This window comes from Abrus precatorius, unplaced genomic scaffold (assembly GCF_003935025.1).
Source record: "Abrus precatorius isolate BTA unplaced genomic scaffold, Abrus_2018 Scaffold8, whole genome shotgun sequence".
Lineage (NCBI taxonomy): Eukaryota > Viridiplantae > Streptophyta > Magnoliopsida > Fabales > Fabaceae > Abrus > Abrus precatorius.
In genome coordinates, this window is record NW_020874428.1 from 15,022,528 (window position 1) to 15,083,475 (window position 60,948).

Sequence of the window (60,948 nt, forward strand, 5' to 3'; positions counted from 1 at the left end):
CAAGGGCTTGGTTGTGTCTTGATGCAGGATGGAAGGGTAGTTGCTTATGCTTCGAGGCAGTTGCGTCCTCATGAAGTTAATTATCCTACTCATGACCTAGAATTAGCCGCGGTGGCTTTTGCTCTTAAGATATGGAGACATTATCTATTTGGGGCGAGATTTGAGGTATTTAGTGATCACAAGAGTTTGAAGTACTTGTTTGATCAAAAAGAGTTAAATATGAGGCAGAGAAGGTGGATGGAATTTCTGAAGGATTATGATTTTACATTGTCTTATCATCCTGGGAAGGCAAATGTGGTTGCTGATGCTTTAAGTAGGAAGTCCTTGCATATGGCAAGTATGATGGTAAAAGAATTAGAGTTGATTGAAAAGTTCCGAGATATGAATTTGGCAGTGGAGGTGCGACCTCAGATTTTGTATCTTGGGACTTTGATAATTAACAATAATTTCTTGGTTCGGGTTCGTGATGCCCAACAAGAAGATATGTTCTTGCAGGAAATGATGAGGCAGAAGGGTGAAGGAAAGGATTTGGAATTCCATTGTGATGCAAATGGATTGATTAAATTCAAGAACCGTGTATGTATTCCTTCTAATGATAAGCTTAAGCAGATGATACTTGAGGAGGCTCATAAAAGCATAATGAGTTTTCATCTTGGTGCGACAAAAATGTATCAAGACCTTCGTAAGAATTTTTGGTGGAATAGAATGAAGAAGGATGTGGCTGAGTATGTAGCAAAGTGTTTAACTTGTCAAAAGGCGAAGGTAGAACATCAACGTTCACCTGGGATGTTGCAGCCATTAGAAATTCCTGAGTGGAAGTGGGATAGTATTTCTATGGATTTTGTGTCTGGTTTGCCAAGAACCAAGAGTAATCATGATGCAATTTGGGTGATAGTAGATAGATTGACTAAAGCAGCTCATTTTCTTTCCATTAATATGAAGTATAAGTTGGAAAAGCTAGCAGATATGTATGTGAGAGAGATAGTTAGATTGCATGGAGTGCCAACCAGTGTTGTGTCAGATAGAGATCCAAGGTTTACATCGAGATTTTGGGAGAGTCTGCAAAAAGCTTTGGGTACTAAGTTAAAACTTAGTTCAACTTATCATCCACAAACTGATGGTCAGACTGAAAGAACAATACAGTCCTTGGAGGATTTGTTGAGAGCTTGTGTGATGGAACAACAAGGAACTTGGGAGGAATGTCTACCTTTGGTGGAATTCACGTATAATAACAGTTATCATGCAAGCATTGGAATGGCTCCATTTGAGGCTCTGTATGGAAGGAAGTGTAGAACACCTTTGTGTTGGTATGAAACTGGAGAGGCGATCCTATATGTGCCAGATATGGTTCAGAAGCAACATGAGCAAATCAAATTGATCAGAGAAAAGATGAAAATAGCACAAGATAGGCAAAAGAGTTACTATGATAAGAGGAGAAAACCTTTGGAGTTTCAGGTAAATGATCATGTGTTTTTAAAAGTTTCACCTTTAACTGGAGTTGGAAGAGCTCTAAAATCTAAGAAGTTATCTCCTAAGTTTATTGGGCCATTTGACGTGCTAAGTAAAGTTGGTCCTGTTGCTTATGAGATTGCTTTGCCTCCAAATCTCTCAAACTTGCATCCTGTATTTCATGTATCTCAGCTTAGAAAGTATATTCCTGACCCTACTCATGTGTTAGAACTTGATCCTGTTCAAGTAAGAGAGAATTTGTCATATGATGTACAACCGGTGAAAATTGTTGATCACCATGTTAAGAAATTAAGGGGTGAGGACATTTCACTAGTTAAAGTAATATGGAATACTAGTGATGAGGGAGATGCCACGTGGGAAACTGAGAATAAGATGAGAGAATTATATCCTGATCTTTTTGTAACTTAGCAAATTTTGGGGATGAAATTCCTTAAAGGAGGGGAGAATTGTAACATCCTATGCTTTGTGTCATGCCTATAGTATATTAATGAGAAAACCTATAGTACTTTGTGAGCAGAAAGAAACTGTGTATGTACAGTAACCCCTAATGTCAATAGTGACATAACGCTGATGTCATCGGTGACATCATCGCTTGCATCATCGCTTACATCATCGCTGACCTCACGCTGACATCATCGCTTATGTCATTGGTGATCTCACGCTGATATCATCGCTTACATCATCAGTGACATCATGCTGATATCATCACTTATGTCATCGATGATCTCATGCTGACATCATCAATGACATCATGCTGATGTCATCGCTTGCATCATGCTGACATCATCGCTGACATCTTCAAAAAAATTTCTATAAATAGGGAGGCTTCACATGAAATTTTCATTCCCACCCAAGGTTCTCGAAGGTTCTAAGGTCATATCTCGCCATTTTCTCCTATACTAAACCTCCTAAACTTAGATTTCTCTTCAGATCTGTGATTCTACGTCCGTTCTAAAGTATTTCAAGTAAGTTTCTCTAAGTTTGAAGTTAGATTTACCGTTCGTTTCTCTTCTTCTTCTTTTTCTTATAGATGTTCATGATGTTCTTAGGAAAAACTCCGTTCTAGGGTTAAATCTTCGGTCAAATCCTCGTAAAAGCTCTGTTTTGAGGTAAGGGGGCTCTATTTTATCATTTTGTTATGTTTATTACTTGTATTCTCATAGATCATGTCATGTATGTGATTATATGTGGAAGATGGAGACGATATGGGATATCTTGGGGAAATGCAGGGTGGTGAGTGACATTCGGGATTGTGCACGAAATATTGTGTTCGAATGCACCACATGGCCACACACTCATTTCTCGACTTGACTCATGACCATTACCTTTGCTAAGGGGCCGTCTATTGCATGCGCTGTATCCGTATTGCATTGGGCCATCCGGTGACTATTTACATGGATGTGTAAGACCAGGATGAATAGTACCAGGCTCACAGTGCATGGATGGATGAGAACTGCTATAGGACTTAGTTATTTTGAGTTATGTAATGAATATTTTCAGTTCTATAGCATTCTTTTGAAACAGTTGTAAAGCTACTATTTCTTTTTATTGCTGATGAAAATTCTAGAATCTTTGTTTTTTCTAAAGTACTTATGAATTAATGAAATTTTACTCTATGAACCTTATATCCTTTCCATATTTGTTTCTATTTAGAGAGTTTTTGAAAGAAAAAAAAAATTACTCTACTATTTAACTTTTTATGAAAAATTATTATATATTGAGAAAAGAAATATAAGGCATTACAGACGAGTGGAGAGTGAAACACCACCTTGTGAGCTAGATAATTTCCTTGCATTGTGTGAAGTATAATGAACCTTGTTGAATTTTTGTTTCACTTGTATGGGACTTTGCATAAAATTAATTGATGAGTGTGCTTTTCTTGTTGAATGACTCCATGATTTTGAAATGGAGGAATTGTATATTAGAGTTGAAATATTGGAATAGAAAAATTTTGAGAAAACTTGTTTTTGGATAAGTCCAACCCTTGTTACTTAAGTCCTTGAATTTTGGTTTGCTTGAGGACAAGCAAAAGTTTAAGTTTGGGGTTGTGATGAATTCACGTTTTATTAAATTTTTATACATCATTTATTACTTTTTATAGAAAAGAATAGACTTAGATAGTGCAAATATGATGAATATTCCAATTAGGCTAATAATATAGGTTTCTTAGTTTTTGGTTAATTTATATTAATTTAGATAGTTTATTTTACATGTTTTGATCATTTGAATAATGTGGCAAGAATCCCCAAGCTTATTTTAAAGAATTATTGGATTTTGAGGAATTTGAGGTGAAAGTAACTACTTTCAAGATTGATAATAACCACTACAGCAAGTTACTTCGAGCAAAGGGACCAAAGTGATCACTTTCAAAGCTAAAAGTGACGACTACAGCAGGCCAAAATCCACTAAGCCTGCGCGTGTCTACTATGAAAGTTCATAGTAGTCACTCTAGAGCGTGTAGAATTAAAGGTTGATGAATCCATATTTTACTAGTATTTTACAATAGTTTTTAGTGCAATTAATAAAGAAAACATGCTAGAAATAGTAGAAAACCCTTAAAAAAATAATAAAATGTTGCATGTCACTTTTAAACATAGTTATTTTAAAATTCATTGATTTTCTATGTAAAAAGTGACATTTCAAGTATGCTTTTGTAGGGAATTCTGAGCTAAGTTCATGAGGATTGGATGATCAAAGGAAAAATAGAAGAAAAGTAGCAAAAATTGGTGGAAAAAAGTTGATAATTGAAGAACAGCCTCTGAGTGATCACTTTCGCTGGTGAAAGTGATCACTCCAGAACCATAAAATGGAGAAGAGCTTCTGCATAATCACTTTTGCTGGCAAAAGTGATCGTTCCAGAGAGGTTGCAATGAGAAGAGCTTCTGCGTAATCACTTTTTCTGGAAAAAGTGAGCGTTCCAAAGAGTCCTCCAAGAAGAGTAGTTGCGCATGTGTTCACTATTATTCACAAAAGTGAACACGCGCAAGAAGGTAGCTTCTGCGTGTTCACTATTTCTAGCAGAAGTGAACATGCACATGACATCAGTAAGGGAAGCTTCTGCGTGGCTACTATTTTTAACAAAAGTGAACACTTTAAAGTGCGTATGGCTACTATCACCAGCAAAAGTGAACACGCGCAAGTGAAAATGAAGAATTAGCCTCTGCGTGATTACTATTGCTGGAAAAAGTGATCACGCCAGCAGAGCGGGAATTCTATAAAAGGCAGTTAGCTCAGGAATTTAGGAGTTTTTTTGTTCATTTTTTATTTTCCATTTGTTTTTGTTGTTGAGAGAGTTAGAGAGGGAGATTGAGGATGAACACCAAGCTTCATTTCTTGAGGGATCAGATTGGAGATTGGCTTGAAGATGTTTCTTCTTTGTTCATTCTCTTCTCCTCTTCTCTTCTCTTCTCTTTTTGTAATGTTTGCTTAAATTCTTTGTGGTTAGGAACTGTGAATCTGAAATGGAAATGTTGAATTGATTTTGGATCTGAACTTTGAGTTTTGGATTGGATTGAGTGATTGATTCTGTTGTTAAAGTAGTGATTGAATGGAATTTTGATCAACTAATCATAGAGGAACTCTTATCAATGGGAATTGAATTTGTTTCTCAGATCTGAATTAATTGCCAAGGTTATTGGTTTCTTAGGGATAAGATATCTTAATCTTGCAATCTTTTGGTTTCTCAAACTTAATGCAGCATTTGATTGGATTAGATCTAAGGGATTAGAGTGATTTGATTAGATGTTAGATTCATTGAGGCAAGGGATTGTCCTTTGATTAATATAAGGTGAAACTGATTGTCATTCCATCTAAATGCTTGAAAGTTCAAAACTTTATTGATTCAATGTTGAAGTTTTGGTGAAACAATTTCCTAACTACTCTTTCTACATCTGTTTACTATATACTTTTGAACTAACTGTTTTGTTTTACTTTCTAATTTCGTTTTTGATACATTCATACCAAATCCATCTGAAATTTGTAAAGCTCAACTAATTATGATCTTGTGAAGTGGTAATTGAGAACTTTATTCCTTGAGGACGATACTTGGAACTCAATTTGATTCTAAGATTTTTTTATAACTTGCTATAACAACACTAGTACACTTGCTAGTCAGTTTACTTTCAATGCAATAGCAGTTGTAAAAGTAACAAGTTTTTGGCGCCGTTGCCAGGGAATAATTTGTTTCAATATCATTAGTAACAGGAAAATAACTAGATTGAGCATTTGTTTCTTTAAATTTTCTGCAAATATTACATTACATGTGCAGTTTTCTGTTTTCATTATACTATATGTGTATTTAGTTGTATATGCGTGGCAAAAACAAAAATAAATCTACTCTTGTCTTTGATCCTGAGATTGATAGAACCCTTAGGAGATTAAGAAAAGAGACTAGAGCAGAGAGATCTTTAGGAAGTGACAGTGATCTAGAGGTTATACATTCTCCAGAATTTCAAGTCACTCCTTTTGCAAATAAGAAACATTCACCTTTTAGACAACCAACTCCAAAAGTTGAAATGGCAGAACAACATAGAATGAGAACACTAGGAGATTATGCAATTCCAGATATGCAAGGCTATAATTCTTCAATTGTTAGACCAACCATTCAAGCCAATCATTTTGAGATAAAACCAGCCTTACTTCACCTAGTGCAGCAGGACCAATTTTCTGGTGGAATTTCTGATGATCCTAATCTGCATATTTCTAATTTTCTGCAGTTGTGTGATACTATAAGGATGAATGGAGTAAGTAACGATGCTATAAGACTGAGGCTATTTCCATTTTCTTTAAGAGACAAAGCCAAATGTTGGTTATAAGCACAGCCTCAGGGAAGTATCACCACATGGACTGAACTTGTGAATAAATTTCTAACAAAATATTTTCCTCCCTCAAAAGCTGCTAAGCTGAGAGGAGAAATAACATCTTTTGTGCAGCAGGAAGGAGAATCACTTTATGAAGCATGGGAAAGATATAAAGAGTTGCTGAGAAGATGTCCACATCATTGTATTCCAGAATGGATGCAGCTGGAAACTTTTTATAATTGAATGAATGTAGTAACTAGAACTATGATTGATGCAGCTGCAGGAGGATCTTTGAGCATGAAATCCTTGGAAGAAGCCCAAAGAATCGTTGAGATGATGGCTTCATCCATGTATCAGAATTCCAACTTGAGGAATACAAGAAGAGGCAATGAATATGAAGCAAAGATGATGGAAACTTTTCTTGCACAGAATCAGCTGCAGAACCAATTATTTTCTGATCAAATAGCAGCTTTGACTCAGCAGATTAATAATTTGCAGACTGGAAATGTGGTGACAAGTCAGTTGACATGCGATTTTTGTGAAGGGAATCATGCTAATGGTGCTTGTGATGTACCTACCCCTGAACCACAAGAGCAAGTCAATTATATGGGGAATTATCAAAGACGGCAACAATCTTATCCTCAACAATCATTTCCTCCTGGATTTCAGTATTCTAATAATAGGAATCAACAATTTTATAAATGGAATCCTCAAAATTATGCAATGAAAAGCACTAATACATCTCTTCTATTTTCAAATGCAGGAAATCACCAACAACAACAGTACTTTCCAGGAAATTCTTCTACTCAACCTCAAAGGAGTCAACATTCAGCTAGACCAATGAGTGAAGGAATGAACGAGATTGAGGAAACAATGTTACAATTCATGAAAGTCACTCAATCCAGCATCAAGAATCAAGAAGCTTCTATGAAGAAGTTAGAAGCTCAAATTGGACAGCTGGCTGAACAATTAACAAGCAGAGATGAAGGAAGATTTCCAAGCAACACAGTGGTGAATCCAAAGGAACAATGTCAAGCTATAGTTACAAGAAGTGGAGCTGTTGTAGCCAGTCCAAAACCAGCTGAAAAGAAACTAAATAATGTTGCAGCAGAAAAGCAAGTAGAAAATGCAGAATATTGGTGCAATTATTTGAGGACACTTACAAGCCAATTGATCCAAAAAAATATAAGAGACTGCCTTATCCTCAAAGAGTGCAAAATCCTAAGCAAGAGGAGCAGTTTGAGAGGTTTCTAAACGTGTTCAAAAAGCTGTAAATTAACATCCCATTTGCTGAAGCTTTGGAGCAAATGCCATCTTATGCCAAATTCATGAAGGAACTACTCTCCAAGAAAAGGAAGTTAGAACATGATAAGACTGTACCCTTGACAGAGGAGTGCAGTGCTATTCTTAGAAGAAAACTTCCTCAAAAATTAAAAGACCCAGGATCCTTTAGCATACCTTGTGAAATAGGAAATTGTACTGTGGGAAAAGCATTGTGTGATTTGGGGGCAAGCATTAATTTGATGCCATTAGCCATTATGAAGAAATTGGGGATAGAAGAAGTGAAACCAACCAACATTACATTGCAATTAGCTAATAGATCATATACTTATCCATATGGAGTAGTAGAGGATTTGTTGGTTAAGGTTGACAAGTTTATTTTTCCTGTAGATTTTGTCATATTGGACATGGAGGTAGATACAAACATACCATTAATCTTGGGCAGACCTTTCCTTGCAACTGAACGAGCTCTCATTGATGTGCAAAAAGGAGAGTTAATGCTTAGAGTTCAAGAGGAAAAGGTAATATTTAATGTATTTGAAGCTTTGAAATATCCAATTGATGATAACACATGTATGAGAGTAGATACATTGGATTCTATGATCACTCCTTATTCTTTGAATGGATTTGATGAAATTTCTGTGTTGAGAGAAACCATAGCTGCAGGAAATACTAAATCTCTACATTTTGAAGATGAAAACGTATTTGAAATGGAGCAGCAATTGGAAACTCTACCTATTTTAATACCTGCAGAAGAATCAATCAAAGAGGAGTTGAAAAATGAAGGAGAAGAAGAGAAAAGTCAGAAGCTGGAATTAAAGCAACTTCCATCTCACTTGAGATATGCATCCTTGGATCATAAACATGAAAATCCAGTTATCATAAGCAATCAACTCAAGGAAGAAAAGGAGGAGAAGTTGCTGAGAATTTTGAGAACCCCTAAATCAGCAATAGGGTGGAACATCTCAGATTTGAAAGGTATAAATCCATCCTTTTGTAAGCATAGAATTTTATTTGAAGAAAATTTTAAACCAGTTGCGCAGCCTCAAAGAAGATTAAATCCTACCATAAAGGAAGTGGTAAGGAAGGAAGTCATTAAACTATTAGATGCAGGGATCATATATCCTATTACAGACAACAATTGAATAAGTCCTGTGCAAGTAGTACCTAAAAAGGGTGGACTGACTGTAGTACCAAATGAAAAGAATGAGTTGATACCCACAAGGACTGTCACAGGATGGAGGATGTGTATAGATTATAGAAAGCTGAACGATGCAACTAGAAAAGATCATTTTCCTCTACCTTTTGCAGACCAAATGCTAGAAAGGTTACCTGGACATGTATTTTACTGCTTTTTAGATGGATATTCTGGCTATAACCAAATTGCTGTAGATCCAATTGATTAAGAAAAAACTGCTTTTACTTGTCCCTTTGGAATATTTGCATATAGAAGAATGCCTTTTGGGCTGTGTAATGCTCCAGCTACATTTCAATGGTGCATGTTAGCTATTTTTTTCTGACTTGGTTGAGAAAATAATTAAGGTATTCATGGATGATTTTTCTGTTTTTGGGAATTCATTTGATGATTGTTTATCTAATTTGTCCATTGTTTTGCAGAGATGTCAAGACACCAACTTGGTGTTGAATTGGGAGAAATGTCACTTTATGGTGCAAGAAGGAATAGTGCTTGGCCATAAGATTCAATTAGAGGGATGGAGGTTGATCAAGCTAAAATAGAAGTGATTAGTAAATTACCTCCACTAGTGAATGTGAAAGGAATTAGAAGTTTCTTAGGCCATGCTGGGTTTTATAGGAGGTTCATTAAAGATTTTTCTAAAATTGCCAAACCTCTGAGTGACTTGCCTGTAAAGGATGCAGCATTTGTATTTGATGAATCCTGTATGCATGCTTTTACTGTTTTAAAAGAAAAACTGATTTCTGCTCCAATTCTTGCTAAACCTGACTGGACTGTACCATTTGAGCTAATGTGTGATGCAAGTGACAATGCAGTGGGTGTTGTATTAGGACAAAGAAAAAATAAAAGACTACATGTGATTTACTATGCTAGTAGAGTCCTAAACTCTGCACAGATTAATTACACAACCACTGAAAAAGAGTTGCTTGCTATAGTATTTGCTTTTGATAAATTCAGGTCTTATTTAGTAGTTTCCAAGGTTGTGGTATATACTGACCATGCTGCTCTGAAATATTTGTTTTCTAAGCAGGATGCTAAACCAAGACTGCTGAGATGGATTCTACTACTTCAAGAATTTGAGTTAGAAATTTGAGATAAGAAAGGAAAAGAGAATGGTGTTGCAGACCATCTATCCAGAATTCCATTGGACACATTGCCATCAGATTATTTGGATATTAATGAAGAATTTCCTAATGAAAAGCTGCTAACTATGGATGAATTACCTTGGTTTGCTGATATAGCGAATTTTAAGGCCACTCAGCACTTTCCAAGGAGAATGAATTGGCAGCAAAGAAAGAAATTTCTTCATGACAGCAAGTTCTATATTTGGGAAGATCCTCATCTATTCAAAATTGGAGTAGATGGCATTTTGAGAAGATGTATTCCACAGAAAGAACAAGCTGATATCCTATGGCATTGCCACAATTCAGATTATGGAGGCCATCATGGTGGATCAAGAACAGCTGCCAAAGTATTACAAGCTGGATTTTTCTGGCCTACATTGTTCAGAGATGCAAAAATTTATGTAGAAAACTGTGATAAATGCCAAAGAGTTAGTAACATTTCCAGAAGACATGAGATGCCTTTGAACAATATCTTGGAGGTGGAACTGTTTGATGTATGGGGAATAGACTTTATGGGACCCTTTCCAACTTCTTTTCCTCATGAATACATACTTGTGGCAGTGGATTATGTGTCTAAATGGGTGGAAGCTATACCAACCAGAACAAACGAAGCCAAAGTGGTGATTTCCTTCATAAAGAAAAACATTTTTTCAAGATTTGGAGTGCCAAGAATTCTGATTAGTGATGGAGGATCACACTTCTGCAATAAATACCTTGATAATGTTCTGGATAAGTATGGAGTAAAACATAGAGTAGCAACTCCTTATCATCCTCAAACAAGCGGACAAGTGGAAATTTCAAACAGAGAAATCAAGAAGATCTTAGAGAAAGTAGTCAGTAACTCAAGAAAAGATTGGTCAAGGAAGCTTGATGATACCTTATGGGCATACAGAACTGCATTCAAAACACCAATTGGTATGTCACCATATCAATTAGTGTTTGGGAAATCATGTCATCTTCCTGTGGAACTTGAACATAGAGCATATTGGGCTACTAAATGGCTGAATTTTGATTCAACCAAGGCTGGAGAAAAGAGAGTGTTACAGCTACATGAACAAGAGGAATTCAGACAAATTGCATATGAAAATGCAAAACTGTATAAAGAAAGGACTAAAAGAATACATGACAGATTCATCCTGCAGAGAGAATTCAGACCAGGGCAGCTAGTTCTACTATTCAACTCTAGATTGAAGTTGTTCCCTGGAAAACTCAAGTCTAGATGGTCAAGACCTTTTATGGTAAAGGCAGTATCTCCCTTTGGTGCTGTGTTACTTGAAGATCAGAGAGAAGGGAGAAAGTTTAAAGTCAATGGCCAAAGACTGAAGATTTACAATGGAAGAGAATTCAATAGGAACACTTTTTGCATTAATTTGGTTTCTCAGCAGTGAGGAACATTTAACGTCAAGCTAGTGACGTTAAAAGAGAGCTTTGTGAGAGGCAACTCACATTTCTGAACCATTTTTACTCTATTTGCATTTTACTTAAACTTTTGTTAATTCTTTATTTTAATTTCTGCAATTTTCTGATTTTAGATTCTATTTTATATGTGTTTTCAGATAATATGTGGATTCAATGAAGGCTCATGTTGTGGATGCATAAATGAGATGATTGAAATTGAATGCATGAGGCAATTAAGTTTCTAAGGAGCTTTGAATAACAAAAGGAGTCACTATTTTGCAGAAAAGTGATCACGCAGAGCTTCAATTACAGGGTTCCATTCTGAAAAATCACTTTTGCTGATGAAAGTGATCACGCAGAGGAGCAAGGAACGACACCCTTCTCTGGAACAATCACTTTTCCCAGTGAAAGTAACCACGCCCAGGCTTAAATAGAAGTAATGTGATGCGTGTAGTTACTTTTTCCAATAATAGTGATCACGCACATGAGTAATGTGTAGTTACAAGTTAAGGTTGATGCGCGTTACCACTTTTTCTAGAAATAGTAATCATGCAGAAGGATACTACCTGCGCGTGATCACTTTTTCCAGAAAAAGTGAACAGGCGCAGCTCATTTCAAATTACTCAATGCAAAGCCCTCTGGAACATTCACTATTTCTAGCAATAGTAAACATGCACATGCTATTTACCCTTAAAGTGTTCACTTTTGCCAGTAATAGTGAACACGCACACAGCATCATCTCTACAGCTTCCATTTTTTCTGAAAAAAGTGGCCACGTGCAGTAAGCGTGTCCATTAAAATGCATAAAAGGAACCACGCAGAGCCATTTTTAGAATCTCAAATCTTCATTTCTTCATCTCATTTCTCAAATTCTTGATCTTTCTGACCTTTTGCTGAACGAAATTTGTTTTTAAGCAATCAATTGAAGTCCATTCTGCACATTTCTTCAAATCCAGGTCAGTATTCTACTTCTCTGATTTAGAAATTAGGGTTCTTCATTTTGCAGAATTGTGGAAAACACTGAGTAATGAAAAAATATAAATTTTCTTGTTAATAACTAATCTGAATATGCAATTACAAGGCAATGTAGAGTAATTCTCACTTCAATTGATAGATTTTTAGATGGAAAAAGACCAACATTGACAAATTGCATGAGTTAACCTTAGGACTTAAAGTGAAAAATAGTTAGGAAGAAATTTCTGCATAAATGTAACTCTTGAACTCTAGCATTTTGCATTCAAAATCATGAATATCTGGGTTTAAATGCTTCAAGGAACCATATTCTGCATTGTTATGATATTCTTAAATTCTGCATTATTCATATTCTGCTATTCTGAAATTGAAAATGTCCTACATTGCATTGCATTCATGTCTTTCAGTGTATTGAAATATTCTTTTTATGCAAGAAATTTATAAAAAAAATGGTAAGGTGTTGTTAGCAATCTACACTAGCAAGTGCACTAGGATTGCAGCAAGTGATTAGTAAATTTAAGATCCAAATATCGTCTCCACAGGGAATTTAGATTCAAGTATCACTTCATAGAATTATAACCATTTAAGCTTTTTCGAAATTGTAAGGAGAGTGGTAACATGTAATAACAGCAAACTAGAACAATTAGAAGTAAAATGAACTTGCAGAAAACAGAACAATGAACACACAGTTATGTTATCACAGAGGAAGAAACCATAGCTAGGGAATTGCTTCACCAAAACTCCAATGTTTAATCAATAAAGTTCTGAATTAACAAGCAATTGGAAAGAATGACAATCAGTTTCACATTTTATTATTCAGAGGTTAATTCCTTAACTCAGTGAACCTAACATTCAATTAAACCATTCTAATTCCTTAGATCTGATTCAATTCAATATTGCTTTAAGTGTAAGAAACCAAAAGATTGCAAGATCAAAACTCCTTATCCCTAAGAAAACTATAATCTCGGTGATTGGTTTAGATCTGAAGAACAAATTCAATTTCCATTGACAAGAGCTCCTCTAAATTTAATTAATCAAATTTCCCTTCAATTTCCACGTGAAGTTCAGAATCAATCACTCAATCTATTCCAAACCTTGAAATTAAGATCCAAATCAATTCAACATGTTCGTTTCAGATCTACAATCCCTAACTATGAACGAATTACACAACCATGGCAGCAGAGAAAAGAAAAGAAAGAGAAGAAGAGAAGAAGAAACTCAGAAACACCATGGAAGCTTGCTCCACTCCAATTCCTCTCGTGAAGCTCCAAGATTCGAATCCCCACTTCTCTCTCTTACTTCCTCTAACAAGAAGCTAACTAAAAAAAACTGAAAATGAACAGAATCCCCTTTTTCTGGATCGTTTCTGGTATTTATAAAATTTCCCAGATTTTCACGTCATCACTTTTATGAGAAATAGTAGTTACGCAGAGAGTTTTTGGTTGCGCGTTAACACTTTTTCCAGAAATAGTGGCCACGCGCATTTTCCTGATATTGAGGGCTCTTTTGAACTATCACTCTTGATGATAAAAGTGACAACGCAGAGCCAAGGTAGTTGCGCGTTATCACTATTGTTGATAAAAGTGACTACGCGCAACTCGCCAAGTTGAAGACTCTCTAGAACGATCACTTTTGATGACAATAGTGGTTACGCAGAGCTTTCCTGATATTTTGCCTCTCTGGAACTATCACTTTTAATGATAAAAGTGGTTACGCAGAGCTTTCCTTCTTCTTTGAGCTCTGAAGTAATCACTTTCACTGATAATAGTGATCACGCCCAGTCTGCAATTTCTTATTCTTGAGTTTTTGGAGTCCAGACTTGCTTCTTTCCTCTTCCTTGTCATCAAACCTCCATGGATATGATCCTTGATCAATTTATTCCTTCAAAAACAAGATTAAAAACTTAATTCCTAAACAAAAATTTCACAACTGCTAAAATAACTACAAATTTAAACAAACTTCAATTCCTTCTTTTTTTCTAAGTTTTTCTGCTTTCTTTATATATTTTTCTTATCAAATGTGTTAGAATTATGCTAAAATATTAGTCAAAATATGGATTCATCATAAGGACATCAGACAACACTCCAATTGGCTCTTCTAGAGGTACTCCTAGAACAAAGAGAGGAAGATTAGCAGAAGCCTCTTCATCAAGGCCAAATCCTCAACATGATCCAAGGTTCAGGAGCATAGCTCATGAGAATTTTTTTAGAGCTAATATCTTGAGAAGAAAGATTGTCCAAGATAGAGCAATTGAGATAGCTGAAGACCATTATCCAGAATACAAGGAGGAAATTCAGAAAAGAGAATGGGAATTCTTCTGCATGATGGCTGGCATTGGTTGGAGAGACATTACACAGGAATTTTATGCCAATGCCATGAGATTCAAGGGAGATTAGCTACCTAAATACCATTCAATGGTCAAGGGGACAACAATTGATTTTTCTGCTACTAACATCAATAGAGTCCTCAACATTAAGACTCAAAAACAACCTAGGCAGCAAGACTTTAAAGCGTTCAGGGATGCTGAAGACAAGGACTATGTTCAAGTCCTTGAGAGGATTGGGAAACCAGGGACTACTTGGGAGCTGAATCTATCAGAAAAGCCCAAATGCATCACAACTAAGAACCTTTTGCCCTTTGCAAAAGTGTGGAGCACATTTATTTTGAGTTCATTCATGCCTGTTAGGCATAGCTCCACTCTAGCAGTGAAGAAAGCTGAACTCCTATATGCTATAGTTAATGATTTTTATATAGATGTAGGAGAAGTGATTAGTGGATGCATTCTGGACATCCTTAAGAGGAAAAGAGATTCTTTAGCTTTCCCTTCGTTAATAACTGTTCTTTGTGAGGATGCAGGTATTGAAATTGGAGAATATCAAATCAAAATTAGAGCTGCACCTCCAATTACAGTAACTATGGTGAAGGAGATTTATGCTACTGTCTCTTGCATATCAGCAGCCCCAATTCCCTCCCAGTATAAAAGAGAGAATCCAACCACAATGAAGGAGAAGATAGCCTTCATGGCTGAAAGACAAAACTCCTTAGCTGAGAGGCAAAATGAGTTGCACAACAGTCTGAAGGCTGGCATCCTGCTTCTGGAAGGTGTTCTCATGAACATTGGTCAAAAGATGGGCATGACCAAAGAAGACTTGTACCACACTCCAGATCAAGCAGAGAATGCCCAATGCCTGAGGTCAATTGTCTTCAAAGACCTCCCCATCTACAGAACTCATTTTCCTCCACCAGCAGCTACTGCAGAAGAGGAAGAAGATGATGATTTGGAAGATGAGGATGAGGATAAAGATGAAGAGTAGATTAGGAATTTAAATTTCTATCATTAGTTTAATTCTTGTAAAAAGATTGTAATTAGAATTTCAGACTTTTGAGTGTTGTAATTACATTTTAGTTTTATTTTGGTTATGAACAATTCTGTTTTAAATATCTACTAGCTTTGAATTCTATTGAATTTTTATTTGATAATTGATGAACAACCTGTGATATTTTTGTGCAGACCATGCTCTCAAACTTTGAACAAGGAGCGCATGGAATGATTGAAATATGAACAGCTACCATGAAAGGGGGGTTTAATTCTATACCTCTATTTTCATGTGTACAACTTACGTTTTGCATAAAATATTCACAAGTTAGAAAAATATTAAACTGCATTAGATTTTGTTTTCTTGATAAATAAACCTGATTTTCACCTGATTGAAATTCTGATTGTTGAATTACATAAGTTGTTTTTCCCATTCTTAACATGATTGTCATACTTGTATTTTTTAAAAAATAAAGCAGTCTTGCCATTTTATTCATGCAAATTCTTGAAGTAAATAGTGAACTGAATTGATGAATATTATCCATTTACTTCCTTGGTGAGACTTGAGCCTTTTCATTCATTGATGTGTGACTGATCTCAAATTCTGATTCACTCTCCAGAACTTGCTTTGTTTCTTAACTGAATATGCTGTTTTGCACTAATCACATAAAGGATGGAGGCCATTATTCAGATTTACCTAGTGAGCCAAATAGACTGCCTTTCATTCTTGAATGTCCTAGTTAGCCCCTTTGAGATGATAGCCTTTCTTTGATTAACCTCAATACAAGCTTTTTTAGAAAAACCATTTTACCTATTCAAATAGAAAAGAGGCAAATTGAGTTGAATCAAAGATAAGTTTTAAAACTAAGTTTAGGGTAACATCATGTTTCTAGTGCATTACCTGAGGACAAGCAATATTCTAAGTTTGGGGTAGAAAAGGATTGAGAAAATGATTGAAATGAATTAAGAAAGTTAGAAAAAGTCATGCAGAGAAAATATGAAAAAGAAATAAAAAAAAATCAGCAAATCAAAAAGGAAAAGGAAATTGGTAGATAATTCTGCAAAAATTTAAATTGTGATTGAAAATTGATTAAGAATAGAAACAGTTGACGCAGCCCTTACTAAGTTTAAAAGCTTATCTACTCAATTTGCATCTTTTTCTGTTTGAAATTAGCTGCATTGATATCTTGAATTCATTGAAATGATACCTGTCCCTGAGCCTTAATATTACCTAAAAAGTCCTCTTGATATGTGATTAATTGTAAATTTGCAAAGGAGGTAGAGAATATAGGCAAGCTTATGGCAGAGTTTGATGAATTTGGTGATGATGAGAGCAAACACAAGCTTAAACACTGATTGAGTTAGAGAAACACTTTCTGAGAGCTGTGATAATGTTTCTCTACTCTGTTTGCATGTAACTTTAATGATTTGCTTGATTGAAATGAATGAGATTGTGCAGCAAACAGATAACTCAAGTGTGACTATCATGATGAAGAATTGGTGAATGACTTAGTGAGAAAACAATTAGAATGCATTGAAGTAAAATGGATTTTTAATCTGAATTTTTCTGAAAAATGTAAAATGTTTTTGGATTCCAATTAATAAGAATTTACACCCTTGATATGTTCTAATTTCGTTGAGGACAAGCAAAAATTCAAGTTTGGGGTAGTGATGAATCCATTTTTTACTAGTATTTTACAATAGTTCTTAGTGCAATTAATAAAGAAAACATGCTAGAAATAGTAGAAAACCCTTAAAAAAATAATAAAATGTTGCATGTCACTTTAAACATAGTTATTTTAAAATTCATTGATTTTCTATGTAAAAAGTGACATTTCAAGTATGCTTTTGTAGGGAATTCTGAGCTAAGTTCATGAGGATTGGATGATCAAAGGAAAAATAGAAGAAAAGTAGCAAAAATTGGTGGAAAAAAGTTGATAATTGAAGAACAGCCTCTGAGTGATCACTTTTGCTGGTGAAAGTGATCACTCCAGAACCATAAAATGGAGAAGAGCTTCTGTGTAATCACTTTTGCTGGAAAAAGTGATCGTTCCAAAGAGGTTGCAATGAGAAGAGCTTTTGCGTAATCACTTTTTTGGGAAAAAGTGAGCGTTCCAGAGAGTCCTCCAAGAAGAGTAGCTGCGCGTGTTCACTATTATTCACAAAAGTGAACACGCGCAAGAAGGTAGCTTCTGCGTGTTCACTATTTGTAGCAGAAGTGAACACGCACATGACATCAGTCAGGGAAGCTTCTGCGTGGCTACTATTTTCAACAAAAGTGAACACTTTGAAGTGCGCGTGGCTACTATCACTAGCAAAAGTGAACACGCGCAAGTGGAAATGAAGAATTAGCCTCTGCGTGATTACTATTGTTAGAAAAAGTGATCACGCCAGCAGAGCGGGAATTCTATAAAAGGCAGTTAGCTCAGGAATTTAGGAGTTTTTTTGTTCATTTTTTATTTTCCATTTGTTTTTTTTGTTGAGAGAGTTAGAGAGGGAGATTGAGGATGAACACCAAGCTTCATTTCTTGACGGATCAGATTGGAGATTGGCTTGAAGATGTTTATGCTTTGTTCATTCTCTTCTCCTCTTCTCTTCTCTTCTCTTTTTGTAATGTTTGCTTAAACTCTTTGTGGTTAGGAACTGTGAATCTGAAATGGAAATATTAAATTGATTTTGGATCTGAACTTTGAATTTTGGATTGGATTGAGTGATTGATTCTGCTGTTAAAGTAGTGATTGAATGGAAATTTGATCAACTAATCATAGAGGAACTCTTATCAATGGGAATTTAATTTGTTTGTCAGATCTGAATTAATTGCCAAGGTTATTGGTTTCTTAGGGATAAGATATCTTAATCTTGCAATCTTTTGGTTTCTCAAACTTAATGCAGCATTTGATTGGATTAGATCTAAGGGATTAGAGTGACTTGATTAGATGTTAGATTCATTGAGGCAAGGGATTGTCCTTTGATTAATATAACGTGAAGCTGATTGTCATTCCATCTAAATGCTTGAAAGTTCAGAACTTTATTGATTCAATGTTGAAGTTTTGGTGAAACAATTTCCTAACTACTCTTTCTACATCTGTTTATTATATACTTTTGTACTAACTGTTCTGTTTTACTTTCTAATTTCATTTTTGATACATTCATACCAAATCCATCTGAAATTTGTAAAGCTCAACTAATTGTGATCTTATGAAGTGGTAATTGAGAACTTTATTCCCTGAGGACGATACTTGGAACTCAATTAGATTCTAAGATTTTTTTATAACTTGCTACAACAACACTAGTACACTTGCTAGTCAGTTTACTTTCAGTGCAACAGTAATTGTAAAAGTAACAAAGGTGCTGCGTGTAGCTACTATCAAAGTTCATAGTAGTCACTCCAGAGAGCCCAAAATGTGCCAGTGCTGCGTGTGTCTACTATCAAAGTTGATAGTGGACACTACAGAAAGGCAAAAACCAACTGATGCTGCGCGTGTCTACTATGAAAGAATAAAAGTAATCACTTTGGAGGGCGCCAGCCTTAGTATAAATAGATTTTTGCCAAATTAGGGTAGAGAGCTCGTACACTTTTCGTACCTTTTCTCTTCTTTACTAAATTAGGACATTTTTCGGAGCTTAGAGCAACCTTGGGTGACAGCCAAGAGTCCAACCTAGGGTTTGGTTTCTCATTTCTCTTACTTTTACATTAATGCCAATGAGTTTTCTGCATTTCCAAACTGTGTTTTTGACCCTCATTTCCATGGAGGGCTAAATTTTTGTGTAATCCTTAGTGAGTTCACATGGATTCTTGAGTTCCTTGATTTTAATGATAATATAACTCCTTTCTTTTCATGAATTACTTCTTCCTTGCCTTTTGAATTGAATTAATGGTGAATAAGGGGGACATTGCTTAATTAACCCTAATTCATTTTAAGGAGATTCTAAACTAGGGATTGCTTAATCCTAGGTTTAATTCTAAGGTAGCGTAATCTTGGGATGAGGGATTAAAGCCTAACAAATTGCGTAATTTTGTTGGGACCGTAAGGTTGATTTTTGCTTGTTAAATTAACCTAATTTAAGACGTCCCTATTTTCAATAAGTATTTCTCAGTGTCATCCCATTTCGTGTAGTGAATAAGGAATAAATTAAAGCGTTTAATAAAACTCAATTTCAAATGTATACACATCAACATGCTTATTATATTTATGTCCTCCAGCATAATATTTAGAGTAAATAATATAATATTACATACCGTCTAGATTATTCTCAAAATTATTTAACTATGGAACATTACAAGGAAGGTTAACAGTCTAGGATAGTATACTATACATAATACATAAATAGACTAAACTCCTTCTCTCCTTTTGACTCCTTCCTTATTCATCCAATCCCCCTGAAGGAGGGTCAAGATCAATGCCAAGGTATGCAGCTGCAAGGCAAAGAGGAAAATGGACCTTCACTCTAGCTTCTCCCTTTATAATAATAGGACTAATATAGGGATTATTAACAGTAGATATAGTTAAGATAATAAAGCCTTGAAATATGATAGTCTGGTTGGAGTCATTGAAACTCCACTATCTTGTCCCCATATTAAAGGTCATAGTACACGCAGGATTAATTGGTGCACCTTCGTTCATTCTGCATCCATATACATTTTGGACACATCATATAAAAAGATAGGGGTGAGTACAAATATTCATAAACAACCTAATAGGCAATACTCATGTTTAAAGGAACAAAACAAAATTCAACCATCAAGCAATAATCATTAAGTATCTTATATTTGTGAGTCCTCCATGGAGTAATTAATTAATTAATCCAACATTTTAATTTCAGGTTGAGATTGGGAGTTCTGTGTTTGCAATCCAGCTAGTGGCATAGGTACATCTTCCCCCTTTACCGGAGACAGAACATAAGTTCACAATTCTCACTTTATGATCACCACCAGCAGCCCACACTCAAACCAATCTTGGTATGCTCTAGTGCCTGTCAGGATGGCTAGAAAAGTTCCCACTGCCTACGACACAAGTTAGCTAGACTTGGTCCTCTGTAAGTCTTAGGCACTCTCCTATCCCCTATGGTAAATACCAATACTATTTGCTCCTCGCCTGTACCGTGGCTTATTCAACCTCTTTCACAATCATAAACACAAATAATATCATAGCCATTGATTGTCCAACAGGCACATTATAACATTTCTATTTCAAGAGAACAATCAATTACATGAACATGGCTAACAATCAAAATTTTTCAGATTTCATGAACTAACTTGTAAAATTCATAATTAATTTGATACAAGTCCAAACATCATGAAATTACCAAGGTTTTCTTCCTTTAAATGTCTAATGTAATATAAAATTTCAGCCAAAATACAAAAGCTTCCAAAGAATTAATCAAGTCTCAGCTTACCTCTACTGTTCTCAGATCATTTCACTAAATAGCTAGCATAATGTAAAATTCATAATAAATTCAATTCTCATCCAAAACACATGAGACCAGTGAGATTATTCTCATTAACATGTCTATGTTTATGTAAAAATACTTCCAAAATAAAAATATTCCCAGACATCAATTTGTGCTTTAATTTCTCAGTACATGTCACATAATAGCACAATTTAACAACAACCTATTGGAAAAATCATAAGTTATTCGATTCACCACCAAAATTGATGAAAAAAATGGCATTCTTTCACTTTGGTCACAAGTTTCATTGAAAAATATAATTAAAAATTTATCGCTTCCATATTCCAGAATAAGTCCTAAACATTCTCTATCACTCATAGTAACACTTCTTAGAATCAGTTAATTTAGAGAAGTCATAACTATTTTATTTTAAGTCCAAAATTGATCAAACTAGTGAGAATATTTCTCTTATAGTCTCTATTTTTACACAAAAATAATAATAAAATAACGCTACTTATACATTTTAACACGAAAAGAGAGTTCTCAGTAGCATGCACAAAACGTTACTCTCATACAACAGAACTTTGAAAAAATCATAAGTAATTTATTTTAACTCCAAATTGATCAAACTTAGTGAGAATATTTTCATTATAAATTATAACTTAATAAAAAATTATAAATAAAATACAGTCACACTTGAATTATAAGAAGAAAATGATTTAAAGAACGAAGTTCTCAGGAAAACATTTACACATAACTAAATATTAAAAATTTCATAACTATATTATTTGAATTCCAAATCAAGTGAAACCAGTGAGTATACTTTCATTAAGAAGTCTGTTTTCGTAGAAAAATATGAATAAAATAACGCTCCAAATACACAGTGAGACGAAAATAAATCAAGATATATTGCCCAGAATACCATTTTCATGCAACAGAAATTTATAAAAATCATAACTAATTAAATATAAATCCAAATAAAATAAACTCAGCGGGAAAATAGTATAAATTTTACTATCTTTATGAATAAAATACTAAAAAAAACACTTTTAAAGATTTTCTCATATTTTTACATTATTTACTTCTTAATCCTTTTATTTTATATTAATTGAGAAAAGGTCCTTGTCTCCAATTTGGTAAGCATCAAATTGTCCATTATGTCTTCCATGTGTTCGAGGTCATTAATTCATGTCTAAATATGGTCAAATCATTCTCTTGGTCCTACCACACATGTGAACAAGGATCTTGCATTTCTAAGGTTTTTTTTTTTTTTTGTGTCCAAGTCCATGGTATTTTCCTATTTTTAGGTTCAATCTTTCAAATTTATTTTTTTAAAGTTTGTTCTCATCATTTGTCCATGTAGTCCATAGGTTCAAATATGTTCAAAAGTTCCAATGGTCTTCATCATGGTCATATTCCATTTTCAATCCATTTCCTTTTAGAAGTTTCTTTCATAAATTTTCAAAAATACTTTAAAAATTCATTTTGACTCCAAACTAATTTCAATCCAAAAGAAGATCATGAATCCAACTTAGATATCATCATAAAGAATAAGTCACAAAATGAAACATGCAAGATTTTCATACATCCAATCACATAACAAGCAAAGTCATCATCAAACACTTTGTGGTTCTTAGTGATTTCCATGCATTTATTTATTTCAATCAAAATTTTAATCATGGGTTCATCAACACACACAACTTCAATCACAATCAAAAGGGTTAAGGCTCCCCTTGACTCACAACCATTTAAACAAGGTATTCCCCTTGATTATGAAAAATACCCTCCCCCCTTACTTGGTGTTTTTAGGTTGATCTTGCCTTGATCTTTGGGTGATCCTTCTCCTCTTCCCTTTTGATTTATTTTACCTCTTGGAAGTGAATATCTCCTTTCTTGGCCTCCTACTTCCTCAAGTGCCAAATAGTATACAAAAAGAAAGTTGGGGGCTTAGTTGATTTTGTGGGGTATCTTGGTGTTTTTGGTGGGGTTAAAGGCTTGATTCAAGATCCTTATGGTAGGGTATTGGGTAATCTAACTTGTAGGGTGCAAGTAAAGTGTTTAAGTTGAACTTGGATGTGTATAGAGAGAATTGAGATGAAGAATAAGTAAAGAGCTCTTGGTTGCATAAGAATTAGTATGAAGGGTCTTTTTCTCCTTCATGCATGGCTTTATATAGAAAATCTCTTCATGTGGGCTCACTCCCATGTATCTCACGGTTCCACCCTCTCTCACACAAGTCTTGATTTTCAATTTTGGTTCCTTTTTGGCTTTTTCTACAAGCCTACCCATGTGCACATTTGTAAATATCCAAAATTTCTCTTTCATGATAGTTTTGTAATTCTAGTTAGATTTTAACTTTCCTAGTTCCATTTCAACCATTCCAATTACTTTTTGAAACCTATTTTGTTTAAATCCAATGGCCATGGTCATGGTCCAATTAGATCCAATGGAGAAGGATTAGTCCGCAAATTATTCATCATTAGCCTTATCTTCTAAGAATACTTATCTTGTTGTTTTGGCTTAATTTCATTAGTTCTTATGGAATATGCTCATCCAGCTTGGATTAAACCATAAATGACCTTATCCCTTAATCATGATTAGTCTCACATGGCTCTAAAGGGTCACATGGCTCCTTACTACTATTCCTAGCCCACTTTCTTTCATATACACATGGTTTTTGGGCCTCTTTTTGGGTAATTTCTATACTTACTCTTTTGGCTCCATACTTGCACGTCCATAACCTCTACACATAGGCCATTTATCATAAAAATTTCATAATTTATCTCCTTCATTTGTGTCCAAAATAGGCCTCCATTCTAGGTGTTTCTAGGGGCATTTTGGTCATTTTAGTTAAATTTTACAATTTTATTTATTTTCCATTTTTGGATCTTTCTAAATTTCTTATAATTCATAAAAATATTTTAAATATTCTAAAAGGTTTAATAAATTCTTTTATTTCCTTTTCATATTACTTGATTATTTACCGATCGGACTTATTTCGGTAAATTTTACTAAGGAAAAATCTAGTTCTTAAGTCTCTTTGTACTACTTACTTTTAATTAAATGAGGTTAACATAATACAAAATCATTTATGAAAAGAGAAAAATTTGGGGTGTTACATAATTCATGGGAGAGAGGATGAGTGTTAAATCTTGAGTGGAATGAGGATAGAATCTATGTGGATGAACTAAGGATTGCTGCTTTCTATTGTTTGAATTAATTAAACTTGTTTGGTTGGTACTCCTTATATTGTTTTAAAACCATAAAACCACCCATATTAATTGCTTGTTCAATTAATACCTTCAACATGTTTAATGAAGATTAATAGCCAATGTTCATGGGAGACAATCTAGGATAACCCTAGTACTACATTAATTTGTTTAAATTTTGATGAGGATTTGTGACAAATCTTTTAAACAAAACATGAAAACACATCATCAAGTAGTAATCTCTTTTATAAGAAGGAACATTTTTGCAAGGTTTGGAGTACCCAGATTTCTAATCAGTGATGGAGGTGCACATTTCTGCAACAAACACCTCGAGTCAGTACTAATGAAGTATGGTGTGAAACAAAAGGTTGCTACTCCATATCATCCACAAACAAGTGGACAAGTTGAAGTATCGAATAGAGAAATCAAGTAGATCTTGGAAAAAGTAGTGAATAATTCAAGGAAAGATTGGTCAAAGAAGTTAGATGACTCTCTATAGGCATATAGGACTGCCTTTAAGACTCCAATTGGTATGTCACCCTACCAATTAGTCTTTGGAAAGGCATGTCACTTTCCTTTGGAATTGGAACATAAAGCTTATTGGACCACTAAATGGCTGAACTTTGATTTAACAAGTACTGGGAAGAAGAGAATTTTACAGCTACATGAACTGGAAGAGTTCAGACAGCAAGCCTATGAAAATGCAAAGCTGTATAAGGAAAGAACCAAGAGAATTCATGATATGTTCATTCTAAAAAGAGAATTTGAACCTGGACAAGAAGTGTTATTGTTCAACTCTAGACTGAAACTATTTCCAGGGAAACTTAGATCAAGGTGGTCTGGACCTTTTCTGATCCAAGAAATATCTCCCTTTGGAGCAATTCTAATTGAGGATCAAAAGACAGGGAGAGAACTCAAGGTCAATGGCCAAAGATTGAAGGTTTATCATGGAGAGGAATTTGCAAGGAATATCTCCTATGTCAAACTAGTTTCTCTTGAGTGAGGAACATTTAACGTCAAGATAGTGACATTAAAAGAGTGCTTTGTGAGAGGCAACTCACATTTCTAAACCATTTTAAGCTTTTTGCATTGCATTTGAATTTTCATTATTCATTTAATTCAATTTCTACAATTTCATTTCTGTGATTCTGCTACATCTGTATTTTGGGGTTGATCTGATACATGAATTGAGATTTGATGTTGTGAGTGTGTATTGGAGGATTAGAGTTGAATAACTGAGCTATTTGAGGTTTTAGATCTTTGATTGATGAAAGGAGTCACTATTTTGCAGAAAAATAGTCACACAAAGACTACACTTTGATGTTTCCCTCTGGAACAATTACTTTTGCTGATAAAAATGATCATGCAGAGGCATGAAGAGTAACATACTCCTCTGGAACACTCACTCTCACTGATGAGAGTGATCACACAGAGGCTAATTGGAAAACACGCCTTTCTAAAACATTCACTCTTGTTGAAAAAAGTAACAACGCAGAATTCAAAAAAGGGAAATTCCCCTCTAGAACACTCACTTTCCCTAAATAAAGTGACCATGCATAGGTAAGTATGAAATATCCAATTGGGTGCTTTACCTTTCATTGACAAAAGTGATCACGCTCAGGAAATAAGCTTGCGCATTGTCACTTTGCCCAGCAATAGTGACAACACGCATTTCAATTATAAAATCAACCTCTCTGGAACACTCACTCTATCCAGAAATAGTAAACACGCTGGTTGCTTTTAATTTTATAACGTTCACTTTTCTTTTTAAGAGTGATCACGTGCACACGCACGGCTATAAATATAGCTTAGAGTGAACATGCACACACTCTTAGCTTTCAAAATAACCACATCAAAATCCCACTAATGAATTCACTCTCAATAAACTAAACATTTACTTCCTCATCCCTTTTATACCTTAAGATCTCACTCACTTTTATTAGATCTTAAACCTACTCCAACACTTACATCCTTTAAATGTCTAATCCCTTTAACTTAATTACTCCTATTACTTAAATGTCATGTGATCTTGCTGTCCCATAATCTTTAGTATTTTAACTTTCTCATCAATCTCTAAACCATTCCAAACTATCATTTTATCCTTAAGTAATTGAATTAATTCCTAAACTCACATGGTTTTACCTCTCAATTTTTCACGCTCCACTAAGGATAGCCGTTTAGACTTAGACTTTATCAAAATCTTTTCACACTCTTACGTTCTCCATACACAACCATTCATTTCTCAAACAGCCCTTAAGGCACAAACTTCATCAAATTCACACTGAATCATCATCGCAAAATAGCTGCACATTATCAAATATTTATCAACTAATTTATGTTTCAAATGAATGATGCATGTGACTCACTTTCCACTAGCCTTTCATGGCACAATCACACTATGAACAACACATCCACCTATTTACTCAACCATCATCTCAAAATTTCAGCAAACAACACCAAGAGATTTAAGCATAGTTCCACACAGTTTCCAAGTCACGAAAACCAAAAATGAACAGTTCAAAGGATCACATCCATTCACATATTCCAAACACATCACATGCATGTTAAATTCAGATTTTCTAGCACAACATCAATGGTAGAAACCGAAACAAACATCAAGGTTCACACAATGTCAATTAGTCAAACTTGCAGGAAAGTTCTATTCAATCAAGATCAGATACAACCCTACACGGATTCAACCATCTCAAAGCTAAAAGGTACCGTTTTTCACTTTCATTTAGTTTTCTTACAAAATCAAGGCATGCAAAGCAATGTTCAGATTTCTAGTGCCTTTCCAAGATCAAAATCAAGAAAATCAAGTAAGGTTTAAGCATTTTACTTTGTACAATTATCCCTTCAAATTCATGCAAGCCCCCTTTTCTTCTTTTTCTAAAGTTTCAAGACACCAAAGCATGAAAACACAAATTCTTTTAATGAAATCGAAATTGCCCAGAATTTTCCACTAAAAATTCGTGACATGCAAGGTGAAAAATTAACATGCAAACACTTCGCTTTATCTTCCAAGGGCAGAATTTTGTTTAGAAGTAGGAATCAAGTTTAGAGCAAAGAAATTGAGACAGTCAAGCAAGATCTATGATTTTTCTCAGATCAAAAATTTCCTTTGAATCACACAAATTTTTCAAGAAGTTCAAAGTACCAAAAACTTGAAAAGAGTAACCTTTTGAGTAATTTTAAAACTGCACATGGATTTCCATCAAAGATTTGTGACATGCAAAGAATAAAACAACACGCAAAACTTTGGCTTCATCATCAAAACAGGTAACTTCAATTTAAAATTGAAATTGGGTTTGAAAGAGAAGGATCCGAGACATGCAAAGAGAGAAATCAACATGTAACGGCAATATTCAACATACAAAGAGATAAATCAACATACTTTGCATCCACAAACTAAGAACACAAGAAAACTTCAAAAGACAAGCTTTTAGATTTAATCAAAGGCACGGTTAAAAGCAAGCACATAGACAAACAAGGTGAGAACTCCCTCTTGCCTTGGATGAAGACGTGAAAATGAAGAGGATGAGCTTGAACAAAGTTGATCTCCAACGCTTGGTTGTTAGACCGAACAAGAAGTCCACCAAAATGCTTAAATCTTTCTCCAAATTTGAGTTGTTCCTCACGGATTCTTGAAGAGAAAAATGGAGGAATGTTTTGGTTGAAAGGAAACAAAGAGAGGATGAGAGAAAGGTTTAATTTTGGGTTAAGAGTCTCTCGATTTCCTTGAAAGAAAAGGAGAGAATGAAAGAATGGAAGAGTAACTTAGGTTTGTAGGTAAGGGCTTCACGGTTTTAGAGAGTGAGAATGAGAAAATATAAGAGAAAGTGGCAAGGTGATTTGGGTGAGGGTTCTTGGCTTTTTGGAAAGCAAAATGAGCAAATGGGATAAGTAAATTAATTTATATGGGGAGTCAAAGCCTTAATTGCCAAGTGCAATTGGACATTCATAGTTTTGGCTTGCTGGACAAGGTTTGCAAGTTCCAAATTTTAGGCAAGGTTCCAAATGTGACAACTAAAGTGAAATGGTTAAAAATCACATAAGAAAAGGTGGTCACGGTTTTTAAATTGGAATAGTAGCTTTTTAACAAAACTTGCAAGCAAAACACATACACTTTCAGCAAGCAAAATGAATGGAAAGATTTGCCAATTGCATGCACATGGTTTTGGGTGATACAAATCTCAAAACTTGCACAAAATTCTAAAGAGAAGATTTTGGGCAGCATTGCATGAATTTTGATTGGCCGGAAAGGAATGTGACATGACTAGGTTGACATGTGGACAGGACATTTGACATGGTGCAAATTTCAAGAAAGACAATTAATTAAGCTAATTATGGTGTCAGCATTTTGGAAGACAAAACATGAATGTTCCAAAATGATTATGTCTGCGAATTAGGAGACAAGAATCTCTTGCATGAAAATCTAGTGGCCAATACTAGATTTGGAAATATTTCGTAATGATTACAAAATCTTTTTGCAGTGATTATAAAATCTTTTGAAATAAATATAGAAGATTTCGTAATGATTACAAAATCTATGCAATGATTACAAAATCTTTTTGCAGTGATTATAAAATCTTTTGAAATAAATACAGAATATTTCGTAATGATTAAAAAATCTATGTAATGATCTCAAAATCTTTTTGCAGTGATTATAAAATCTTTTGAAATAAATATAGAATATTTCGTAATGATTACAGAATCTATGCAATGATTACAAAATCTTTTTGCAGTGAAATGAATATAGAGAATATTTCGTAATGATTACAAAATCTCACATTTTTCAAGATGGATAATTATGATTTTTCAATAATTTAAATAAGACAAAATATGGCTTTTTGAACAAGATTCTCAGGGGTGGTTTTTTTTTTTGGGCAATTAAGCTGAAAATAATTAGGGAAATTTTGGATGATATCGAAGCCAAGCGAATTTCATGCAGTTACTTTAAAATGCAGAACTTAGAGGTCAAGTTAATATTCTCTTCGAAGAATAAAAATAGAAATTTCAACATCTGGCTATTTATTCCGATACTAGCAAATCATAAATAGTAACCAAACTAGATCTAAAAGTCACTAACTTAGTTGAAAAATTTTGGGGCGTTACACACAGAATTGGAAATTGGAAATTTTGAGAAAAATAGCCTGGTAATTATTTTTGAAAATTGGAAGAACTTACCCTTAGATTGGTTTGATTTGCTTGAGGGCAAGCAAAAATTCAAGTTTTGGGTGGTGATGAATCCACATTTTTACTAGTATTTTACTGTAGTTTTAATCCATTTGATAAAGAAAATATGTTGGAAAAAGCAGAAAAACTCATAAAAATAGAATGATTAAAGGTTTTCTTTAAATACATAGTTATTTTAGAATTTAGGAATTTTCTGTGTAGAAATTAAGAATTCAATCATGTTTTTGTAGGAAAATCTGAGCATAGTTCATGAAGATGGAAGATTAATAGAAGGATAGAAGGAAAGTAGCAAAATTGGACTCAAGGAACAAGGTTAATGGAGTTTAAGCTGAGTGTGATCACTATCGCTGGTGAAAGTGATTGATCCAGAGCTTAAAAGTGAAGTGGAATTTGTGCATAATCACTCTTATCCACAAGAGTGAGCGTTCCAGATAGTTTATCAGAAGAACACAGATGCGCGTTGTCACTTTCGCTGCTGAAAGTGAACAGTCCAGAGGGACAGCAGAATTACGCGTTACCACTTTCGCTGATGAAAGTGGATGTTCCAGAGAAGTTTCATGCATAGCGAGTAGCGTGTGATCACTCTTGCTCACAAGAGTGATTGTTCCAGAGAGACCTTCAGCATTGCAACTTGCGCTTGGCTACTTTTGTTCATGAAAGTGATCATGCGCATAACTCGACTTCCAGCGTTGCCACTTTTATGAAGGAAAGTGATCATTCCAGTCTTAGATAACACCAGATAAACCTCTGCGTGGTTACTCTTATGAAGAAAAGTGATAACGCGCAGATGGCGGGAAACTTATAAATTGCAGAAAAGCTCAGATCTTTACATTTTTTTATTCATTTTTCATTTCCATTTAGTTTCTTAGTGTGTAGAGAGTCTAAGAGAGCGATTGGGGACGAACACCAAGCTTCAACCTAGAGGAATCAAATTGAAGATCGGTTGAAGATGACTCTTCTGCATTCATTCTCCTCTTCTCTTTCTTTCTCTTTTTCTATTGTAATAGTTGCTTGAATTCTTCATAGTTAGGGATTACGAATCCAAAACGATGTGTTGAACAAATTATGGATTTGAATTTCGAGTATTTGAATGAATTGAGTGATTGATTAGATTCACATAATGATTGAATGGAAATTTGATTAACTAATTACAGGAGAACTCTTGTCAATGGAAATTAAATGTGTTCTTCATATCTGAATCGATTACCAGGATTATAGATGTCTTAAGGATAAGATAACTTGATTCTACAATCTTTTGGTTTTTAACACCTAATGCAACATTTAATTGAACTAGATCTAATTCGAATAATATAACATGAAACTGATTGTCATTCCTTCTCATTAATTGAAAAGTCAAAACCTATTTGATTCAACATTGAAGTTTTGATGAAACACTTTGTCTTCCACATCTGTTAATCATACATTTGCATGTTTAGTGTTCTGTTTCCTTTTTGAATTTAATATTTTTTACTTTTAATTTCAAATTCCATCTGAAATTTGTAAGGCTTAACTAATTGTAGCCTTGTGAAGTGGTAATTGAGCACTTTTATTCCCTGAGGACGATACTTAGGACTCTAACACAGTTCTATCACTTTTATAACTTACTGCATCATCACTAGTACACTTGCTAGTCAAATTAACTTCTCTTCTGAAGTGTGACAACTGGCGTGAAAGTTGTTGCCCATACCAAATATCTTTATGATGAGGACCTAGCTCTAGGAGAGTTAGCAGAGATAGAAGACCAGCTTGGAACATGATGAATCTATATTTTATTGAATTTTTACTTTCCTTTTTAGTGTTCTTTAATAGAAAAAGTAGACTTAGAAAGTGTAAATAAGATGAAAATCCCATTTAGGTCAATTATCATAGCTTTCTTAATTTTTATCTTATTTACACTAATTTCTGTAAATATATTTTGCAATTTTGATCATTTGAAATTTTGTGCAGGAAATTCCAGGCAAATTCTATGGATTTTTTACTTTTGGGAAAATATAAACTGAGAGTAATCACTCTCATGTACTATAGTAATTACTCCAGAGAGCCAATTCTAAAGGACAGACCAAAGTAACCACTTTCAAAAGTAATAGTGATCACTCTAGAGCCAAACTATCATGAATGATAGTAATTACTATACTCGAGAGTATTTACTGCTGTGAACAGCAGTAACTACTCTGATGGCGTCAACTTTAGTATAAATAGATTTTTACCATTCAGCGTTGGAAACTTTTGTATAACTTTTTCCTTTAGATTTTTAAGGGATTTTATACTACTTTTGCAGAGCCTAAGTCGGCCTTGGGTGACAGCCAAGGGTCTAACCTAGGGTTTGATTTCCATTTTCTTCTTACTTCTCTTTAATTTTTCATCTTGATGTTATTGATTTCATCTTGATTTCCATCCTCATGGATGGCTAAACTTCTTGTAATCCTTAGTAAGTTCACTTAGATTCTTGAATTCCTAGGTTTTGAATGTTAATATAATTCCTTTTCTTTCATGAATTTCTTCTTCCTAACCTCTTGAATTGAATTAATGGTTGAATGAGGGAGACATTGCTGTCACGACCCCTTTTTATAAGGAACCGAGAACATTATTTTTACATTACATACTTATTTAAGATAAATAAGTAATAGAGAATATAAGTATAAAATTCACTTCTCATTCAAAATAAAACAAAGTTTCTTACAACAAATATCCAATAAAATAACATAATATTATATTTAGTTCATAATATTCAAAATACCTAAAATTATACTACGTAGCTCCCTCTACATGAGGTCTCAACATACAAGGAAAAAGAACTTTGATGCAATATTACTTGACTCCAGCTTCTAACATTTCTTCACTGGCCTCTCAGCCTGTGAAGTAGATGCAACACCTGCTACATCTGCTCACGTACCACCGTACGATCATCGCAGTACACACGCACACAACGACATAGAAAGAAATGCAAGGATGAGCTTACAAAAATAAAATAAAATCATATATATAGAGCAAAATATTTCTCACAGCAATAACCCCATGCATTTCCAGCCCATCTAATGCACAGCATGAAAACAATTTTCAACTGGTTTCACAGCCTAAGTAATCCAGAAGGAACCGAGCCGGTCCGGGAGTGACCCATTCTGATATCTGGATCCAGACAGCACAGCACAACAGTTCAGCATGAACTTACCGTTACACGTCTACCCACCTAAACATGTAACTTGGCTCTATAATGATGCAAAACATATCTCAGCATGATGCATACCACCAAAATTATTTTAACAGCTCAACTAAGGCATGTTTATAGTAGATCAGCCAAAATCTCAGCATTTTAAATCAATTAACAGTAGTTACAGCTTAGAAAATAGCTTTTAATCAATAGATCTAACAAAATCATATTAAAACATCTTGAAATAGCATATTAAACCATTCAAAACGTAGTTCATAGGTTAAAGTAAACTCTCCTTACCTCAGAATAATGTTTCACACTAGATTTACCGAATATTACTTGTTTTAACGCAAGATTCACCGAAGATTTGGCTTTAGAACGGATTTTCTCCTAAGAATACCATGAACTTCTATGAGAAAGAGAAGAAGAAGAGAAACGAATGGTAAATCTGGCTTCAAACTTAAAGAAACTTACTTCAAATCCTTCAGAATAGACGTAGAATCTCAGATCTGACGAGAAAATTAAGTTTAAGAGGGTTTAATATGAGAGAAAATGGTGGTATTTGGCCTTAGAACCTTTGAGAACCTTGGATATGACTAAAGGAATGAAAATTTCGTGTGAAGCCCCCTTTTTATAGAAATTTTTTGAATTTTACTGTTTATCGCTGGAATTTACTGTTCATCACCGAAAACACTGTTTAGGGCACTATTCACGTCGAAAACACTGTGCACGCGTACTGTACACGTATGTGACGTCAGCAGTCACTATACATATGCGGTTTTTACTGTTCATACACAGTTTGTACGCTGTTTGCACTGTTCATAGACAGTTTTACTGTTCATCTGATACTACTCATACGATATTGTTCACTTTTTTTTTTTTTAAATAATTTCATACTCTATCTAAATCTATTCCAATACCAAATAATCCTTCAATTAACATTGAACAAGTATAAAATATTATAGATTACTCAATAATAAATCACTAGCCTGACAATTGCTTAATTAACCCTAATTCATTTTAATGAGATTCTAAATGCTTAATCTTGGGATGAGAGATTGGAGTCCATCGAATTGCTTAATTCGTATGGAAACATAAGGTTGATTTTCGCTTGTTAAATTAACCTGATTCTGTGAAGATAGGAAGTGTATTAAATCTTGAGGGTAATAGGGATAGAGTCTACATAAATGAACTATGGGTTACATTGAACTTTGCAATTTAATTTTCAACTTAAGTAGATTCAACTTGAAATCAGAAAATCCCCCTTTTTACTTGCTTTCTGAATACATTGCACACTACATGTTTGATATTTGGTTACTCATCCAATGATTCATGGGAGATGAACTAGGTTAGCACCCTAGAATTACAAGGTGCCAGGAGGCGAGAGAGAGAAAGGGAACTCTTCCTATTAGTCCTAGCAGTCATTTCCAAGGTGTTTCAGTGGCCCGAGATGAGTTCTGCACGCGTTCCTTAGCGACTAAGCAAAAGAGGACCTAGGCGAGACCCAAATTGGAATTTAGGGCCAAAGACGCTAGGAGGCGAGAGAGAGACAGGGAACTCTTCCTATTAGTCCTAGCAGTCGCTTCTAAGGTATTTAAGTGGCCCGAGATGAGTTTTCCACACGTTCCTTAGTGACTAAGCAAAAGAGGACCCAGGCGAGACCCAAATTGGAATTTGGGCCCAAAGGCGCCAGGAGGCGAGAGAAAGACAGGGAACTCTTCCTACTAGTCCTAACAATCACTTCCAAGGTGTTTTAGTGGCCCGAGCTGAGTTTTGCACGCACTCCTTAGCGACTAAGCAAAAGAGGACCCAGGCTAGAACAAATTGAAATTTGGGCCCAAAGGCGCTTGGAGGCGAGAGAGAGACAGGGAACTCTTCCTATTAGTCCTAGCAGTCACTTCCACACTATTTCAGTGGCCCGAGATGAGTTTTGCATGCGTTCCTTAGCGACTAAGCAAAAGAGGACCTAGGCGAGACTCAAATTGGAATTCAGGCCCAAAGACAACGGGAGGCGGGCGAGAGACAGAGAACTCTTCCTATTAGTCCTAGCAGTCACTTCCAACGTGTTTCAGTGGCCCGAGACGAGTTTTGCATGAGTTCCTTAGCGACTATGCAAAAGGGGACACAGGCGAGACCCAAATTGAAATTTGGGCCCAAAGGCACCAGGAGGCGTGAGAGAGACAGGGAACTCTTCATATTAATCCTCGCAGTCACTTCCAAGGTGTTACAGTGGCCCGAGATGAGTTTTGTGCGCGTTCCTTAGCGACTAAGCAAAAACGGACCCAGGAGAGACCCAAATTGGAATTTGGGCCCAAAGGCGCCAGGAGGCGGGAGAGAGACAGGGAACTCTTCCTATTAGTCCTAGCACTCACTTCCAAGGTGTTTTAGTGGTCCGAGATGAGTTTTGCACGAGTTCCTTAGCAACTAAGCAAAAGAGGACCCAGGCGAGACCCAAATTAGAATTTGGGCCCAGAGGCGCCAGGAGGCGAGAGAGAGACAGGTGATTAATCCACATTTTACTAAATTTTTATTAATCATTTATTACTCTTTATAGAAAAGAATAGACTTAGATAGTGAAAATAAGATGAATATTCCAATTAGGCTAAATAATATAGGTTTCTTAGTTTTTGGTTAATTTACATTGATTTAGATAGTTTATTGTACATGTTTTGATCATTTGAATAATGTGGCAGGAATCCTCATGCCTATTTTGAAGAATTATTGGATTTTGAGGAATTTGAGGTGAAAGTAACTACTTTCAATATTGATAGTGACAACTACAGCAAGCCACTTCCAGCAAAGGGACCAAAGTGATTACTTTCAAAGCTTAAAGTGACAACTACAGCAGCCCAGAATCAACCAAACCTGCGCGTGGTTACTATGAATATTCATAGTAATCACTCCAGAGAGGCAAAACCCAACTGATGCTGCGCGTGTTTACTATGAAAGAATGAGAGTAACTACTTTGGAGGGTGCCAGCTTTAGTATAAATAGATTTTTACCAAATTAGGGTAGAGAGTTCCTACACTTTTTGAACCTTTTCTCTTCTTTACTCAATTTAGAATATTTTCCAGAGCTTAGGGCAACCTTGGGTGACAGCCAAGGGTCCAACCTAGGGTTTGGTTTCTCATTTCTCTTGCTTTTACATTAATATTAATGAGTTTTCTGCATTTCCCAACTGCGTTTTTGACCCCCATTTCCATGGAGGGCTAAGTTTGTGTAATCCTTAGTGAATTCACATGGGTTCTTGAGTTCCTTGAATTTAATGATAATATAATTCCTTTCTTTCATGAATTACTTCTTCCTTGTCTCTTGAATTGAATTAATGGTGAATGAGGGGGGTATTGCTCAATTAACCCTAATTTCGTTTTAAGGAGATTCTAAACTAAGGTTTGCTTAATCCTAGGTTTAATTCTAAGGTTGCGTAATTTTGGGATTAGAGATTAGAGCCTAACAAATTGCGTAATTTCGTTGGGACCATAAGGTTGATTTTCGCTTGTTAAATTAACCTAATTCATGGAAGAGAGGATGAATGTTAAATCTTGAGTGGAATGAAGATAGAATCTATGTGGATGAACTAAGGATTGTTGTTTTCTATTGTTTGAATCAATTAAACTCATTTGCTCATTGTTCTTTATTTTAATTTGAAACCATAAAACCCCCTATTTTAATTGCTTGTTTAATTAATGCCTTCAACATGTTTAATGAAGATTAATAACCAATGCTCATGGGAGACAATCTAGGGTTACCCTAGTACTACATTAATTTGTTTAAATTTTGATGAGGATTTACGACAAATCTTTTAAACACATCGAAAAAGATCATCATAAAATTGGCGCCGTTGCCGGGGATCATTGGTGTTGATTTTTCATAAACATGTTATTTGCTCGGTTTTCATTTTCGTTTTCTGCATTGTGAATACTTTAGTATAGTTGTAGTTTCATAGGTAAGTAGAGATATCTTGCATTTAGGTAGAACCAATTGCTGTTTTCTGCTGCATATTGTTTGAATTCTGATTTCTACATTTAAGTTTAGCACACTGTATTTTCGTTTGCTGCAATTACCCTGTTTCTGCTGCATAATTCTGCAAAAGTTGTGTTTGTGTGTTACCTATTTTCATTCCCTAGTTTGCAATTTCTTTCTGTTTTTGCTGTTTGGTGTTAATACTTTATTTTACTGCACTTAGATGTTAGTTTTTCTGCATAATTGTCATCTGAATTTTTCTGCATTTTTACTGCTTCATTAGTTTACTTCTTTTCAAATTTCCATAGATAATTCCTAATGAATGACCAGATAAAATCCGGGAGATTTATATCCTCCAGATATTGAAATTGATAGGACATTCCATAGAAATCGTAGGAACCTTAGTAGACAAAATTCTGCACATATTGAGGAACCATCTTCACCATTTTCTCCATCTTCTATATATTCTTCTCTGCATTCTTTAAATTCTGAACCTTTAGAAATGACAGAAAATGACTTGACACTTAAGGAGCTTGCCGCACCGGACGTGACCTACCAGACTTTATGTATCCAATACCCGGATGTGGTGCCCCTTTTGTTCTTAAAACTGGCCTAATCCATCTTTTGCCTAAATTTCATGGTCTTGCAGGTGAAGATCCGCATAAACACCTCAAAGAATTTCATATTGTTTGCTCTACAATGAGACCACAAGGTGTTCCGGAGGAGCATGTCAAATTGAAGGCATTTCCATTCTCGCTTATGGATTTGGCTAAAGACTGGTTGTATTATCTTCCACCTGGCTCTATTACAAGTTGGGACACCCTCAAGAGATTGTTCCTAGAAAAATTTTTCCCTGCCTCAAAGGCTGCCTTAATAAGAAAGGAAATATGTGGTATTAGGCAGCTGGAGAGGGAAAGTTTGTATGAATATTGGGAGCGTTTCAAGAGACTTTGTGCTAGCTGCCCCCATCATCAGATAAGTGACCAACTCCTAATCCAATACTTCTATAAAGGCTTACACCCAATGGATAGGAGAATGATCGATGCAGCTAGTGGGGGAGCCTTGGTTGGCAAGACTCCCGCAGCCGCTAGAACTCTTATTGAGAATATGGCAGCTAACTCTCAACAGTTTGCTACAAGGCAAAACTCCATCATGTCCCGGAGTGTCCATGAAATTCAAACTTCAGATTCACACAAGCTGGAGCATAAGCTAGATGAGTTGGCTTCGATGGTAAAACAGTTGGCATCCATCCAAAAGAATTCTGCTGCATATACACCTCCACCTCCATCCATTCCAGCAATGCTTTGTGGGATTTGTTCATCTACAAATCACTTCACTGATAGTTGCCCCACATTGCAAGAAACTGAATCCTTGGAAGGTAATCCTCAAGCTTACGCTGCTAATATTTATGCTAATAAATTCCCTTTTCAACACCTGCAGCAACAACAAAGCTGGGATTTATCTTCCAATAGATATGATCCCGGTTGGAAGAACCATCCTAACTTAAGGTGGGGAGGAAATGCACAGCATCAAGGCTCTAGCCAGCCAACCAACAACCATTTCCAACCACATCAAGCTGGACAAAACAAGCCATATTCAGCCCAGCAACATCACCATCCATCATCTTCATCTCAACAACACCATCAAGCCTTCCCTTCACTAGCTCTGCACCTCAAAAAAGTGAGTCATCTTTGGAAGACCTTGTGAAGCAACTGACCATGAGTAATCTCAATTTCCAGCAACAGAGTCAGGCCTTCCAGCAACAGACTCAAGCAAGTATCAAGACCTTGGAGAATCAAATGGGTCAACTTGCTTCATCCCTGAATCAACTTCAATCTCAAGGTTCAGGCAATCTTCCTGCACAAACTGTAACCAACCCAAAGAATGTGAGTGCCATTACCTTGAGATCTGGTAAGGTGATGCAAGAGCCAGAAATGCCTAAGGAGAAGGATCCTAGTTGCACTCTAGCTGCAGAAGGTGAAGGAGAAGAGATTAAGAGCCAAGAGCGGCCTGCACCTATGCCCACACCATGTCAACCAAAAGTGGTAGACAAAGAGGAGAGGTCCATTCCTATTCCCTTCCCTCAAAGAATGGTTCAGCCCAGCAAGAAGCAAGAAGAGGTTGATAAAGAAATTCTGGATACTTTCAGAAAAGTTGAAGTCAATATCCCCTTGTTAGATGCTATCAAGCAAATCCCAAAGTATGCCAAATTCCTTAAAGACTTGTGCACTCATAGAAGGCGGCTAAAAGGTAATGAAAGAGTGAACATGGGGAGGAATGTATCAGCTCTTTTTGAGAGGCAGAAAACTTCCATGCCTAAGAAATGCAAAGATCCAGGGACGTTTACTATTCCTTGCATTATAGGCAACAATAGGATAGATAATGCCATGCTTGATTTAGGTGCATCTATTAATGTTATGCCTTTATCTATCTTCACATCTTTGTCTCTTGGACCATTGCAGCCCACAGGTGTCATCATCCAGCTAGCAAACAGGAGCACAACACATCCAGCTGGACTTGTGGAGGATGTGTTAGTGAGGGTGAATGACCTCATTTTTACAGCTGATTTTTACATCCTTGACATGAAAGAGTCAATGGATAGTGTTGCACCAATCATTTTGGGAAGACCGTTCTTAAAGACTGCGAGAACGAAGATTGATGTGCATGCCGGATCACTTACTATGGAGTTTGGAGACAGTGTTGTCCGCTTTAACATACTGGATGCTATGAAGCACCCAAATGAAGAACACTCTGTTTTCCACATTAACCATCTTGATGAATTAATAGATGATAGTTTGTCTGAATTTCTAGGAGGAGACTCTCTCCTTAATTTTTCTTATTGTGTAGATACTTCCAATTGTGAATCATGTAATAGTTCTTCTCTGTGTGGCATTTGTGTTGAGATTTCTGATTATTTGAATGCAAATTCTACTACTTTCAACGTTGATGAACCTGAAAATTCCATAGGATTAGAATGTGATGTATTAAGTACAACAAGTACAGTTGAATCTAACGCCTTTGGTTTGAATATTGCAGAGACTTTGTCAAATGAAAGTGCCAAGTCACTTCCTTCTGTGGAGCAACCTCCCACATTGGAGTTGAAGCCCCTACCAGAACATTATGAGAAGCTCCCGGTCATTATTTCCACCAAGCTTGAAGGCGATCAAGAGGAGGTATTGTTGGAAGTAATTAAAAGGCACAATAGAGCTATTGGATGGACTTTAGCTGACATTCCTGGTATTAGCCCTCTCCTGTGCATGCACAAAATTCTGTTGAAAGAGGGGACTAAACTAGTGAAGTAGCTTCAGAGGAAAAGAAAGAGAAAGAGAAAGAGGAAAAGGAGGCCACAACTCCAAGAACTAGAAGCGCTGCACTTAGGAGCATATGAAGACTCAAGAACCTACAAGGAGAGAACCAAGCAGTATCATGATAAATTGATAGGTAGAGGAGAGTCCTGTATAGGTCAAAAGATGCTTCTATTCAACTCATGTCTCAAGTTCATGACTGGAAGGCTGCATTCCAGGTGGATTGGTCCATCCACAGTTACACAAGTGTTTCTTAATGGTGCAGTGGAAATCAAGAGTGAATCCACTAGTAAAAGTTTCACAGTGAATGGACATCGCCTGAAGCATTTTTTTTGGAGAACTCAATTCCCTTGGAGGAGATTGAAGAGGTGGATGTGTACTCTCCTATCATTTCCTTCAACCAAGGCCCCTGTCATGAGTAAATCACTTCACACGTCAAGCTAGTGACGTTAAAGAAGCGCTTTGTGAGAGGCAACTCACAATTTTTATAGCACTTTCTAGTACTCTTTTGATTTCAATAAGCATCCTTTCATTTAAGCTGTATTACTAATCATGAATTGTGGACTCATTATTTGATTGATGATTTGTTCAGAATTTTTGTAGAGGAAAAATTGCTGTATTTGGACTCAATTTGTGCATATATTCATGAAGTCCATGTAGAGAGGGAGGAATAATCATTTCCATGGCACCAAGCATTTACTTTAGAAAGAATTTTGAAGTTTTCCATGAAGGTAATCACTTTCCCAAGCCATAGTGGTCACTTTCCACCAAGGTATGTGACTTTGCTCTCTGTAGTTCTCACTTTCAATTTTCATAGTGACCACTTTGAGGGCTTTTGAATTCATTGGTCTGCGCGTAACTACTATGAAAATTCATAGTAGCCACGCGCAGCACTCTAAGAAAATACCCATGAAGGGCGCCTCTGTAGTGGTCACTTTAAACATTCATAGTAACCACTACAGAGACCAATTTTTTAACATTTGTTGCGCGTAGTTACTATGAATATTCATAGTAACCACGCGCAACCTCTTTTGAAACAACTGAACAAGGCGCCTCTGGAGTGATTACTTTAAACATTCATAGTAACCACGCGCACCCCATTTTTGATAAAACCCTTGCGCGTGGCTACTATGATTATTGAGAGTAACCACGCCCAACATTTTTATATAAATAGGACCCTTTCACGTTCACTCTCACCCTTCATTTCTGAGAAATTTTTCACTCTTCTTCCAATCTCCTGAGTACCCACTCCCTCGAATTGAATTCCTTGCTATTGAACGTAAATTCCCTGCACTTTTGCACTGCATTTGAACTCCAATCCAGGTAATTTCCTCTCCCTCACTCTCTGCGTTAGGGTTCTTCATTTTTCAATTGGGGATTTTTAATTAGAACCAATTTGAGTTGAAATTACTGGTTAGAATCAGTTTCTGCAAAGATAATTATATGATTTCAAGCTAGTAGGGTGATTAATTTGATCCAGTATGTACAAATTGCCATGTTTGAACCCTAGGGTAGCCACTTTCATAATTCGTAGTGATTACTATGTAGGTAATGCTGAAATTCTGCTTCCCCTAGGTTCGTTTTAGTCTGGAATGTGATTTCTTTGCATTAAAATTCAACTTCTCATGGTTAGAAATCAAATTGCATTTTCCTTTTCTGAAGTTGAAGTGTTTTTGCTCTGGAGTAGTTACTATCAATATTCATAGTAACTACTCTCTGTGAATATATTGTGTCTGCTCATTTCATACACTCATTCCTGATCTGATTCAGTTGCACTACCATGTAACTGCATTTTCCCTTACTACTTGCTCTGAATTCTGGAAATTTGATTTGAAATTAGACCCATCTTGCTGCACATGCTTTTTACCTTAGCTGATCTAGTGGAATTCATCCTCTGCATTTTATATATGCTCTCTGCATTTTCACAGCCTGATTCAGAAGTTGAGAACTCATTTGATTGGATCCAAATGCACACTATGTTTAAATTTTCCAGACCATCAAATGAACCTCTTTTGATGACCATAATTCATTACATGACATTTGCTGTTCTGCATTTTAAACACATGGATTATGAATTTTCTTTTGGAACTGTTATTGCTGTCATAGTAGCTACCTGTAACACATAGTGATCACTCTGCATATGTTTCACTGTCAAAGTAGTTACTACCAACTAGTATAGTAGTTACTTTTGCATGCAGAACTCCTCTGATTTGTCTTAATTTTTTCTGATTTCTGCACATTTGCTGTGAAATTATATCCACTTAAAACCTCTGCATTCTGTCATGCTTCACTGCCAAAGTAACTGCTTTCATTCATCATATTAGCCACTTTCTGCTGCAGCAATGCTGTAAATTGCCTGCATTTTCTCTCCTTCATTTCCCAATGGTGTGAAATTCTTGCTACAGGGTTAATCATGCACTATCACTCATTTATTCCTTTTTCTATGTGCAGATTAATGGCAAACACTCCCAGAAAGAACGCACCCAGAGCCAAGAGAGCCAAGACAGCTGCTGCCTCTTCATCTAGGCCTCAGCCTGCACATGATCCTAGATTTCGGTCCCTGGCTCATGAGAATTTCTTCAAAGCTAATATTCTCAGGCGACACATTGTGCAGGACAGGAATTTTGACCTGCAAAAAGGGACCTACCCCCAATTTGAGCAGGAAATCCAGAAAAGGGGGTGGGATTTGTTCACCACATGTGCTGGGCATGGGTGGAAGGACATCACCCAAGAGTTCTATGCAAATGCCTTCAGGGTTAAGGGAGATGATTTCCCCTACAGGCATTCCATGGTCAGAGGCAAGGTGATAGACTTCAACCCTGCCAACATCCAGAGGATCCTCAACATCCCTCTTCCTGAAAAGAGGCCTGGACAGCTGGACTACACTATTTTCAGCTACTTGGAGGAGAAGGACTACAAGCCAATCCTTCAAGTAATATGCAAGGCTGGAGAGAACTGGGAGTTTGACATGAAGCTCCAGCCCAAGAACCTAACTACAAAGCACCTCCTTCCACCTGCCAAAGTTTGGAGCATCTTCATCCTTAGCTCCTTCATGCCAGTCATGCACTCATCTACCTTGGCAGTGAAGAGGGCAGAGCTAGTTTATGCAATCATGACAGGGATGCCCATCCATGTTGGCGAGGTTATCAACAATGCCATCATGGAGATCCTAGCTAGGAAGAAGGACTCCATGGGTTTTCCCTCCATCATTACTATGCTCTGCCAGGATACTGGAGTTGACTTTGGGGAGTATCAGCAGAAAATTCGGGCAGCTCCCTGCATCACCACAGCTATGGTGAAGGAGCTGTTTAAAGCTAAGAAGAGCTCAGCCCCAGAGATACCTCCCCAAGCTGCAGGGAAGAAAGGCCTTCCTTCTAAAATGAAAGACCAGCTGAAGGAAATAGCTCTGCGACAAGATGCTATACATGCTGGTCAGAAGGCTGCTCTGACCCTTGTAGAGACCATGTTACTCAACATGGGGAAAAAGATGGGAATGACTGCTGATCAGATCTACTATGCCCCCACCTTCCCAGCCCCTTATCTTCGAGCAGCAGTTCAGAATGATCTTCCGCCTTTCACACCTGCAGCAGAAGAGGAGGAGGAAGAGGAAGATAGCAGCTCTGAGGGTGAGCCAGTACCAGACCCAGTTGCAGCAGCAGAGGGGCAGGATGATGAGGACACTGATACGGACGCAGCTGCTGATGATGACCTCTCTTCCAGCATTGATGAGGATGCAATATAGTCTTAAACTTTTATTTCTGTTATTTATTTAACCTTATCTTTCATTGTACATATTTTTTCTACCAATTTCCCTGTAATTAGTACACTTTTCTTTTTATTTTCCCTGCCTTTAACTTCCCTTTACTGCTTCTACTCTGAACAACAACTTAACTCTTTCATGCTATTTATCTCTATATTATCTGAGTTTGAGTTATTTTGTTCTGCTGGTGCTGAATTTATTATCTCTTTGTGTAGAGAATGCCCTCAATTCCATCAAGAGGAGCATTATTTTTTTTTGCCCATGAGTTAAGGCACTATCATTCATGAAAGGGGGGTGAAGTTCTTTACCTCTATTTCATATACTCTTAACCTCATTTTTCCTGCATAATTATACATTAAAATACAAAAATATATTTTTATTCTTTTTCTTTTACTTGAACCAAATTTTGTAATCCCAATCTTAGACTCTTATTGCAATTTTCATTCAATTCATGAACACACTCTACTTTTGTAAATAATTTTCTCTCCATGCCATGCTGAATATCTTTTCTTGCAAGGTGATTTATCCTCACATGATGTTAATTAATTATCACCATTTTTACCATGGTAGAGAATTGAGCCCCTAATTATCTTTCTGTGTGTATGCTTCATGTAATTTTGCATCTATTCTCTAGAACTTGCCCTGCTTCTTAATTTAATATGCATTATGCAATTTTTTATCTATATGATTGAGGCCTCCTTTACACACACACAACCACTCCCCATTGCCCACCTTTGTACCTTATTGCATTACATCCTCTTCTTTTGCCAAAACTTAGTTTGCCAAAACATTTTTTTTCCTTCCATCAAGAACGTATTTCTTTTGAGTAACATCAAGAGTGAATGCAAATACCAAGTTTGGGGTGTTGAATTTGATGGCAGTTGCTTGAGGACAAGCAACCTCTTAAGTTTGGGGTGGTGAACATTATACATGTTAAAATACATGTCAAAAAAAAAAAAAGGGTTGCCAAAGTCCAATAAATCATAAAAGAAAGAATGAAAAAGGAAAGAAAATAAAATGAAGCAAGATCCAAGAGATTGAAGAGATCTTCACATAATGAAAAATGATGAAAAACAAGGTGAAAAATGCTTGAACCTCTTAGGCTACCTCATTTGATGCATTTCATTCTAATTGACGTATTCACTCACTCAAAAGGATTCCCTTATCTTGAAAACTCACTTGAGCTTTTGACCCTCCTTGATCAAATTGAACCTTACCTATCCCTATTTGTGGCCAACAAAGTCCTTTCGATAGGTAAATCATTGTATTAAGGCAAAGGAGATTGAGAATATGGGCGAGCATATGGTAGGGTAGAGCAATTTGCATGTGTTGAGGGAAAATACCTAGCTTGAAACACTTAGGAGTGAAGAGTGAAACACCACCTTGTGAGCTAGATAATTTCTTTGCATTGTGTGAAGTATGATGAACCTTGTTGAATTTTTGTTTCACTTGTATAGGACTTTGCATAAAATTGATTGATATGAGTATGCTTTCTTTGTTGAATGACTCCATGATTTTGAAATGGAGGAAATGCATATTAGAGTTGAAAGATTGGAACAGAAAAATTTTGAGAAAAATTTTTGGATAAGTCTAACCCTTTTTTTACTTAAGTCCTTGAATTTTGGTTTGCTTGAGGACAAGCAAAAGTTTAAGTTTGGGGTTGTGATGAATCCACATTTTACTAAATTTTTATTAATCATTTATTATTCTTTATAGAAAAGAATAGACTTAGATAGTGAAAATAAGATGAATATTCCAATTAGGCTAAATAATATAGGTTTCTTAGTTTTTGGTTAATTTACATTGATTTAGATAGTTTATTGTACATGTTTTGATCATTTGAATAATGTGGCAGGAATCCCCATGCCTATTTTGAAGAATTATTGGATTTTGAGGAATTTGAGGTGAAAGTAACTACTTTCAATATTGATAGTGACAACTACAGCAAGCCACTTCCAGCAAAGGGACCAAAGTGATCACTTTCAAAGCTTAAAGTGACAACTACAGCCCAGAATCAACCAAACCTGCGCGTGGTTACTATGAATATTCATAGTAATCACTCCAGAGAGGCAAAACCCAACTGATGCTGCGCGTGTTTACTATGAAAGAATGAGAGTAACTACTTTGGAGGGTGCCAGCTTTAGTATAAATAGATTTTTACCAAATTAGGGTAGAGAGTTCCTACACTTTTTGAACCTTTTCTCTTCTTTACTCAATTTAGAATATTTTCCAGAGCTTAGGGCAACCTTGGGTGACAGCCAAGGGTCCAACCTAGGGTTTGGTTTCTCATTTCTCTTGCTTTTACATTAATATTAATGAGTTTTCTGCATTTCCCAACTGCGTTTTTGACCCCCATTTCCATGGAGGGCTAAGTTTGTGTAATCCTTAGTGAATTCACATGGGTTCTTGAGTTCCTTGAATTTAATGATAATATAATTCCTTTCTTTCATGAATTACTTCTTCCTTGTCTCTTGAATTGAATTAATGGTGAATGAGGGAGGTATTGCTCAATTAACCCTAATTTCGTTTTAAGGAGATTCTAAACTAAGGGTTGCTTAATCCTAGGTTTAATTCTAAGGTTGCGTAATTTTGGGATGAGAGATTAGAGCCTAACAAATTGCGTAATTTAGTTGGGACCATAAGGTTGATTTTCGCTTGTTAAATTAACCTAATTCATGGAAGAGAGGATGAATGTTAAATCTTGAGTGGAATGAGGATAGAATCTATGTGGATGAACTAAGGATTGCTGTTTTCTATTGTTTGAATCAATTAAACTCATTTGCTCATTGTTCTTTATTTTAATTTGAAACCATAAAACCCCCCATTTTAATTGCTTGTTTAATTAATGCCTTCAACATGTTTAATGAAGATTAATAACCAATGTTCATGGGAGACAATCTAGGGTTACCCTAGTACTACATTAATTTGTTTAAATTTTGATGAGGATTTACGACAAATCTTTTAAACACATCGAAAAAGATCATCATCAACAGGGAACTCTTCCTGTTAGTCCTAGCAGTCACATCCAAGGTGTTTCAGTGGCCAAAGATGATTTTGCACGCGTTCCATAGTGACTAAGCAAAAGAGGACTCAGGCGAGACCCAAATTGGAATTTAGGCCCAAAGGCGCCAGGAGGCGAGAGTGAGAGAGGGAACTTTTCTTGTGAGTCCTAGCAGTCACTTCCAAGGTGTTTCAGTGGCCCAACATGAGTTTTGTACGCATTCCTTAGCACTAAGCGAAAGAGGACCCAAGCGAGACCCAAATTGGAATTTGGGCCCAAAGGCGCTAAGAGGCGAGAGAGAGATAGGGAACTCTTTCGATTAACTTCCGAGGTGTTTCAGTGGCCCAAGATGAGTTTTGCACGCATTACTTAGTGACTAAGCAAAAGAGCACCCAGGCGAGACCCAAATTGGAATTTGTGTTCAAAGGCACCAGGAGCAAGAGAGAGATAGGGAGCTTTTCCTAATAGTCCTAACACTCACTTCCAAGGTGTTTCAGTGGCCCAAGATGAGTTTAGCACGCGTTCCTTAGCGAGTAAGAAAAAGAAGACCCAGGCGAGACCTAAATTGGAATTTGGGCCCAAAGGTGCCAGAAGGCGAGAGAGAGACAGGGAACTCTTCCGATTAACTTCCGAGGTGTTTCAGTGGCCCAAGATGAGTTTTGCACGCATTACTTAGTGACTAAGCAAAAGAGGACCCTTGCGAGACCCAAATTGGAATTTGGGCCCAAAGGCTCAAGGAAGCGAGAGAGAGACAGGGAATTCTTCCTATTAACTTCCAAGGTGTTTCAGTGGCCCGAGATGAGTTTTGCACGCTTTCCTTAGCAACTAAGCAAAAGAGGACCCAAGCGAGACCCAAATTGGAATTTGTGTTCAAAGGCGCCAGGAGGTGAGAGAGAGATAGGGAACTTTTCCTATTAATCCTAACAGTCACTTCCAAAGTGTTTCAGTGGCCCGAGATGAGTTTTGCGCGCTTTCCTTAGCGACTAAGCAAAAGAGGACCCAGACGAGACCTAAATTGGAATTTGGGCCTCAAGGCTCCAGGATGCGACAAAGAGACAGGGAACTCTTCCTATTAGTCCTAGCAGTCACTTCCAAGGTATTTTAGTGGCTCGAGATAAGTTTTGCACGTGTTCCTTAGTGACTAAGCAAAAGAGGACCCAGGCGAGACCCAAATTGGAATTTGGGTCCAAAGGCGCCAGGTGGTGAGAGAGAAACCGGGAACTCTTCCTATTGGTCCTAGCAGTCACTTCCAAGCAGTTCCAGTGGCCCGAGATGAGTTTTCCACGTGTTCCTTAGCGACTAAGCAAAAGAGGACCCAGGCGAGACCCAAATTGGAATTTTGGCCCAAATGCTCCAGGAGGCGAGAGAGAGACAGAGAACTCTTCCTGTTAACTTCCAAGGTGTTTCAGTGGCCCAAGATGAGTTTTGCACGCGTTCTTTAGCGACTAAGCAAAAGAGGACCCAGGCGGGACCCAAATTAGAATTTGTGTTCAAAGGCACCAGGAGGCGAGAGATAGACAGGGAGCTTTTACTATTAGTCCTAACAGTCACTTCCATTCTGTTTCAATGGCCCGAGTTGAGTTTTGCACGTCTTCCTTAGCGACTAAGCAAAAGAGGACCCAGACGAGACCCAATTTGGAATTTTTGTTCAAAGGCACCAGCAGGCGAGAGAGAGACAGGGAGCTTTTCCTAATAGTCCTAACACTCACTTCCAAGGTGTTTCAGTGGCCCAAGATGAGTTTAGCACGCGTTCCTTAGCGAGTAAGCAAAAGAAGACCCAGGCGAGACCTAAATTGGAATTTGGGCCTCAAGGCTCCAGGATGCGACAAAGAGACAGGGAACTCTTCCTATTAGTCCTAGCAGTCACTTCCAAGGTATTTCAGTTGCTCGAGATAAGTTTTGCACGTGTTCCTTAGTGACTAAGCAAAAGAGGACCCAAGCGAGACCCAAATTGGAATTTGGGTCCAAAGGCGCCAGGTGGTGAGAGAGAAACCGGGAACTCTTCCTATTGGTCCTAGCAGTCACTTCCAAGCAGTTCCAGTGGCCCGAGATGAGTTTTCCACGTGTTCCTTATCGACTAAGCAAAAGAGGACCCAGGCGAGACCCAAATTGGAATTTTGGCCCAAATGTTCCAGGAGGCGAGAGAGAGACAGAGAACTCTTCCTGTTAACTTCCAAGGTGTTTCAGTGGCCCAAGATGAGTTTTGCACGCGTTCTTTAGCGACTAAGCAAAAGAGGACCCAGGCGGGACCCAAATTGGAATTTGTGTTCAAAGGCACCAGGAGGCGAGAGATAGACAGGGAGCTTTTACTATTAGTCCTAACAGTCACTTCCATTCTGTTTCAATGGCCCGAGTTGAGTTTTGCACGTCTTCCTTAGCGACTAAGCAAAAGAGGACCCAAACGAGACCCAATTTGGAATTTGTGTTCAAAGGCACCAGCAGGCGAGAGAGAGACAGGGAGCTTTTCCTATTAGTCCTAACAGTCACTTCCAAGGTGTTTCAGTGGCCCAAGAAGAGTTTAGCACGCGTTCCTTAGCGAGTAAGCAAAAGAAGACCGAGGCGAGACCTAAATTGGAATTTGGGCCCAAAGGTGCCAGAAGGCGAGAGAGAGACAGGGAACTCTTCTGATTAACTTCCAAGGTGTTTCAGTGGCCCAAGATGAGTTTTGCACGCATTACTTAGTGACTAAGCAAAAGAGGACCCTTGCGAGACCCAAATTGGAATTTGGGCCCAAAGGCTCCAGGAAGCGAGAGAGAGACAGGGAACTCTTCCTTTTAACTTCCAAGGTGTTTCAGTGGCGCAAGATGAGTTTTGCATGCTTTCCTCAGCAACTAAGCAAAAGAGGACCTAGGCGAGACCCAAATTGGAATTGGTGTTCAAAGGCGCCAAGAGGTGAGAGAGAGATAGGGAACTTTTCCTATTAATCCTAATAGTCACTTCCAAAGTGTTTCAGTGGCCCGAGTTGAGTTTTGCACGCATTCCTTACCGACTAAGCAAAAGAGGACCCAGGCGAGACCCAAATTGGAATTTAGGCCCAAAGGCGCCAGGAGGCGAGAGAGAGACCGGGAACTCTCCCTATTAGTCCTACCCTTCACTTCCAAGGTGTTTCAGTGGCCCAAGATGAGTTTTGCACGCGTTCCTTAGCGACTAATCAAAAGAGGACCTAGGCGAGACTCAAATTATAATTTGGGCCCAAAGGCGCCAGAAGGCGAGAGAAAGACAGGGACCTCTTCGTATTAATCCTAGCAGTCACTTCCAAGGTGTTTAAGTGGCCCGAGATGAGTTTTGCACGCGTTCCTTAGCGACTAAACAAAAGAGGACCTAGGCGAGACCGAAATTGGAATTTGGGTCCAAAGGCGCTAGGAGGCGAGAGATGGACAGGGAACTCTTCCTATTAGTCCTAGCAGTTACTTCCAAGGTGTTTCAGTGGCCCAAGGAGAATTTTGCACGTGCTACTTGGCGACTAAGCAAAAGAAGACCCAGGCGAGACCCAAATTAGAATTTGGGCCCAAATGCTCCAGGAGGTGAGATAGAGACAAGGAACTCTTCCTATTAACTTCCAAGGGGTTTAAGTGGCCGGAGAAGAGTTTTGCATGCGTTCCTTAGCGATTAAGCAAAAGAGGACCCAGGCGAGACCCAATTTAGAATTTGGGCCCAAATGCTCCAGGAGGTGAGAGAGAGACAGGGAACTCTTCCTCTTAACTTCCAAGGTGTTTCAGTGGCCCGAGATGAGTTTTGCAAGCGTTGCTTTGCGACAAAGCAAAAGAGGACCCAGGTGAAACCCAGATTGGAATTTGGGCCTAAAGGCGCTAGGAGGTGAGGGAGAGACAAGGAACGCTTCCTATTAACTTCGAAGGTGTTTCAGTGGCCCAAGATGAGTTTTGCACGTGTTGCTTAGCGACTAAGCAAAAGAGTACCCAGGTGAAACCTAGATTGGAATTTGGGCGCAAATGCTCCAGGAGGTGAGAGAGAGACAGGGAACTTTTCGTATTAGTCTTAGCAGTCACGTCCAAGGTGTTTCAGTTGCCCGAGATGAGTTTTGAACGCGTTCCGTAGCGACTAAGCAGAAGAGGCCCTAGGCGAGTCCCAAATTGGAATTTGGGCCCCAAGGCTCCAGGAGGCGAGAGAGAGACAGGGAACTCTTCCTATTAGTCTTAGCAGTCACTTCCAAGGTGTTTCAGTGATCCGAGACGAGTTTTGCACTCTCGTTCCTTAGCGACTAAGCAAAACAGGGCCCAGGCGAGACCTAAATTGGAATTTGGGCCCAAAGGCGCCAAGAGGCGAGAGAGAGATAGGGAACTCTTCCTATTAGTCCTAGCAGTTACTTCTAAGGTGTTTCAGTGGCCCGAGGTGAGTTTTGCACGTGCTCCCTAGCGACTAAGCAAAAGAGGACCCAGGCGAGACCCAAATTAGAATTTGGGCCCAAATGCTCCAGGAGGTGAGAGAGAGACAGGGAACTCTTCCTATTAACTTCCAAGGGGTTTCAGTGGCCCGAGATGAGTTTTGCACGCGTTACTTAGCGACTAAGCAAAAGAGGACCCAGGCGAGACCCAAATTAGAATTTGGGCCCAAATGCTCTAGGAGGTGAGAGAGAGACAGGGAACTCTTCCTATTAACTTCCAAGGTGTTTCAGTGGCCCAAGATGAGGTTTGCGTGCGTTGCTTAGCGACAAAGCAAAAGAGGACCTAGGTGAAACCCAGATTGGAATTTGGGCCTAAAGGCGCTAGGAGGTGAGGGAGAGATAGGGAACCCTTCCTATTAACTTCGAAGGTGTTTCAGTGGCCTAAGATGAGTTTTGCATGCGTTGCTTAGCGACTAAGCAAAAGAGGACTCAGGTGAAACCCAGATTGGAATTTGGGCACAAATGCTCCAGGAGGTGAGAGAGAGATAGGGAACTTTTCCTATTAGTCTTAGCAGTCACGTCCAAGGTGTTTCAGTGATCCGAGACGAGTTTTGCACGCGTTCCTTAGTGACTAAGCAAAACAGGGCCCAGGCGAGACCGAAATTGGAATTTGGGCCCAAAGGTGCCAGGAGGCGAGAGAGAGACAGGGAACTCTTCCTATTAGTCCTAGCAGTCACTTCCGAGGTATTTCAGTGGCCCGAGACGAGTTTTGCACACGTTCCTTAGCGACTAAGCAAAAGAGGACCCAGGCGAGATCCAAATTGGAATTTGGGCCCCAAGGCGCCAGGAGGCGAGAAAGAGACAGGGAACTCTTCCTATTAGTCCTAGCAGTCACTTCCAAGTTGTTTTAGTGGCCCGAGATAAGTTTTGCACGCGATCTGTTGTTCGCAATCTAACACTAGCTATTGAAAATTTGAAATATGATGGTTAGGATCATCAGAATTTACACCAGAAAACTGATCCTGTTGGACTAAGTGTAGTAGGGCAGGTTTAAGCTCAAAATGGTTGGCTTTAATAGTCGGCCTAATTATAGAACAGTTAAAACCTTGCATGTTAGGAATAGCATTGTCTCCGAATGTTCTAATTCTATTTTGCTCTGCCATCTCTATTGCTGGATTTGGTTGTCTCAAAAGTGTAGGTGTTCTTTTCACTCTATGATTACTCTGAATTTCTGGAGAATAGACAGCTTCTAAATCACTATCACTCCCTATGAATTTTTCTGCTCTAGACTCTTTTCTCAATCTTCTCGAAGTTATGTCTATGTCAGGATCAAAGACCAGAATTGATTTATTCTTGTTTTTACCATGCATATACAAATTTCAATGAAACAAAAATATACTACAACCAGTATTCAGAAATACACAATAGAAATCATGCAAAATCTATCAGTAAAACATATAGAAACTTAAATCTAGCAGTTGCAAAATCTATCATGTAAAAATATGCAGAATGGAAATCACAATTATGCAGAACAATGAAAACATAAATTATGCAGATAAAAAGGATGTAAAAACTCTATGCAGCAGACAGCAATATCATGCAGAATACTACATAAGGTGCAGAAAAATTATGCAGAAAGCAATTTGAAAGCAAAAGAACAAAATAAATGCTCAATCTAGCTACTTTTCTACTACTAATGATATTGAAATGCAAAATTCCCCGGCAACGGCGCCAAAAACCTGTTGTTCACAATCTAACACTAGCAAGTGCACTAGGATTACAGCAAGTAATGAGTAAAATTGAGATCCAAATATCGTCTCCACAGGGAATTTAGTTTTCAAGTACCACTTCATAGAATTATAACCATTTGAGCTTTTTCGAAATTGGAAGGAGAGTAGCAACATGTGACAACAGCAAACCAGAACAATTAAAAGTAAAAGCAACTTGCAGAAACAGAACAATGAACAAACAGTTATGTGATTACAGAGGGAGAGACCTTAGCTAGGGAATTGCTTCACCAAAACTCCAATGTTTAATCAATAAAGTTCTGAATTAGCAAGCAATTGGAAAGAATGACAATCAGTTTCACGTTATATTGTTCAGAGGTTAATTCCTTAACTCAGTGAACCTAACATTCAATTAAACCATTCTAATTCCTTAGATCTGATTCAATTTCATATTGCTTTAAGTGTAAGAAACCAGAAGATTGCAAGATTAAAGCCTCTTATCCCTAAGAAAACTATAATCTCGGTGATTGATTCAAATTTGAAAAACAAATTCAATTTCTATTGACAAGAGTTCCTCTGAATTTGGTTAATTAAATTTCCATTCAATTTCCATGTGAAATGCAGAATCAATCACTCAATCTATTCCAAAGCTTGAAATTCAGATCCAAATCAATTCAACATGTTCATTTCAGGTCTACAATCCCTAACTATGAAGAAATTACACAGCCATGACAGCAGAGAAAGAAAAAGAAAGAGAAGAAGAGAAGAAGAAACTCAGAAACGCCATGGAAGCTTGCTCCACTCCAATTCCTCTTCATGAAGCTCTAAGATTCGAATCCCTACTCCTCTCTCTCACTTCCTCTAACGAGAATCTAACTAACAAAACTGAAAATGAACAAAATCCCCGCTTTTCAAAACATTTCTGATATTTATAAAATTTCCCAGATTTGCGCGTTATCACTTTAATGAAAAATAGTAACGATGCAAAAGGTTTATTGTTGCGTGTTAACACTTTTACGCGTTAACACTTTTATGAGAAAAAGTGGCCACGCACAACTTTCCTGATATTGGCCGCTCTCTGGAACTATCACTCTTGCTGATAAAAGTGACAACGCAGAGCTCAAGTGGTTGCGCGTGATCACTCTTATGAGAAAAAGTGATAACGCGCAACTCGCCAAAATGAAGGCTCTTTGGAACATTCACTTTCGCTGATAATAGTGGTTACACAGAGCTTTTCCTGATATTTGCCTCTCTGGAACGCTCACTTTTATTGATAAAAGTGATAACGCCTAGCATGTTGAGTCTGAGACTTCACAGGATCTCTCACTTTTCCTAGCAGAAGTGATAACGCCTAAGCTTTCTTCTTCTTTGAACTCCAGAGTGATCACTTTTACTGACAATAATGATCACGCCCAGTCTGCACTTTCTTGGTCTTGTGATTTTGGAATCCAGACTTGCTTCTTTCCTCTTCCTTGTTATCAAGCCTCCATTTTCATGATCCTTGCTGAATTTATTCCTTGAAAAAACAAGATTAAAAACTTAATTTCTAAGCAAAATTTCTACAATTGCTAAAATAACTACATATGTAAACAAACTTCAATTCCTTCTTTTTTTTATGAGTTTTTGTACTTTCTTCATATATTTTTCTTATCAATTGTGTTAAAATTATGCTAAAATATTAGTAAAAATATGGATTCATCACTACCCCAAACTTGAATTTTAGCTTGTCCTTAAGCAAATCAAACTAAACCAATGGTAATTCTTCCAATTTTCAAAAACCAATTCACCAACTGCTATATCAGAATTTTCCAATTTGTAATTTTGTGTTTTCTGCATAATTTTCATTTAAGATGTTCTTCCAATTACTCAGCATGGCAATCACAATGCATTCCTTAATTTTTAAGCAAAAATTGCTATCTAAGTGATTATATATCAGCCAAGTTCATGTGAGAAACATTAAAAATCATGATCACTTCTCATTGGACAGTGTTTCCTCATTGCTCAACAGTGTTTAGGTACTGTTTTCTCTCTATAATCATCAATTCAACTACACTTTACCTTATGCTTGCCCAATTTCTCCATCTCCTCTGCTTAATACAGTTAATCACACATCCAGAAGGCTTTTTACAGGTTATAGCATGGCTTAGGTTAAGGTAGATACTGAACAAAATAAGAAGCAATTTGCAATTTCAAAAAAATCAGAGGCATTTTGAGTGAATGACTTAAAAACTAGCCTGGTTTTGCCTCATTTCTCATTGTGCAGCAGAATTGTCATGTTGATTTTCTTTCCTTGCTTTTCTGAGTTCATTAATTTTTTCTTCAGCATTTTGCTACAATTCTTTTTTTTTCTTAAACTTAATTTTTTTCACTTTTCAGAATTTCCTACAGCCAGTTTTGCTGCATAAGTTCTTTATTTTTCTACAATACTATATTTTTATTTTCTGACTTTAGATAGCCTGTTATTCCCTTACCCCAAACTTATAAATTTGGTTGTCCTCAAGCAACATAAATGGATGCTACCCCAAACATAGTTTTAAAACTCATTCTTGATTAACTCACAATGCCTCTGATTAATTGAATGGTAAAATTGGTTTTTCAGCAGGGCTTGTAATGAAGTTAATTCAAGAAAAAGGAATATGAAGCTCAAACGGGTGAACTAGGTTAAATAAGCATAAGGGAAGGAATTTTAGGCTAACTAAGGATTTCAATCATGGCCTCTATCATGTGGGTGAAAACTGTAATATGCATATTCAATTAAGAACAAGGGCAAGTTCTAGAGAATGCAGCCAAATATGATTAATCACACAAGAAAAAAAATTAGACAGCTCAAATCTCACTAGGTATTTATAAGTGATCATGTGGATTAATGAAAACACAATGCACTTTTTAGAAACATATGCACCTAGTGGCAACTGCCTCATTTTTTAAAATACAAGTGTGATCTCATTTTGAGAATGGGAAAAACAACTTAAAAAGAATTTCACACAGAATTCACAAAATTTCCAATCGTCTTTATTTGATTCACAGCCAGTAGTTTATTATTTATTCTAGTATTTTGGTGTTTTTCAAAAACAATTCAGTGTAATGTGAAGCTAACACATGAACAAGAGGTAGAGAATGAAACCCCCTTTTCATGGCAGCTTGTGCAAGTGTCGCCATCCAATGTGTGAGTGCTGTGTGTTTGACATTCTCTGCACAAAAACACCAGAATTCCATCAATTCGCAGCAAGAGAAAGGTAATTAGTTAGAAAGCTAATATAAATGTAGAACAGGTATGTGAAAATTAAACTAAATTGTACCAAATAGTGATTACAACCCAAAAAGTTAAAACTACAGGAATTTACAAAACTCCTAATAACAGAAAATAAATTCCTAAACTAGTCTTCTACTGCATCTTCCTCCTCCGAGCTTTCCTCTTCAGAACCTTCTTCATCTTCTTCTTCTTCTTTTTCTTCTTCTTCCACTATCTCTTCAAATGTTGGCTGAGGAAAATGGGTTTTGTAGATTTGTATATTCTTGAACACAGAAGAACGAAGGCACTGGGCATTCTCTGCCAAGTCTGGAGTATGATACATTTCATCCTTGGTCATCCCCAATTTCTGACCAATATTCAGCATGATACATTCCATTAACATAACTCCAGCTTTGAGGCTATTGTGCAGCTCAGTCTGCCTTTCAGCCAATTGATTCTGCCCTTTAGCTAGTTGCTTCAGAGTGTTCTTCATCATCATCATGTTCTCTTTCTTGTATTGTGAAGAAATTGGAGCTGCAGAAGTGCAGGAGACAGTTGTACAAATCTCTTTTATTAGAGCTGCAGAAATGGATGGTGCATGTTTGTTCGCAATCTAACACTAGCAAGTGCACTAGGATTGCAGCAAGTGATGAGTAAATTTAAGATCCAAATATTGTCTCCACAGGGAATTTAGATTCAAGTATCACTTCATAGAATTATAACCATTTAAGCTTTTTCGAATTTGTAAGGAGAGTGGTAAAATGTAATAACAGCAAACTAAAACAATTAGAAGTAAAATGAACTTGCAGAAAACAGAATAATAAACACACAATTATGTGATAACAAAGGAAGAAACCATAGCTAGGGAATTGCTTCACCAAAACTCCAATGTTTAATCAATAAAGTTCTGAATTAACAAGCAATTGGAAAGAATGACAATCAGTTTCACATTATATTATTCAGAGGTTAATTCCTTAACTCAGTGAACCTAACATTCAATTAAACCATTCTAATTCCTTAGATCTGATTCAATTCAATATTGCTTTAAGTGTAAGAAACCAGAAGATTGCAAGATCAAAGTTCCTTATCCCTAAGAAAACTATAATCTCGGTAATTGGTTCAGATCTGAGGAACAAATTCAATTTCCATTGACAAGAGTTCCTCTGAATTTAGTTAATCAAATTTCCATTCAATTTCCACGTGAAGTTCAGAATCAACCACTCAATCTATTCCAAAGCTTGAAATTCAGATCCAAATCAATTCATCATGTTCGTTTCAGATCTACAATCTCTAACTATGAACGAATTACACAGCCATGGCAGCAGAAGAAGAAAAAGAAAGAGAAGAAGAGAAGAAGAAACTCAGAAACGCCATCGAAGCTTGCTCCACTCCAATTCCTCTTCGTGAAGCTCCAAGATCTGAATCCTCACTCCTCTCTCTCACTTCCTCTAACCAGAAATTAACTAAAAAACTGAAAAATGAACAACATCCCCAATTTCCAGATCGTTTCTGGTATTTATAAAATTTTCCAGATTTTCACGTCATCACTTTTATGAGAAATAGTAGTTACGCAGAGAGTTTTTGGTTGCGCATTAACACTTTTCCCAGAAATAGTGGCCACGCGCATTTTCCTGATATTGAGGGCTCTTTGGAACGATCACTCTTGATGATAAAAGTGACAACGCAGAGCCAAGGTAGTTGCGCGTTATCACTATTGTTGATAAAAGTGACTACGCGCAACTTCGCCAAGTTGAAGACTCTCTGGAACGATCACTTTTGATGACAATAGTGGTTACACAGAGCTTTCCTGATATTTTGCCTCTCTGGAACTATCACTTTTAATGATAAAAGTGGTTACGCAGAGCTTTCTTTCTTCTTTGAGCTCTGAAGTGATCACTTTCACTGATAATAATGATCACGCCCAGTCTGCAATTTCTTATTCTTGAGTTTTTGGAGTCCAGACTTGCTTCTTTCCTCTTCCTTGTCATCAAACCTCCATGGATATGATCCTTGCTTAATTTATTCCTTCAAAAACAAGATTAAAAACTTAATTCCTAAGCAAAAATTTCACAATTGCTAAAATAACTACAAATTAAACAAACTTCAATTCCTTCTCTTTTTCTAAGTTTTTCTGCTTTCTTTATATATTTTTCTTATCAAATGTGTTAGAATTATGCTAAAATATTAGTCAAAATATGGATTCATCACTACCCCGAACTTGAATTTTTGCTTGTCCTCAAGCAAATCAAACTAAACCAGGGTTAATTCTTCCACTTTTCAGAAAACAATTCACAACTGTCATATCAGAATTTTCCATTTTGCAATTCTGTGTTTTTTGCAAAATTTTCAATCAAGATATTCATCCAATTACTCATCATTGCAATCACAATGCATTCATCAAATTTTAAGCAAGAATTGCTATCTAAGTGAATATATATCAGCCAAGTTCACGTGAGAAACATTAAAATCATGATCACTTCTCACTGGACAGTGTTTCCCTCTATTCTCAGCAGTGTTTAAGTACTGTTTTCTCTCTTTAATCATCAATTCAGCTACACTCTACCATATGCTTGCCCAATTTCTCTATCTCCTCTGCTTAGTACAGCCAATCACACATCAAGAGGACTTTTTACAGTTTATAACAGGGCTTAGGTTAAGGTAGATACTGAACAAAATAAGAAACAAGTTGCAATTTCAAAAGATCAGAAGCATTTTGAGTGAATGACTTTAAAACTAGTCTGGTTTAGCATCAATTCACATTAAATCCCTCAATTATGCAGCAAACAAATTGTTTTTGTGCAGCAGAATTTTTATTTTCCTTTTTTTCTTCTCTTACTTCCATTTACTCTTTTCTTTTCATTGAATTTCTTTTTCTTTTTCTCTGCAACAGTTTACTGCGAATTTTGTCTTTTTGATCTCCATTTTGCTCTTTTCAACTCAGATTCTGGTTTTGAACTCATGTTTTACTCTTTCCACAGTTTTGCTGCATAATTTTTAATTTTTCTGCAGCACTTTTGTTCTTTCGTTCTGACTTTTTGAACTCAAACTTAGATAGCTTGCTACTCCCCTCTACCCCAAACTTAAAATTTTGCTTGTCCTCAAGCAACTTAATTGGATGCTACCCCAAACTTAGTTTTAAAACTCATTCTTGATTAAACTCATAATGCCTTGGATCAATTTGAATGGTAAAATTGGTTTTTCAGTAAGGCGTGTAATGAAGTTAACTTAAGAAAAGGGAATATTAAGCTCAAAGGGGTAAACTAGGGCAATTAATCATAAGGGAAGGCATTTTAGGCTAACTAAGTATATCAAACATGGCCTCTATCATGTGTGTGAGAACTGTAACATGCATATTCAATTAAGAACAAGGGCAAGTTCTAGAGAATGCAGTAAAATCTGATTAATCACACAAGAAAAAGAAATAGGCAGCTCAAGTCTCACTAGGCATTTATAAGTGATCATATGGATTAATGAAACACAATGCACTTTTCAGAAATATATGCACCTAGTGGCAACTGCCTCATTTTTGAAAATACAAGTGTGATCTCATTTTGAGAACGGGAAAAACAACTTAAAAAGAAATTCACACAGAATTCACAGCCAGCAGTTTATTATCTATTCTAGTATTTTGGTGTTTTTCAAGAACAATTCAGTGTAATGTGAGGCTACACATGAATAAGAAGTAGAGAATGAAACCCCCCTTTCATGGCAGCTTGTGCAAGAGTCACCATCCAATGTGTGTGAGTGTTGTGTGTGTGATATTCTCTGCACAAAAACACCAGAATTCCATCAATTTGCAGCAAGAAAAAGGTAATTAGTTAAAAATAATATAATTGCAGAACAAGTATGTGAGATTTAAACCCAATTGTACCAATTACTGATTACAACCCAAAAAGTTTAAAACTACAGAAATTTACAAAATCCTAATAACAGAAATTAAATTCCTAGACTAATCTTCTGCTGCATCTTCTTCCTCTAAGCTTTCCTCTTCAGAACCTTCTTCTTCTTCTTCTTCTTCCACTACCTCTTCAAATGGTGGCTGAGGAAAGTGGGTTCGGTATATTGGCATATTCTTAAAAACAGAAGAACGAAGGCACTGGGCATTCGCTGCCAAGTCTGGAGAATGATACATTTCTTCTTTGGTCATTCCCAATTTCTGACCAATATTCAGCATAATACATTCCATTAACATGACTCCATCTTTGAGGCTATTGTGCAGCTCAGTCTGCCTTTCAGCAAGTTGATTCTGCCCTTCAGCTAGCTGCTTTAGAGTGTCCTTCATCATCATTGGTTTCTCTTTCTTGAATTGTGAAGGAATTGGGGCTGCAGAGGTGCAGGAGACATTTACATAAATCTCTTTGATAAGAGCTGCAAAAATGGATGGTGCAGCTCTGATTTTCTCTTGATAATCAGCAAATTCTACTCCTGCGTCTTCACAAAGTAATGTAATTACTGAAGGGAAGGCTAATGAATCCCTTTTTGTCTTCAGTATTCCCAAAATGCATTCACTTATGACTTCTCCCACATCTATGTAGATGTCGGAGACTATGGCAAAAAGCATAGCAGCCCTTTTGACAGCCAGTGTGGAGCTATGTTTAACAGGCATGAAAGAGTTTAAGATGAACATGCTCCATACTTTGGCAAAGGGCAAAAGATTCTTGGTGACAATGTGCTTTGGCTTCTTAGATTGGTTGAGCTCCCATGTGGTGCCTGGTTTCCCAATCCTTTCCAGAATTTGCACAAAATCAATATCTGGACTTTCCTTAAATGTTTTGAAGTCCAGCTGTGCAGCATGTTGTGCAGAATTAATTTCCAGCACCCTGTTGATATTTGCTGGTGAGAAGTCAATTCTCATGCCCTTGACCATGGAGCTGAACTTAGGGGTTCCTTTCCCTTTAAACCTCATGGCATTGGCATAGAATTCCTGAGTTATTTCCCTCCAACCCAGGCCAGCTGTTGCACAGAAGAATTCCCAGCCTCTTTTCTGGATTTCCTCTTTGAATTCAGGGTAGTTGTTCCCAGCTATTTGGAATGCTCTATCAGGAACAATTTTTCTTCTTAGAATATTGGCTCTGAAAAAGTTTTCATTAGCCAAACTTCTGAATCTTGGATCATGTGT

The 60,948-nt window shown here is 36.8% G+C and overlaps 2 non-coding genes and 1 pseudogene across 2 annotated transcripts; 1 reads left to right on the forward strand and 2 right to left on the reverse strand.

The window, feature by feature from the left end:
- Positions 1-6,368: 6,368 nt before the first annotated feature.
- LOC113848575 lies at positions 6,369-6,475 on the reverse strand. The gene has a single exon (XR_003501839.1). It is a non-coding gene; the product is annotated as a small nucleolar RNA R71 (small nucleolar RNA).
- A 30,489-nt stretch (positions 6,476-36,964) lies between these two features.
- Positions 36,965-39,269, forward strand: LOC113874288 (annotated as a pseudogene).
- LOC113848623 lies at positions 37,335-37,439 on the reverse strand. The gene has a single exon (XR_003501888.1). It is a non-coding gene; the product is annotated as a small nucleolar RNA R71 (small nucleolar RNA).
- Positions 39,270-60,948: the final 21,679 nt, after the last annotated feature.